The sequence below is a fragment of the Arvicanthis niloticus genome, chromosome 23 (genome assembly GCF_011762505.2).
Source record: "Arvicanthis niloticus isolate mArvNil1 chromosome 23, mArvNil1.pat.X, whole genome shotgun sequence".
Taxonomy (NCBI): Eukaryota; Metazoa; Chordata; class Mammalia; order Rodentia; family Muridae; genus Arvicanthis; species Arvicanthis niloticus.
This window is the reverse complement of record NC_133430.1, coordinates 6,736,962-6,800,688: the sequence shown is the minus strand read 5'-3', so window position 1 is coordinate 6,800,688 and position 63,727 is coordinate 6,736,962. Positions and strand designations below refer to the sequence as shown.

At 54.3% G+C, this 63,727-nt stretch overlaps 2 protein-coding genes across 10 annotated transcripts in view; both read left to right on the top strand.

The window, feature by feature from the left end:
- Nucleotides 1-10,116: 10,116 nt before the first annotated feature.
- Nucleotides 10,117-31,778, top strand: Aspg (asparaginase). Of its 9 annotated transcripts, none has more exons than XM_076921026.1 (15): nucleotides 10,117-10,388; nucleotides 16,061-16,169; nucleotides 17,007-17,090; nucleotides 18,368-18,493; nucleotides 19,899-19,982; nucleotides 20,748-20,812; nucleotides 24,352-24,464; nucleotides 25,220-25,435; nucleotides 25,550-25,663; nucleotides 26,174-26,284; nucleotides 27,391-27,486; nucleotides 27,797-27,960; nucleotides 29,290-29,376; nucleotides 30,646-30,745; nucleotides 30,961-31,778. In XM_076921026.1, exons 1-15 carry the CDS (start codon nucleotides 10,307-10,309, stop codon nucleotides 31,090-31,092), a joined length of 1,683 nt encoding a protein of 560 aa, XP_076777141.1. In that variant the 5' UTR covers nucleotides 10,117-10,306; the 3' UTR covers nucleotides 31,093-31,778. The 9 variants fall into 9 exon arrangements, with proteins under 9 accessions (XP_076777141.1, XP_076777143.1, XP_076777142.1 ...); XM_076921027.1 differs by having other exon boundaries at nucleotides 10,118-10,388; nucleotides 25,253-25,435; XM_076921022.1 differs by having other exon boundaries at nucleotides 10,118-10,388; nucleotides 17,007-17,118; nucleotides 20,748-20,874.
- An 18,426-nt stretch (nucleotides 31,779-50,204) lies between these two features.
- Nucleotides 50,205-63,727, top strand: part of Kif26a (kinesin family member 26A) — a 17,666-nt gene continuing 4,143 nt past the window's right edge. Inside the window, exons 1-3 of the mRNA XM_076921021.1 lie at nucleotides 50,205-50,409; nucleotides 50,722-50,964; nucleotides 61,401-61,826. Coding sequence (XP_076777136.1) covers nucleotides 50,368-50,409; nucleotides 50,722-50,964; nucleotides 61,401-61,826 — 711 coding nt within the window. The 5' untranslated portion in view covers nucleotides 50,205-50,367. The remainder of the gene's footprint in view (nucleotides 50,410-50,721; nucleotides 50,965-61,400; nucleotides 61,827-63,727) is intronic.

Sequence of the window (63,727 nt, the reverse complement as noted above, 5' to 3'; positions counted from 1 at the left end):
GAAGTCTCTGGGGCTGTGCCACTCCAGAATGCACCCATCACAGCCATGCAAAATGGTGGGCCATATCCAGGAAACTCACTTGCCATAGCCATTCCTAGATGGCTTTTCTCAATTCACCACCACAGTAGTCTCTCTCTCTCTCTCTCTCTCTCTCTCTCTCTCTCTCTCTCTCTCTCTCCCTCCCTCCCTCCCTCCCTCCCTCCCTCCTTTCCTCCTTCTCCCTCTCCCTCTCCCTCTCCCCCTCCCCTGCCCTCCCCCTCCCCCTCCATCTCTCCCTTCCTTTCTTTTTTCCTTCCTATTCCAATCACTATACCAGAGATTCTTTCCCCCACTGCAGCTATCTAAGGTGCACATCACGCTCAGGGATCCTTGCAAGTCTGCTCTGTGGCAAAGTGTACTGGGCCTGTGCCAGCTTGTGCCTCCTACACATGGCAACAGGGTGCCCCTGTTCCCACAGGCACTCCTATACCTCAGAATCTGTGTGGCCCTCTGTCGCCACTCTGCTGAGATGAGTTTGAGTAAGTGTGTGGAGGTCCACGTGAGGCAGACCCTGCCGCGTGTGCCACGGGGCCAAGTGCCATCCCTCAACAGAATGTTTTCACAGGTTTCTTGTGTCATTGTGCAAGTCAGTGTTTGCTCTTCTCAACCCATTGCACAAGTGTGCCTGTGTCTCCATCCATCTCCCCCGTCAGACCCGTGACCTCCTCCTGCTTTTTGTTTATCATGAATACGGCTGCTAAGGACAAGTCTCTGGTCACATTTTCATTTCTCCTGGATATGTGCCAGAAGCTGTGGGGTTACTGGATTATGGAGCAGAGGTAGTTTAAGGTCATCAAAAGCCACCACCTCCCTACATGTTGCAGAACTTTGTCAGCTCAGGGCCACTCTTCTGCTGCCCACAAGGTGACCCAGCTGGAGCTCACTGTTCTATCCCAGCATGCCAGCAGAGGGTTTGGGAGAGCCCTGCAGGAGAGTGGCTGTGCTCACTGGTGCAAAGCTTGCTTGCCTGCCTATGGCTTCCCAGGAGATTCTGTGGTACCCGGCTCCCACCAGCCAATCCTCCCCTAGGGTTTCAGCCATTGCCTGTCCAAAGAGAGCTGAGCCTCAGTGTGGGGCGTCCGAGGCTTAGTGTGAGTGTGTTGTCTGTCGGTGTTGTCCCCTGTCAGCGCCCATATTCCTTCCTCTTGCTTCCTCTTGTCTTCCCTTGAGACTGGGTCTTGCAGAGTGGCTGAGGTTCACCTGGAATTGGCTTTGTAGAGCAGGCTGCCCTCAAACCCTCTTCTTGCCTCCGTCTTCTGAGTGCTGGGATAACAGCTGTGCACCGCTGTGCCAGCTACTGCCTGCTCTCCTCGTTTATATTAGCTTCCCACAGTGTGTGTTGGGTTCTATGCCATGTTTGGGAGTTCGTTTGTCTGAGATAGGATCTTACTTTGCAGCCCAGGCTATCCTAGAACTGTGGTCATTCTGCTCCCATTTCTTGAGTGCTGGGATTCCAGGTGTGTACCAGCAGACACCCGTATTCACGTTTGTATTGAGTTGTAGGGGTTATTTATTCACAGCTCAGTCCCTCAGGAGATCCATGTCTTGTGGGCGTTTTTGCCTTGCCTGATTTTGTCTGGTTTTTTTTTTTTTTTTTTTTTTTTTGTAATTATGAGAAAAAGTACACAACAGAAAAATTACCACAGTAACTATTTGTGTTTGTTTGTGTGTATATAGGTACACGTATGTGTATGAAGGTACACATGCATGTATGAAGGTACACATGCATGCATGTGTGTTTGTGTGTATGCAGGTATATGTATATTGTGAGGGTGTACATGCATGTTTGTATGCAGGTACGTGTATGTGTGTGAAGGTGCACGTGCCAATGTGTTTTGTGTATATACAAGAACAGATGTGGGTGTGAAAATACACATGCATGTGTGTGTATATGTCTGTATGGAGGTACATGTATGTGTGTGAAGGTACACATGCATGTGTGTGTATCTGTGTGTATGCAGGTACATGTATGTGTGTGAAGGAGCATGTGCATGTGTGTGTGTATCTGTGTGTATGCAGGTACATGTATGTGTGTGAAGGAGCATGTGCATGTGTGTGTGTATCTGTGTGTATGCAGGTACATGTATGTGTGTGAAGGAGCATGTGCATGTGTGTGTGTATCTGTGTGTATGCAGGTACATGTATGTGTGTGAAGGAGCATGTGCATGCATATGTATGCTTGTGTGTACGCAGGTACATGTAAGTGTGTGAAGGTACACATGCTATGTGTTTGCATGTATGCAGGTATGTATATGCATGTGATGGTGCACATGCACACATGTGTGCGTGTGTGGGATTGTGGAGGTCAGAGAACAATCTCTCATGTCATTCTCCAGGTGCTGCCCGCCTCCTCTCTTGAGACAGGTCTTTCTGCTTTAAACTTACCCAGCTCTCTAGGTTGGCCGTCCAGCAAGCCTGTCTTTGTTTCTAGGCACTGGGACAAGACGTACATACTCACCACCACCCTTGGCTTTCATTTTGCACTGACCAGGGACTGAACTCAGGTTCTTGTGATAACAAGTCGTCTACTGGCCAAGCTATCCTCCTAGTCTGAACGTAATTCTTAAGTGTATGGTTCAGTAGTGTTGAGCAAGTGTTCACATTCGTGGGATGGTTGTGTGTGTTCATGTGTGTATGTGAGTGTGCTGGTCTGTACATGTGCGTATGGTATGGAGGCTGGAGATCGACATCGGGTATCTTCCTCTGTATGGCTGTCATGCCTGGCTTTTACATAGGTGCCAAGATCTGTCCTAATGGTTGTGCATCAAACATTTATCCACTGAGCTACCTCTCTATCCCCCGGACTATTTCATCTTTCATATCTGAAACTCTGAACTCACCTAACAACCTCCTCACCCTCCTTCTCCCAGCCTGGCAGCCAACATTCCATTTTCTGTCTCTATGTGTGTAACTATGCTAGCTCATTAGTCCATTTTGTGTTGCTGTAACAGAAAACCCGAGACTGCATAATTTATAAAGAAGAAAAACTTATTTCTCTGTGTCTTGTGAGGACCATATCTCTGCATCCAAGATGGTGCCTTGAATACAGTTTTTGTTGTTGTTGTTGTTGTTTTTGTTTTTGTTTTTTGTGTGTGGTTTTTTTTTTTTTTTTTTTTTTTTTTTTGGTTTTTCGAGACAGGGTTTCTCTGTGTAGCCCTGGCTGTCCTGGAACTCACTCTGTAGACCAGGCTGGCCTCGAACTCAGAAATCCGTCTGCCTCTGCCTCCCAAGTACTGGGATTAAAGGCGTGCGCCACCACCGCCCAGGAATACAGTATCTTCATGGGGCAAAGAGCAAAGGAACCAAATTCCCTCGGTGAAGTCCTTGAGCGATGGCATTAATACACGTGTGAGGGTGGGACCTTTGTGACACCTCCCAGAGACCACACATGCCCGCACTGTTCACTGCAGGTTCAGTCTCCAGCACATTTGGGTGTCTCAAGGAGCAGAGCTCTGTGTGTCTCTGTGGCTGGCTTATTTCTCTTAATTCCAGGAATTCTCTTAATTCCAGGAATTCGTCCATGAGTCACATGACAGGATCCCCTTTCTACCCCGTGTCCAGGCCACATTTATCTTGAGCATGTGTCTATGGCCAGGTATGTGGTGCTTTTCCCTCCCGCTCTTGAAGTGGTGCTGTCCAGCTGTGTGTCCAGCTGTGGACCCACCCAGGCGGCTTCCCAGAACCCTCTCGGTTGCGTCCCAGATTCCCCCAACAGACTTTATTTCCTTTTCTTTGTTTCTGTTCTTTCTGTTTTATTGTTTTAGAGTACTCATTCCTGGGTGGGGTCGGGTGTGACCCATTAGCTGCTTGAGGTTTTTCGTGCACGTGCCACCGTGCACTTGTGGAGGTCAGTTCTGGCCATCATCACGTGGGTTCTGGTGCTGGAACTTTGTAACTACCATTTCAGTAACGTAAGTTACTGTTGACATTTGTTGTTTTTAAGTTGATTATCTCACATTTTGGTGCCTGGGTGACCATTCCTTAGTGGACAGAGCCTCTGGACACCCTCCCCCCCTCCCCACCTGGAAGCCACCTTTCTCCTCTGGCTGGTTTTTGCTGTTTTCAGCCTCTTGCCCAAGTTAGACAGAAGCTCCAAGTCCCCTGTCCTGTTGTGTTCTTCTGCGTTCTCCTAAGAGCCTCTTTCAGCTTAAACCCTGCTTTTAGATCTTCAATGTGCTTTAAATTAGGTTTTAAAAAACTAAAAAAAAAAAAAAAAGATTTTTTTTTTTTAAAAAGATTTGTTTCTTTATCACGGGCATGTGTGTGCGCCCGAGGATATGCATGGGCACCTATGTATCCAGTGCTCATGGAGGCCAGAAGTGGGCACGGGATTCCTTGGAGCAAGAGCTACCAGCGATTGAGAAATACCTGCTGTGGGTGCTGGGAACTGATCCCAGGTCCTCTGTAGGAGCAGCAAGAGCTCTTCCCTACCAACGGAGCCTTCTCTCCAGCTCCAGCCCCCACCCCTTCTTTCGGCCTAATTATTTTTAATGTGTCTTTTGTGGTTGTCTTGGTTTTTTTCCAATTTTTTTTTTCCAATTTTTTTTTTTAATGATTTGGGCTAGGGTCTCTCTTTTTATCCCAGGCTTCAAAGAGTTTTTACTGAGCAGAAGCTGTTTTCATGGTTTGTTTTCTTAGGTCCGAATTTTTGTAGCTGGTGCCCGGCTGACTCTCTGGGAGACAGGCTACAAACAAGCCCTTCTTTGTTTCCTTCTGGAAGCTTTGTAACTTCAGCCTTTTCTCTTGGGTTTGTAAGCCCTTCCTAGCATCTCTGCGGGGGAGGGGGGCTAAGATTGGGGTTTGTTTTTCCATGAGAACGTCTTTTGTAGGCTGCCCCTAGAGGCATCTCTGCTTGTGGTTTGTGGGTGCTATGACACCCCTGTGGCTCCCAGATTGTTGGGTTCTGCTGCTACTACTACTGCTGGAATTTGGAGACGAGGTGATGCAGGGATGCGGGGATGCAGGGATGCGGGGATGCAGGGATGCAGGGCAGAGGCCCCAGATGTTGTGGTCTCTGGCACTGTTGAAGAGAGAGTGCCTCACAGAAGACACTGACTTTCAGAGGAAGCTGGAACACACCACTGACCACCTGAATCAGTGTGCCAATATGTGGCATTTCATGTTACAGGGGCTAACATCTTGAAGGTCTTCCCCCTACACACACACCCCATGCCTGCACAGGTGGTTCCCCCCTTCTTTTGTACTTGTGGCCCTGCCCATTCTCCTGTCAGCCACTGGGAATTGGGCTATGGCTGTGTTGTATTGTGGTTCCAAGTGGTCTGCTTCACACCATCCCAGGGATCCATGGAACTGCATTCCTATGGAATTTACAGCATCCCTGGCCCCAGGCAGTCACCATAAAGGCTATCACAATGGAAGGCAAGAGAGATAGCCCCAGTTTGGAGAACCTGCTATGTGCTTATCGAGGGCTGTTCCCGGAATTCTTTCCACCAACAGCTGTGGAAGAACACTAGCGTGTTGTGTGGTTCTGTACCTCATAGAACCTTCCTTCCTCTGTGTGACGCAGCTCATGACAGCTGTGAGGTCCCCTAGCCTTAAGGTGGAGTGACACCCTGTGGACAGTGGCCTACCCTGCATCTGCCACAGCTGGAGTAGGTAGGGGTCCCTGTACAAAGCATTCTGGGAGTCTCTGACAGCTATAGCTCTGAAGCAGACTGCCAATTACTGACAGTGCAGAAGCAGCCTCAAAGCAAACACAGAATTGCTGGCTGGACAAAGTGGGGCAGTGGCAGGGGCCAGCGATGCCTCCAGAACAAAACATTTTTACAAGTCAAGCACCAGAAGAGACCTGATTGTGAACTTGTAGCAACTTTTGGTGGACTCTGCTTGTATATGGACATTTAGGACCCAGCTCAGTCACCTAGCACCAACTACTGCCCTGCAAGTTTAAGCTTCAGTGTACAGAGTGCATTAGAATTCCACGGAAAGGAGGGGACAATTGAAGTGCCTTCAGGACTCACTGGAGAGAGGACCCTGTTGCCTGAGGCTTCTGCCTGGAGCCAGCTTTCCAGGACTTGACCAGTGACTGCAAATAGAGGACTCTTTCCTGCCTCGGCCTCTGCTGTGGCTCTATGCTTCAGCTGTGGATAGGAGACCACCCAGTAACCTGCTGCTCCTGAAGTCTGGGAGAGCTGTAAGGATCCCGGCCTGCAAGTGACTTCCACAAGGGCTGAGCCTTGGTTGGTGCCCAGAAGCCCGCTGAGAGCTTTAGGTGTGACAATTTCCAGAGCTTGCAGATTTTCTCTGCAATGGATGACTCCTGGTTGGCATCCTAGGGCCTTAGAGAGCTTTGAGCTACAATACTTCTCACGGTTGTATCAGCTCTCAGCTAGCATTTCACAGCCACCAAGAGCTCAAACCAGTTTCATTTTAACCCAGTATAGCAATCTGTTTGATCCCTTTAGGGTTTATCCCAACTGACAATAATCTCCCATTTGTAATCTCTATCTGTCCACTGCATTCTTGGAGAAGGGTGGAACAAGAATCCAGTTAGGGACAAGTCTTCTGCACCTGTTTCACTGATGGGAAGCCAGCTGTGTTCCTGGGACCTGGCTTGCCTGGCCATCCTAGGAAAGCTGTCTTCTGTTCAAAGCAGCTTTTCCCTGTGGGCCATCGTCTGCTATCCCCTGGGCTAGAACAGTGGCTTCTAGAAGGTGTGCTATAGTGTGGGTTGCTGGGTCCCCTCAGTTCCTGAGTCAAGAGGCCCAGAGTGAGGCCTGGGTTCCTGCCATTCCCACAAGCTCCAGGTCGTGCTGCTGCGTCAGGAGCTGCAGTTTAAGGACTGTGCTCTGGAGAAGTTAGTGTAAAACCAAAGTGGGCAGGGCCGAGGGCTGAGTCTCCAATGTAAGTTCTCAGAGGTGAGCATTTGAGAAGTGACTAGATCCTAAGGATGCTACCCTTGAGAAGAACTATTTGTGGGTTCACAGCTGGGTTTGGGAGAAGAGTGGGGATGAAGGGGTGTCTCCATGATAAAGTGCTTATTTAACATGTATATAGCATGCTCCGTGTTAGCACCACAGAAAACAAAAATAAAACACACATGGTTTTGCTCTGCCCCAGTCCTCCCATGCCTCCCCTCTTCTGGGACGGCAGGATTAGAGCGGCTTTGCACCTACAACGTTCCCTGTTGTGGCGTTAGGCCTTATCACAGGCCTAAAAGTACCAGTGCACTGAGCACGGGCTGAAACCTTGGAGATCGTGAGCCAAAAGGTGGTTTTCTTGAGTGTTTCTCACAGTTAATTAACTAACATGGCATCATTAACTGCTTAAACTTTCTCAACTCAGCCACAAGCTTGTCTAGAGGCTGCCTAGCCCAGAGGCCTGGGAGCTACTACAATGTTTGTATCTGTAGTGTCTCCCAAAAGCAGGGTTGATGGCTTAGCCCTTGCCTGTGGAACTGTCGGGAGGTTGGGGCACTCATTAGTGGGTAGAGCCAAGTGGGAGGATCTTAAATCATCATGGGTGTGTCCTTGAGAGGGATATTGGGTCCATGACCCCTTCTATGCCTTTTATTCAGAGGTAAACTGTCCTGCTACCAGGTGACCAGGTGTCATACCATGGTGTTCTGCCTTGACACAGGCCCAAAACCAGGCAGCCCAGTCAACCGTAGACGCAACTTACGAGACCGTGAGTCAAAGGAAACATTTCCACCTGTGTTTTTCTTTCACTAAGGTTGTTTTTTTTTTGGTTGGTTTGTTTTGTTTGAGACAGGGTCTTAGTGTGTAGTTCTGGCTGTGCTGGAACTCAGTCTGTAGACCAGGCTGGCTTTGAACTCAAATATCTGTCTGCCTCTGCCTCCCATGTTCTGGAATTAAAGGCACCACTATTCCTGGCTCATTAAAACTTTAAATTCATCTCTCATTTATTATTATGAGACTATGTGTGCACATCACACTCACCGCAGTGTGGGGGTTCTGAGGCTGTGTGCACACTCACACTCACTGCAGTGTGGGGGTTCTGAGGCTGTGTGTGCACTCTCACATGCACACAGTGTGGGGGTTCTGAGGCTGTGTGTGCACTCTCACATGCACACAGTGTGGGGGTTCTGAGGCTGTGTGTGCACTCTCACATGCACACTGTGGGGGTTCTGAGGCTGTGTGTGCACTCTCACATGCACACTGTGGGGGTTCTGAGGCTGTGTGTGCACTCTCACATGCACACAGCATGGGGGTTCTGAGGCTGTGTGTGTACTCTCACACTCACCACAGTGTGGGGGTTCTGAGGCTGTGTGCACTCTCACATGCACACAGTGTGGGGGTCAGAGCACAGCTTTCAGGGTTTGGCTTTTACTTCCATTGTCTTGAGGCAGGGCCTCTCTTGTTTCTGCAATGCCACATACTCGGGGATACCTGGCCTTCTAGCTTCTGGATTATTCTTCTGTTTCCATCTCCAGTCTCAGTGTAGAGATGTTAGGGCCACCACATCTGATTTCACTTCAATGTGGGTTTCAGGGACCACACTCAGGTCATCAGGCCATCCCACCCAATTCTCTGTAACTTGGGCTATCTTCAAACTCACTACCTATGTACAACAGTGTAAACGTATCTTTTATTTGCCTGATATAATTGTCGTCTCAGAGGCTTACTGCTGAATATGCTCACCCTGTCTGGTTCTTTCTGGACTCTGGCTGGCTAGTCACCTCCTCTCCAAGCTGATTCAAACTGGCTTCTCTGGACTTCTCACTGAATTGCTCTGCTTGGCCTCAAACCGACTCTGGCAAGTTGTTCTAATCTTCTGGCTCCTTCTTATTCTCTGGCTTCAGCAGCCTCTGCTGACCTGCACTGAACTGCACGGACTCACGAACTCAACACCACTGCATTGCACGTAGCTGACTGAGCAGAACTGACTAGAACTCAGAGATCCGCATGCCTCTGTCTCCTGAGTGCTGGGATTAAAGGCGGCTACCACCATGTCAGGTCCTAAGTTTTTCTTTACGTAAAAATTGCTCTATACCACCCAGGCTGGCCTTAAACTCAAGAGATCTACTTGCCTTTGTCTCCTAGGATTAAAGGTGTGTCTGTATTCTAGCCAAATCACACAGACCTAGAAGGTCTTTGGATGTGATCCCTTGACAGAGCAACCTTGCTGGATTAAAAGTCCTCTACACAACAGGCTGGCCTTGAACTCACAAAGACCAGCCTGCCTCTGCCCCCTACCACACCCCCAGGTTAGAGATTAAAAGTATGCACATGCCAGTTTGGTTTATTGAGACAGGGTCTTATTTATGTAGCCTGGCTTGGTCTTCCTTCCTCAGCTTTCTGACTGCTGGGGTTTACAAGGGTGCATCACCATGGTGGCTAATCCTCCTTCTTTGTTGTTAAGTTGATGTTCTTTAGTCTGTCGTCACAATGTGGAAACCTGGTTGACAAGAGAGCTGGTGTTTGCTTTCAGCACGATACACATTCCCAATACACTCTCTTGCTCACCTCCCTCTCAACACCACGGTCCTCCACCTACTGGCAGTGACTTCCTGTGACTGTCCCCCACTCCCTGATGCCTGCCCTAGTAGACCCTCTACTCACCCGTGCCTCTGGTAGCAGAGGTCAGGTTAGGACAAACCAGTTTAACCACTCTGGGGTCTAGAGTGTCCCTTGGTCTCCCTCCTGAGCCAGTGACCCCAAAAGAGGTTCCAGAAGGATCTGAACCTGTGCCGCTGAGATCTTGAACTCCCAACCTCTGGGCCTCTGAATTCCTAGCAAGTAATCAAGGCTGGGACCATTGCCCACCATCCCATTGAGATAGCCCCACCTTTGCCTAAAGCAGTCCGGAGGGAACATTTCCGGGCCACCCAGCTCTTAGTGCTCCTGGGGTTCCCTGTCCTCCTGGTGCCTCTAACTCACAAGTGAGTCCTGACTCTCAGAAACTCAAGGAGTTTGTGGAGAGGGTCTAGACCGGGACTGGAGAGTGGCCCTGACTGGGCATTCTGGAGGTCCCTGGCCTCTGAGTTAGGTAAGGCAAACCCAGAAAACCCGCCCCATTTTGAGGCCCCACCCCCTACGGTCTCAGCCCATCCCAAGCAGACATCCTTCCTGCCCTTTAAAAGAGTCCCGCTCTCTACAAGTGTCCCGCTCTCTACTTTGAAGGCGACTCCTCCTCCACCCCAAGGTCCAGCCTACCTCGGATCTTCAGTTCCCACCAACCAGAGGAGCCCCAGAGTTCCAGTAAGCCCCACCCTGCAGGCCCCTCCGCTTCCCGGTCTTGCTTTCCCTTTGGCTCTGTCCCCACTGAGGAGCCCGCTGTCCCAGCCATGGCGCGTGCTACCGGACCTGAGCGGCGGCTGCTGGCCATCTACACTGGAGGTACCATCGGCATGCGGAGCGAAGGCGGAGGTGAGTCTATGTCCCCAAGCCCTAAGCAGAAAAGCCTCAGGGCTGGGACACTGGGAACTCCGGAGCTGTCTCTAGCAAGGGGAGACAGGACCTTTCCTCCTCCAGTAGGGAGCTCTGGTGGCTGGGAATCTGAAGCCCAGGTCCTAGAAGGGGTGAGGGGCATGACAACTCTTCCTGAACTGAAGAGTTCCCCGAAGCCATGAGACACAGGGACCGAGGAGGGACCTCGGAAGATTGCTCTCTTCTGTGCCTGGGGCTCTGGGAAGGATGCTGGAACATTCCACACCCTCTAGCCTGTGAAAGCCCTTAGGGTGAGGTAGCTTCCTTTTGGGAGGATTAGCACAGCCTCAGGCAGAGCTGCTTGCCTGCTCTCCCCATGCAGAGACCTTTTAGCTTTCCTAAGCTGGGAAACCTTTAGTTTTCTTAAGGGCCAAGCTGGGTGCTCAAGGAGCTTGGGCACCAGCATCAGGGTCTTGGAAGGCTGTCCTCTTACACACTCTGCTGCCTCTGGTTGAGATACTCTGGTGAATGCCCATGTGGACACGCCACTAGCAGGTGAAGCCATGGCCAATTTGTTTGGCCTTCACTGGAATGATGGACAAATGACAGCCATTAAGGAGCTGAACTCTGGAGGGCCAGTTACTGCCAGTGGGCACAGAGGATGGGTTGTGTTGGGGCCACTCTCAGAGGGCTCCTTGGAGAACACAGGCCCCTGGAAGGAGCCTCTGCCTGGCTGGGGAGGAAGTGTGGCCAGACCAGGACCTGAAGTGTGAGGGAAGGAGAGAGGAACCCAGCACACAGCTTAGAGAGGAGACTTCGGAACTGCCTAGAACAGGGACTGGCCCTATGCACTGGGACCTTGCCCCTCCTCTTCACGCTTCGCCTCTCGGCTTGACACATGGGTGACTTCAGACCTGTTGAACCTAACTGGTATGGCCCAAGCTAAGGGACCAGCGGACTCTGAATACAGTCCCACCTGTGGTGACATTGCGTCCCATGCTGTGTGGATGTTTGTGTGTGTGCTATGGTTCTCTTAAGAGGGTGGAAGAGCATGATGGGGCAGGAGAGTGGAATGCACACTTTGAAACCCCAAATCAGTAGGGTGTGGGTTTTCAGATGGGTGAGGACCTTGTTGGACCCTTAGGAGCCTGCTCCATGCTCTGGAATATGCAAGCCCTGGGGAGAGATGGAGCCCAGCAGGCATCTGCCCTGGTTTAGAAGTTCCTTCCTCAGGGTGGCAGACACTCCACTCAAGGAGGTCAGCGTGATAACAGGCTTCAGACCCCTGGGAGAGGACAGGCAGCAGCCGGGACAGCATGGTTCTAAGCTGAGGGCTCTGTTCCCCAGACCAGCTGTTTCCAGAAACCCATCCCAGGCCTTGATGGGACCCCCACAGCCTTCATGGGACCCCCACGGCCTTCATGGGACCCCCACGGCCTTCGTGGAACCCCACAGCCTTCACTGGACCCACTGGCCTGTAGCTGCTGGCCCTTTTTCCCTCTTTAGAGCAACTTTAGAGAGCCTTGGGCTTGGTTTTCAGGGGACAAGGGAGAACTAAAAAAGAGATCTGCCGGGCAGTGGTGGCGCACACCTTTAATCCCAGCACTGGGGAGGCAGAGGCAGGCGGATTTCTGAGTTCGAGGCCAGCCTGGTCTACAGGGTGAGTTCCAGGACAGCCAGGACTACACAGAGAAACCCTGTCTTGAAAAAACAAAACAAAACAAAACAAAAAAAGAGAGAGGTCTGGCCTTTGGTGACCCCCGAGGGGGATCTACACACGTGAATGAGCGGCCAGTGCTAAGTCTTAGAGCCTTGGGCTTGCCTCATGGGTGGCTGAAGCCGCTGGTTCTTCAGATAGATAGATGTGAGTGGGTGCCTTGGCTTGCTATAAAGGGAAAGCATTTCTAGAAATGAGGCAGAACCCAAAGCAAGGCAAATTGGGTAATGCTTAAGCCTGGAACCTGGGGCTCAGGCATGTCGCAGCCCTGTGTGCCCTGCTATGGGGTGGCTGAACTGTGGGCTGTAGGCCCTGCCTGCCCTGGACGGCCCCATGAGCATGAATGATTAACCAGCTTGGCCCTGCTTTATGTGGGTCCTGGCCTCTTGTGAGTGGGAGTGGTGGCTTCCGCTACAGAGAAGCTGTTTAGATTGTCACTGTTGGAACAGCTCGTGTACCTGCTGGTAAATAGTGCCTAACACTGTGTGACGAACCCTGCCAAGGCAAGAGAGGACAGAGGTGACAGCATGCCTCACCTCTTCAACACCTCTTTCAGTGTTTAATGGAAATGTCACAATTCAAAAAAACCCCAAGCCTGGTCCTCGGCTTGTCTCAGTGACACCTGGGCATCCAAGGGCTTCCTGTGTTAACTAGGGTACCTCTTGCCTGCTGCCCTTGGGAGTCATTCCTTACGGCTGCCACAGGGGAGCTAAGCTTCTGCACAGAGTAGCCAAGCTGCTCCCTGCCCTGTGGTCACAGTTGGCGCCAGCCCAACAGTCTAGTCAGGTGGGATGATGCCCAGTGTGACCACTGCCCAGGCCAGCGGGAGTTTCCAGGTAGGGTGGGGTTCAGCTTCCCAGGGTTAAATGTTTTGGGGGTCTCCTCCATGGGAAAAGGATGCAGCTTATAAAATCAGAATAGGGAATGAAGGCCAGTATTAGAACACTGAAAGAAATCACAAAAGTTCTAATTTAAATGGAATCCAGAAAAATGGTCACACCTGGCAGCTCAGGCCTTATCTTCCTTGGCTTTTTTTTTTTTTTTTTTTTTTTTTTTTTGGTTTTTTGAGACAGGGTTTCTCTGTTGTACTGGAACTCACTCTATAGACCAGGCTGGCCTGGAACTCAGAAATCTGCCTGCCTCTGCCTCCCAAACGCTGGGATTAAAGGCGTGCGCCACCACCGCCTGGCTTCCTTGGCTATTTCTGACACTTTTTTTCTAAGATCTTGTCATGTGATAACAAGTTTTATAGTTTCTTTCCAGAAAGAAAAGCATAGGAGAGTTTAGGTTTCTCTTGGCTGGTTTTAATACTTCTCAGATGCCCCCCTTTAAGATGGGGTTCCCAGGGTCTGTACCCCCTCAGTCCAGCCCATGATTACCCCAGGAGCCATTACGCACGGTCAAAGTTAATAGTCCAGCTGTGGACAGAAGAAGACCCTTGCCTGATGCAAACATGTCCACAGGTCCCTCGCCTAAGTGCACCCCCCACTTCCTCTTCCCTGGATGTGAACTGCCACTTGGAATATCTGTAGATGCTCCAGTGCCATCTGCTGTCGAGGGAACTCCCATGAGACTGGAGGTCTCAGTGTCCTGCAGTTGCCAGTCATTCAGCGTTGAAAGCCTCAAGGCCTGTCCCTCTTTCTGGAGGCAAAGTTTAAAGTTTCAAGGCCTTAACAGCTGAGTGGTCTTCCTGCCTCCTCCACCTTTTGGTGGCTGCCAGGGTCCTTGGTTTGAGGCCACATTCCTCCCGTCTGTAATGAGACAGCACCTCTGTTCTGCGTGCTGCACTGCCAAATGGCCTCCGACGTGTGTCACTCCCCTGCCTGTCTTTTCTTTCGAGGACACACAGGTGAAAACCCAGCTTCTTCTCTCCCTCCCTGGGAACTTTACACAATCATTCCTCTAAAAACTTTGTCACAAAAGGCAAATGCTGCAGGTTCTAAGACAAGGATGTGGGTAGCTCCTGAATATGCAAGCAGGCTGCTGTCCTGGTCACACCTAGGGTGTCTCTGGAGGCTCATGGGGCTGACTAAACATACAGGGTTCCTCTGTTTTCCAAGCCCAGTCCACCAAACATTTCCATAAGTGACAGTGACAGCAGACAGTTTTAGGGACTCCATGGCAGGCTGGGGGTGTGTTGGAGATCGGATGTGGTTAGTGAAGCTGGTGCATGGAGGCATGGCAGTGGTGGGCAACAGCTTTGTCAGCTCCAGATTCTGCAGGCTGCTGACCTGCACCTGGGGGTGGGGCATAGAAGCATATCGGATCTGTGTTTTACTTGTGACCATGTTCTCAGGAGCGAGAGCTACCCTGTAGCAGTGAGGGGCTGGCAAGCACAGAGGAGTTGGAGGATACCTGAGGAGGAGAGATGGGAGAGATGTTACTATGGGAGGAGGGGCTGGCAGGGGACCTGGGGCTGGCTGGAGTGCTCAAGTGTCCTTATAGTCAGCCCAAGAAATAGGATGTAGGCAAGAGCATCCTTGGGAAGGTAGGCCCCTGGTCACGTGGTAGGGTTGATGCTTTCATGGCTACTTGCCTCAGGGTGAGGGAGGTGGCATCAAATTTAGTTGAGGCTGGTACTCCTCTGGGGCCAGCAGGTCTGCAAGCTGCATAAGGGGATACTGAGGGCTGAGCCCTCCCTCACCTTGGTGCCCCTCAGCACCAGCTGCACCTTCTTGGGTAAGTTACTGGCAGCTTGGTTCAGGATGTGGAGTGGAGCGGGGAAGGAAAGCCTGCTAGGCCAGAGATGGGGCTCCTCCCCATGGTCCCTAGAGGTGTCTGTGTCCCCACAATAAGCACAGGGCCTCACGGCAAAAGGACTCTGCAGCTGTGATCGGAAGGGGGGCAGAGGGGCCAGGTATTGAAGAGGGGGCATGGGATAATAGTTGGGAAGGAGTCCAGTGGATAAAGGTCCCTCGGCCTGCAGCAAGTGAGACTGATTCCTATATCAGGGCTTGGTAGCGGGCACAGTGTGCCCATCTAGTGCTGAGAAAGAACCAGGCTGTTGAAGGACTGAAAACGGTCCAGCCAGCAGAGGCTGTGCTGTGACCAGGTGATACCCATGACTGACACACACCACCGCCTTCCTCCTGAGGTCTCATGGGCCTTTACTGCTGTGCTCAGGGCCCAGGCATGTGGGGAGGCTCTCACACAGGGATTGGTACAGCGACTATGTCTGAGGAGGTTACCCAATCTGCCCAAGGTCACAGAGCTAGCAGAGAGCAACAGCTGGAACTTCAGTCTTGTTTTCTGGGAGCCTCTGCCAGACAGTAGGAACCATGCCCTTAGATCCAGGTTCCTCAGATACTAATGCTACAGGGTGGGTCGGGGCACTTGTGTGCTGGGTCTTGTTTGGGGATGGGGATAGGGTGCCTGAACTGGACTTTGGAGAAGCTGTACACAGTCCATACTCCCTGGGAGTTCATAGAAGGACATTATGACCTTGGCATCAGAGATGACTTCCTAGAGGAGATGCTTCAAGCTGGACCCAATAGATGAGAAAGGGAGTGGCGTGGACAGTGCTCATGGACGGGCAGGGGTAGGACTGTGAATGTACATAGCAGCCATTGGGTCAAAGCCTGGAGAGGACCCGGCCCCACGGACCCCTCTTGGTGGGTTGGACAGACACATTTGATACAAGCTGAGGCAGGACAGGGTAGATATTGGTGCTTGGAGCTTCTGGGGTCGTCTGGGTTTAAGATTAGGACTCTCTGAGGAGTCGGCTCCAGAGGAGGATGGCAAAGCTTCCAGATGAAGCTGCTACCTAAGTTAGGGGCAACTGTGGCCCAGCCCTCCCAGCCTATGACATCTGTGAGAGTCTTCTCTGGTCCAGCTGAAGCCTGACCCCTGCCCTAGTCCAGAGCCTGACACCCAGGAGGAGGGATGGGTGTTTGACTGTGAGCATTTGCTATGGCCCTGATCTGGAGCCCACGTTCCACTTGGACTCTGCCCACAGTGCTGGTACCTGGAAGAGGCCTGGCTGCCGTCCTGAGGACACTTCATATGTTCCACGACGAGGAGTATGCCCGGGCCCACAGCCTGCCCGAGGACACGCTGGTGCTGCCGTAAGTGAATATTCTTCCAGGCCCCGTGGCAGGGATGATGTGCAGCTGTCCTAGGGTTGAAAGGGTGGGCAGGTCCTGTCAGGACCGGAGGATGCAGCCTCTGGTGTCCTGGGACCTCCGTGTGAGCCATTTGCATGAGCATCTCTGATACCTTGAGATCATGGACTTTGGCCTTTGCCTTCTACCAGAGGAGGACATGTGCGCCATGGTGTGCCTGGGACTCAGCTTATTGTCAGACCTTCCTCTTCTGCTCCCCTTAAGCGCTTGAGCTTGAAAGGGCGGGAGTAAAGGAAGCTCTCAGCAAGCATGATAAGGACTCTCCCCTCCCCCACCCCTATTGGAAGAGGCTGGGGTGACCAGGTGGCCTCTCCCTCTTCAGCATGGCTGTCTTGTGTATCCCCACTGCCCTAGCTACCTTATACCCTTCATAGCCGAGTGAGGTGGATTTCTGCTCCACATGACCTCTCTCTGAGCTAGTGTAGGGACACTGCTTAAGGTTAGCTTGTCTACCTCTTGGAGATGCAGTCTGTCCCTGGAACTTGAGGTGGAAGGGAGGCTGGGCTTGTACTCATGATGTGAGGCTAGTGAAGGGGAGCCCATTTACCGAAATCACACAGCCCCCTTCCACACTGAGCCCCTGCCGGCACGGGCACAGCCCCTTCCACACACCACCTCCCAGAGAGCCACAGCCCCGCCCACACTCTAGCCCCTCCCAGGATGCCAAAGCCCCTCCCAAGATGCCACAGCCCCACCCCCACCCCAGTTGGAGACCGCTTTGGAGGTGGGGCTTTGGATCGGGAGAAAGGCAGAATGGGAGACAGGTTCTGCCTCCTGCAGCCCGGCCAGTCCTGACCAGAGGATCATCTACACGGTGCTGGAGTGCCAGCCACTCTTCGACTCCAGTGACATGACCATCACTGAGTGGGTTCAGATTGCCCAAACCATAGAGGTAGAGGGTGGGAGTGTGGGTAGGGCAGAGTGTGGGAATGGTAGGGCCATGGGCGGGGCTGTGGGGTGTGGGTGGGGCCAGAAAGCTGGGTTGGGCTGGAAGATGGGTATGGATATCAGGTGGATCCTGGGGGAGGTTATGGTGTGGGAGGGGCTAAATGTAGGCGGGACTGGAGGGCAGGGCAGGCCTCCTGCAGAACACTGGGCAAGTAACTATGGGCTCATGATAGAGTTTGTGTCCACGTGAGACGTGGCAGTAACCTGTATGGCAGCCCCGGGAAAGGGCTGGGTCCTGGGCCACGCACTGCACAGTCCGATGTCCTTTCTGTCATACGAGTAGAGGCTGGCTGCTCATACAGTTGACCTGTTCCAGTTAGTACTGTGGTGGGATATGAGGAGGCTGAGTAGCTTTGTGGACCTGACCCCCTAACCCCCATCCCAACCTTAGAGTTGCTTCTCAGTGGGTTTGGCACCAGTTCCTTCATCACAGTGTCTTGTACTGGTAGTTGTAGCATCGAGGGCAGCTGCTTTACCCTGGAGCTAACCCTCCCCTCAGCTTTTCTCCCATGATCCCAGACCTAGCTCTCAGGCGCAGCCATACCTATACTAACTTGCCGCCATTAAGAAGCCCCAGCTGTCCTGAATAGGGTAATCTTCCTCACTTGTGGCTGACAGAGTCTCTGGGCTAGGTCTGGTTGGTGGTACTCTGTCATGAAGCAGGGTAAGCTACACCTCAATCTCATGAAGGTTTTCTGGGCACGGAGCCTGGTGCTCTTCAAAGCTGGGAAGCCAAGCAGCTGTACCGCATATGGCCAGCAGAGGGCACACTGCTCCATGAGACTGCCTAGCTCCTCTGGTCTTTCATGGAACCTCTTAGCCCTCAGAACTGTTGTCTTGGCAGCCACAGCTTTGGCCAGCATGCCACCAGGAAGTGATGGTTAGAGAGTGTCCACCATGGACAGTTTGCTCCTGGGAGGCGCCAGATGAAATTCTGGGGAGCTAGAGTCCCTGGGGCCCCCATACTCTCATTGTTTTGAAGCAAGCTACAGAGTAGGACCCCCGGCAGAGACTGCAGAGATGGCCTGTGGGGGTGGGGGGAATGAAAGAGTGCCACACCCAGCCCTCAACCAGCATCCCAGGCATTTCCTCTTTCTCATGGACTGTGAGGAGACACCTGCTTGCTCCATGTTCTCAGGAAAAGGCCTGTGGTGGAGAGACCTGGCCTGTCCTGAGCTCATTCCTTCCAACAGAGACACTACACACAGTACCAGGGCTTTGTGGTCATCCATGGCACGGACACCATGGCCTTTGCTGCCTCAGCGCTCTCTTTCATGCTGGAAAACCTGCAGAAACCGGTCGTCCTCACGGGTGCCCAGGTAATACGTCCTCAGAGTTAGAGACCTCCAGAGGCCACAGAGCCAGACTGTGGCCAGCCCTGGGCTTCCTGCCAGTTAGTGTGTGTAGACACTTTAGGTGTTGACCCTGCCTGCCCACTGCACTCTTGCTGAACTGTCTGGATAAGCTCCTACCAATTTCTGAAGCGAGGGACCCACGGGCTCCTAGAGGTCTTACCCATTAAGGTCTCAGGGGTACTCAGAGCCTGTGCCCTCACAGCTCTCCCATGTAAAGATTTTTCCCCTCTTCTTTCTGCTGGGCTTCATGTCTGCTGTGCAGTGCCACCGCCCAAGACTTAGCACGGCAGATACACGTAGAGCAGCTCCTCAGGAAAGTCCCCCACCCCGCTTCTGCTCCTCTTCTGGTGCTATCCCTAACAACTCTTACATATGCCATCACCTCCTCTGGCCCTAACCTAGTATACCTTCACCCAGACCAAAGCCGATGGAATGCTGTGGTAAGCGACTCTATCTGTACCTATGGGTGACCAGTGGAGCCAATCCTACCCAAACCCTTCAGAATCCCCCTTGGGCCAGAGGCCAAGGAAGCCAGCATTTGGGTCCGTCCCTTTGAACATAACCTGGAGGACCCGCCACCAGGTGGGGGTGGTGGCTCAGCTGTTCCCCCTAGGAAACCCTCTTTTCAGAGCGCCAGGTACTGTTGGGAGTGCTGGCTCGGCTGCTCTGGCTCAGTCTCTCCAATTTCCCAGAGAACCACATAGTGCAGTAGCCCAGCTCTGGGAAGATCCATGACCAATCATTCCTAGTCCTTATTATTCCCGGGAGGGGGAAACTGAGGTTCAGTGGCCATAGGTCCTCCCAAGCTCATGCACCCTAGGGGGAGCCTCCCTCCAGAGACGCTGCATGGTCTGCCCCAAGCTGAGCATTCTCCAGCCAGATGCTCTGCAGGCCTGGCCGCTCCGTACCCCACAGCAGTCCCGCTCACTTGAGTCCTCTTGGGCACCGTTCAGCCACTCCTGACACTTGTCTGTGGTATACCTAGGCAGCGGAGGGACAAGCCAGGTTGCTCTGCAGGTCTCAGAAAGGACTTTCCACCCTGAGCCACCTGCCTCCCCCATAGCTCTTGGAGTAGTGAGGGAACTGGACTTTGCAGCTTTGTGGGCTGGGGGGTGGGGGGGCGAAAACTTTACCTGGGTGTCTACTGGTTTCTTCTGTGGCAACCAAGTGGACAGGTCAAGGAGCCCAGTGCAGACTTTGCCAGTGGTTAGCAGCCTTGGGAGTGGGCTGAGAATCTCCACACCCTACTCCTCAGCCAGAGCCTTCCTCGACTTCTCTGCCTGGCTGGGCCTGAGCGGTTTGCCTAGAGCCGGGATCTGGGTATGTCGTGACTCCCCAGGCCACAGCCGCCTCTCTGCCCTGTCTCCAGGTACCTATCCATGCACTGTGGAGTGACGGCCGTGAGAACCTGCTGGGGGCTCTGCTCATGGCTGGCCAGTACGTCATCCCTGAGGTATCTGGCCTGGCTGCATGTGTGGTCTGGGTGGAGGGCGGGGAGTGAATGCCAGGGTTGTGGTTATGGAACACATGGGACCTATGTATGGGCCAGAGGTTGGAACATCTGTCCCTACCCTCCCAAATAACACGACTGTGAAAAACTTGGAAAGGAAAGCCCCGCCCCCTCCACGCCGACACCCCTGTCGGCAGCCAGGTTTTATGTCGTAGATATTCTACCCTGTGTTATCTACATACACATAGTCCATGGGAATGGACTGTGTCCACCTTAGGCTTGGAGTCTGTTGTGTCCTCGTGAGCTCTTTGTCTCACCTGACAGAAGAGGAAGACAACACAGGCCTGTCCCTCACAGGCCAGGCTAGGAGTAGCTTCGTCTTTAGCTATTCACTGGAGATTGGTGAGGTCAGGGTTAGGAATTATGAAAGAGAAGCAGGCAGGTCAAGGGTGGTCCCCCAACCTCATTCACCTTAGAGGAGTCTCTGGAGTCCCTGGCTCCTCGTACCAGTAGTCTAAGCACCAGTGGAGAGGTGCTGGCCAAACAGCTAGCCAGCGCTTCCTGCAGCCCTCTGTGTATTCAGTGCCAGGCTTCCGGGGCCCCAGGGGACTTGGGTCTGGTATTGGTGGTATTGGCAGGAAGGTGACCTGGGAGGGACCCTGTTACCTTCAAGGTTTAGTATGCGGCTGCCGTGTGGGGCTGGGAGAGGGCTGGCAGGTGTCAGGGGCCGGCCGGCTCTGAGCTGCTTGCTGTCTTGCCCTCCCACAGGTCTGTCTATTCTTCCAGAATCAACTCTTTCGGGGCAATCGGACAACCAAGGTGGACGCTCGGAGGTTTGCAGCCTTCTGCTCCCCTAACCTGCCCCCTCTAGCCACTGTGGGCGCAGATGTAACAAGTAAGAGGATCGGAAAGCTCAGTGAGGAGAGCGGGGGTCCTGGGGGCCGTGTGGAGGTGGGAGACCTCCATGGTGAGCTCAGGCTCAGAGCTTGGGAGTCTGGCTCACACGACCCTCAGCTGAGAAGTTCCTCTCGGTGACAGCCTATGGCTCTGCCATACACATTGGGTCTTCATCGAACCTAGCTTTTTGTAGTCTAACATGGCTCTTAGGAGTTCCAGAGGGTCCTGGTCCTGAAGCTTCCATAAGGGATTAGACACACCTAACCCTAAGTGCAGAGTGGACTCCAGTGCCAGCCAGACCTTGACTCTAATGACCTCTAGCTTCCCTTCTTGGATATATGTATCCTCCTAAGAGCCTCTGTCTCTCTCAGCTCAGGGCAACTGTCTCCTGATCCTTCCCTGGCCTGTCCTAACCAGGTATAGAGGAGCCTTGAACAGCCATCTGATCCTGGGGCAAGTGCCTCCACTGTTCACTAATCCCAGGTTCTTGAACACAGCCCCAGACCTGCCTATAACTGAGATGCAGGCTCCGGCTCTGGTCCCTGCCCTATTGCACCTAGTAGGACTGGGCTTCCGTGCGCATGCTCAGGTCGGGCTGCTAGTCTCGAGCCAAAGCAGCTCTTGTCTGACAGGGTGATTGGCAGCATCCCATCCCTCTAGGAGGGTGGGGGCAGCCCTCACCCACACTATGCGTCTGCCTGGGCACAGCAAGTCCTGTGGGTGGGACGCAGCATTGCTGGGACCTGCAGGTTCTTGGTATTCTTCCTAGGCATTGGAAGCTGTTTCAGGTTCAGGAGAACCTCCAGAGACAGCAGGGCTACTTCCTAAAAGCCTTCCCTTCCCCCTGTCTAGGCAGGGAAAAACCTCAAGCCTGCACACCAGGGTCTCTGGAGTGGCAGACATCCACTTTTTATCTGGGGGGCCTGGACCTGTTAAAGCCTTGGAAGAGCCTGCATTAGATGGTGGTTTATGGTAGTCTGGCTGTTAGCCCATGCTGCATGGTGGCACTGGTGGCCCAGGGAGGGGACAATGCTCTGCAGCTCAGCTCTCTAAGCCTGAGTCACTCCTTATCTGGGCTCAGGGTTGGAGATTCTCCTGTGGGCAGAGAAGCCTTCACCCTGATTCTAAAAGCCTCTGCCACACTGGGACACCTGGCCTCCAAGCCCAGCCCAGCCCAGCCCAGCCCAGCCCAGCCCAGTCCAGCCCAGCCCAGTATAGATAGCTTCTCTGGCCCAGAGCTGAGGCTCACCCCCAGTCCCAGCCCAATATCCTGATCCTCCATCCTGCTGTGTGGGTGTGTGAGAACCTGCACCTCGCCTTCTTGCTATCGGCAGGGCTGCCCAGCCGGTTCTGACATCTCCGTGTGGAGAAATCTTGGGCTCTGCTTAGGGTGTGGTTTGCTAGGGCCTTGCGGGGTGAGGGGTATGGGGTTCCTGCATACACGTGCCTGCCTACCGCTTGCCAGCTCTCCATAGGACAGAGCCCTGACGATACCACATGATGTAGGCCTCCTGAGGGCTGCCACCAACTCTTCACTCACCCTCTGGGAGGTGAGGGGTCCAGGGGACCATCCTTGGTGAGAAACAGGAAGGATATAGACCACATCTGCTCAGTATGCTCTGTGCTGGTGCAGGGATACGGTGCCTGGGGCGGCTAGGCCTTGCTGGCTCTGCTCATTCTTGTGTACCTCCGCCCTCTTCCCCCCCCCCCGCCCCCCCCCCCCCCGGTCTCCTCACTCCTAGCTCCCCACTTCCACTCTGCCTCTGCAGGGAAGCCTCCCAGTCTCCAGGGCAGAGGAACAGAGGGAGGAGCCACCCCACTGCTAAGGCACCCCTGGTTGTCTTGTCCACTAGCTTGGGGTCTTACACCATATCTTTGACACACAGACATGTGGAACTCAGCGCCCAGCGCTGTACTTAGGAGCCACCTGCCTCCCAGAACCAGCAGGGCCACCTCAGACCCTAAGGCTAAGAGCAGACTAGACTACCAGGTGAGATTGATCTCTCAGCCTGGAGCACAGCAGAGGCTGTTAAAGGACCAAGGTGACAGCCTGGCCTAGTCACTACCGCCTTTCCCTTTTTGTCCTCAGAGTCCCTGTGTGTGTGTGGTGGGGGGGGGGAGGATTTAAAGATTCTAAGGAGAGACATCCTGGCTCATCAGGAGGGTGGCTGGTCATGGGGTGGTCCTTTGTCTCTGTGCACCCCCCACCCCCTCGCCATAATTCTTCTGATGGCAGCAACCCCGCCATCCAGCCTTATCTGACTGCCCAGCTGAGATGCAGGTCCTTAAATTAAAGGGCTCCTCACGCTGCCATTGTATCAGCTGACGGATGCTGCAGCCAGGTCGGCTGCTTGAGGGCCCTGCTCCCTCTCTTGCGCCACCCCCAGCCCTCACCCTTCCGTGTGTGTGTGTGTGTGTGTGTGTGTGTGTGTGTGTGTGTGTGTGTCCATAATGTTGTCAGGTTGATTATCACACGTGGCTGCTCTGTCTGCAGACCTCCTGAGTTCATGACCCCCTCACACGGCATAAGGTCAGGAGGACAGCAAGGGTGGGCAGTCTTGGAGGAGGTACCTGGAGCTGTGGTCCTGTCCCGGCTCTAACACCTCAAGGGTGCCGTTCCCCTTTCCAGGACTCAGTTTTCCTAGGCTGGACTAGAGTATCTAGTACCAGGAGGCCACCAACATCCCACTTATTGGGCTAGAGGCTTCTGGGTACCCAGGATTCATGGAGTTCCAGTGATAACTTGCCATGCCTGTCCCTGCCCGTGTGGCTGGTGCCTGGGTATAAACTCACATTGGCCTTTGACTCTGTGGACAATTACCCCTCTGGAAGGTCCCCTGGCATGGCTCTGTTCAAGGAATGCTGATCCCAAATTCCTACCTTCCCTTAACCTCTTTTGGCCTGGGATTCTGCCATTACTCAGTCTGGGGGTGGGAGGGTTGATGGACTCTACTAGGCCCCCTGAATTGGGGGGTAACGGATGGAAGCTCACTTTCTTTAAAGGTACCGGTTGAGAAGATCAACTAATTGATTTGATGGCCAGTGGGCATAGGAGGTCCCCAGTACTCAGCAAGAGGGCAGCAAGCTAGATTGTCTGATCAGAGGGTACCACTGGACTTCCTCTGGGACTAGCAGACGGCTGCTCCGGCCTTTGCACAGGCCAGTCCCTGCCCCACACACTTGAGATTAGTTAGGATTGTCTGGGGGGGGGGGTCTTCCTTCCCCTTCCATCTTGCTTGTCACCACCTGTATCGCCAGCGCTTGGCCTTCGCTCTTTCTCCTGACATTACCCCCAGGCCACAGGATTGCCGTGGAACGTGGCACCCACCGGCCTGAGGAAGACCAGGGCTGAATGGATTTGATTCCTGGGGGGAGGATGGGAAAGTGGGCGGACATGAAAGACTGGAGGAGGGCTGGAGCCTCAGCTGTCCGCGGTCTGCAGCTTACACACATGGAGACCTTTCTCTGTCCTCAGTCAACCGCGAGCTGGTACGGAAGGCCAGCGGGAAGAGCCATCTGGTGGTCCACAGCAGCATGGAACCGGACGTGGGCCTGCTGCGCCTCTACCCTGGGATCCCCGCCTCCCTGGTAGGGAAACATTAGAACCTTCTGCCCTGCAGGGTTCTCCAGGGCTCCCCAGTACTATGGTCTCACTTCTCTCTGCCCCCGGCCAAGGACAAGGTCTGCACAGAACCACGGCTTATCCGTTTGGGTAGCCTTTCCTTCTTAGCTGGGCTCTGCTCTTCCCAGGGTTGAAGTCTTGACTGCTTGAAGGTGCAAGGCTGAGCATCTAAGCTGAGTGTGGGCTTATGGACCCGTGAGGATGCGTGTGGACACCTGGTGCCACGCTTAGGATGCCACTCTGGGACTGGCTGGGCGTGTCCCCAGGACTCTGCTTTCTACTGTTCCTGTTTTCTTTTTGGCCAGGTCTCAGAGTGTAGCTCAGGCTGGCCCGTTGGAACTCCTCCCGCCCTGCCCACGGCTGCATCTCTCTCTGCCTTTTCTTGTGCTTGTTGTGCCCCTTTTGTTTCCTGTCTTAAGCATCTCTGAACTGGCTGTTGATGTAATATCTGTGGCGTCTCCCTTACCTGTTACATGACATGCTGGTAGGACACAAAACTGTCGTCTGTCCTTGAATGTAGTTGTCCTGCCTAGAGGAGTCTGGGCAGGGCCTATTCTGAGAATCTCCAAGTGTCAGGAGCCCTGCTTCTCCAGGCTAACACTAGAGGGGTTGGGGGGAATATGGAGACTCAGCTCTCCCCGCAGTTGAAGAGAGCCAGGTTACCCTGAGAGGGAAATCAGACAGCGGGGAAGCCTAGGATAAGCTTTGTTGCTCTTGCCAGCTGGAGCTCCCCAACTCTGTGCTCCATGCCCAGGTCCGGACCTTCCTCCAGCCCCCACTGAAGGGTGTGGTCATGGAGACCTTCGGCTCCGGGAATGGGCCCACCAAGCCAGACCTACTACAGGAGCTTCGGGTAGCAGCTGAACAAGGCCTGATCATTGTCAACTGTACCCATTGCCTTCAGGGGGCTGTGACTTCCGACTATGCATCTGGCATGGTAGGGGTACAAAGACGGCCTGGGGAAAGGGGAGGGCATCTCGGTTCTTTTTCCCCTTTGCTTGGGAGGTCCCTGAGCCATCCCCCTCTCCTGGCCTGCTTGTCTCTCCCACAGGCCATGGCAGGAGCTGGTATAGTCTCAGGCTTCGACATGACATCAGAGGCTGCCCTGGCCAAACTGTCCTATGTGCTGGGCCAGCCAGGGCTGAGCATGAATGACAGGAAGAAGGTGAGTGAACCTTTAGGACTTGGTGCACTTCTGTGAACACACTCTGCTGACTCCTGAGAGGGCCAGAAGGTGGATCTGTGTCTGCGTTCTGTAAGTGGAAGTGAAGAGAGGACCAGTGCTGACCCAGTTCTTCCAGACCACACCTTACCCTTCTCTGGGGAGTCTTTTATTCTGAGTACCAGTTCAGTACCCCTCCCTCACTGCTCCCGACACCCTGCCCTCCCTCCCCTTTCCCAGGTGGGACTCACACACACAGTGCTCCAGGCCTATAGGCTGCCAAGCCCTGGCTGAAGTCTTAGACAATCCAGAGCTTGTAGGGAGGCAGGGCAGAGCTAGCCTTCTGTGGGGATTGTGGGTCACACCAAGCCCTTGCAAAGTATCACAAAGGTGGAGTGTCAGACCCGCAGCAGGCCCGACTCCCTGCTTTGGAATACAGGTTGTCCCAATGAGTCTGGACTCCCTGATCCTGTGCTGGCTAAGCCCAGCAGCCTCTGTATCCTTCTGTTCTAGCTGCTGGCCAGAGATCTTCGTGGGGAGATGACGCTGCCCACAAGAGATGGCTCGCAGGATGGCATGCTGGGCTGCAGGGTAGCGTGGCTTCTCAATATGAGTGGCACCCAGGTACCACTGCGTTGTGAGGGGTGGCAGGGTCCAAACACACTCGGGAGATGGCAGAACCTACCATCTCCTGCACTGTCAGTCCAGCCAAGGAGGAGGACCAGGAAGAAGGTCTGGGGTGGATGGTGAGAATTTGGAGCAATCTCAAGGCAAGAGTCAGGAAAGGGACCTGTCTGTTGTATGGAGATATAAGAGATGGGGACAGCCAGCAGGGGCTGTTGAGGTCAGGGCATGTCCTGCTGGCTTGGGCCTCAAACTGGAGCTTAAGCAAGGTGAGGATGCCATCTGATCTAGATGAAGAGTCATCTGAAGAGTCAGGACTGACTGGGGCTTCAGGACTCTGAGCTGGGGGTCCCAGGCCACACAGCTGTACCTTGGAATGCAGCCTAATCTCCGAGCTTCCCTCCGCCCTCAGTACTTGAGTGTGCAGACCCTAGCAGGGGTGGGGACCAGGAGCCCAGCAAGTGGCCCCTGCAGAGTTAGCTCATGAGCCAGGTGGTTAGTCACTCCATGCTGGCTGTGGGCGTGACCTGTCATTAGTGCGGCTGCCTGCGTGATAAGGTTCCTGTCCCTTTAGGGCCCTGCTGGCCTGAAGCTGTAATTAGGCCAGCATGGATGCTGGACAAGGTGGCACTCTGAAGGCTTTCTGGGCCCTTGGAGAGCCCCTGGGCAACTGAGCAGTGGGATGGATGGTAGTCCTTCCAGGAATGTTATTATACCTGTGCACCAAGGCCCTTCTGGTCTATGTGGGGAGGGGTTGGGAGTCCTGTACCATTTTCCATGCTCTCTCAAGAACTGACCTGTGACTCTTATCCTGTCTGCAGTGGAGGCAGAAAATGAAACAGATGTCAGGGGTCATTGGCATAGGCAGCAGATAGAGGAAAACAGGTGGTCGCCTGGTCTTGTTTCCAGGGCATGGGGGCTCCTGCCAGAGCCCTCCAGTGGGACAGTTCTAGTGCTTTCCTCCTGCGGTGAGACCTCCTACCCCACCGTGTGGGGGAGACGGGTTCACACAGACGGGAACTGTTGGCTCTGCCTGTTCTTATCCCATGAATACTCAGTGACTCAAAGCATGGCAGTAGCCCATGTCCCCATTGCCTTCCCATCAGGAGGCCGATGCCATAAAGGATGTGCTCCTGCCTGGCCTGGCCCTGGCTGCTGCTCATGATGGTGACCCGGACACTCTGCAGGCCTTTGTGGAGCTGGTGAGTTCCCACCGAGGGGCCAGGTTAGCAGGCGTGACCACACACACACACATACACACACACACACACACACACAGAACACTTCCAGGCTAGCAGGCATGACACTGCTCACACACAAGGGCAGAACACCTCCCCAGAGTCTCAGTGAGCGTCTGACTAAGCCACATTGGGCAATGGGCCTGCATATTAGCCCAAGGGCTTTGCCGGAAGTTGTGGGGGTGGCTCTGTGAACCCCACTCTCATCCTTCCTAGTCCCCTAGCTGGCTCACCTGACTTGTCTTAGCCCTTGTGTTCTCTTGTGTCATCCTAGGGCAAAGATCTAAATCTGAAGGACTATCGTGGTCAAACCCCACTGCATCTGGCTGCACGGAGGGGACATGCTGCAGTGGTCACCATGCTGCTGCAGAGGGGTGTGGATGTGAACGCTCACGATGAGGATGGCCAGAGCCCACTACTGCTGGCCGTGAGGGGCAGGTACCAGGGCCCCGGGTGCTGCAGAGGGCATGAGGAGGTGGACGGAGGCCTATATCTGTGGGGCGGTCTGGAAGGGCTTCATGGAGGAGGTGGCCTCAGAAGATGCTGGCAGTGTCTAGGAAAGGAGAACAACACTGACAGTGTGAGGAGTTCCTGGTGACTTTCCATCATCCATGTGTCCCAAGGTCTGGCAGAAAAGGGGTTAGCAAAGGAGTTGTGACAGGCACAGATGACCTGGGTGGAGGTTCCCCAACAGGCCCTCGCCCCATGTGGAATGGTATCCACCTCAACCCGTCCTCTCCAGTCCTGCCTGCTAGGCTCTGCCCTGGAAATGCTAAGAGAGTGTGGGTGTTTGGGCATTGCCCAACACCCTGTGAGGGGAAGGAGACAGGACCCCGTGGGTGCCCTCAAGCCTGCCAGCTTCTCCAGTCTCATGCAGGAAGGCTGAGGTCACATGGTGGGTCCCACGCTGGAGCCAAGAGCAGCGTTAGGTGCAGAGAGTATGCCAACAGTTGGGTGCTTCCTCTCCTGTGACCTCTATGGCCATTCCATGTGGAGGCAGCTCGGCATAGTGTGGCAGGGGCAGAGGCCAGCCCGGCAGTGGTATCTCTACCAGAGCAGCTTCCCCTGGGCTTCTCACAGTAGCACACAGCTGCAGACCCTGGGGTGTTAGGGAGTCCCCGGGGTGCTTGAGTTGTCCAGGGATATCAGATGGTATTGTCCAGTCCTGGCCCCTCCCCAGAGACACCTCCACCCTGGGTTGGGGGTGCTGAGGCAGAGCCTTCTTTTTAGAACAGGTTTGGGAGGCTCTACCGTGTCCCTGCTGATAGCTCTGCCCTAGCAGGCAGCTCCCCCTCCAGATGTGGCTTAGCTAGATTGCCTCAGGAAATGGCTCCCGCCCCACTAGACCCCACTGATCATGTTCCTCATCCTATATCCAAGGGTGGAGTTGGGACACAGCTGACTTGGTTTCCCCAGAGCCTATCCAGGGTCTGAGCAGATAAGAGGTCCCTTTTGGTGTGTGACACAGTGGGACTGACTGAATGTGTCTGGAATGCTACTCCTGAGGAGGGAGGCCTCCTGGGGTGTGCAGTTTGCATAAGGAGCTGTAAGGCCATAGATTAGTGCCTTGTGGCTCCTGTGAAGGTACCTTGGATGAATGAGATGACACCCTAGTCTGGGCCAAGAGTCAGGGGACAGTCCTTGTCAGGGATTAGGCTGGGGTGTCTGGGTGGGCAATTCCTGCCCCCCAACCCCCTCCCCACACCTCTGAGAACTGAATGAGGCAGGATCCAAGCCACACTGACAATCAGCCCTTTTCCATGGCAGGCATCAGTGTGTCATTGAGCTGCTGCGGGCCGCCGGGGCTCGACTGTCTCCCCAGGAACTGGAGGATGTTGGGACAGAGCTGTGCAGGTGATGTCTGAGTGGCTGGATGTAAGGGGGATGGCCTTAGGGTCCTGGAAAGTAGTGGGGCTGCTGGGAGGGCCAAGTTCACCAGGTAGGGCTGAGGAGGGGGAGCCCACACCCAGGTGGCGTACACTGTCCCGGCTGACAGAAGTAGCCCCCTCAGACCTGTTACAGGAGTACCCAACTGTGCTGTGGGCTTGGTAGGCATGGGGGTAGGAGGACTAAAGACGGAAAGAGAAGAGCATATCTGGCCGTGACACCTGGGGTTGGGTGCTGTCATGCAGTGTTCATCCTGGGTACTGGAGATTGTCATGCGACTTCAGACTGACTTGTTGGGGTGCCCTCAGTCTACGGCCTCAGCCTCAGCCTCAGGCCCCTACACTGGTCTGCAGTATCCCAGGGGAAAAGTGCTGTTTGCTGACTCCACCCCCCAAGATGGATGGATAAGGGTTGCTTGCAGAAGCAATGGGGTCTAGAGTCCGCCATCCTTAAGGACTCTGCTTTACAGAAGCTGGGCTAACCTGAGCTGCTAGCTGGACTGAGGTATAGGGAACCAGTGTGGGTGAACTGGCTGGAGGTGCTTCCAGTATGATTCATCTCAGAAATTAATTGCACCACCTGGAGACTATGGCTTCCTGAGCAGGGCGGAATCTCGGGGCCACTTGAGAGTCTCTTCTAGCCTCAGTTTACCCAGGGTGGGGCTTGGCTCTCAGAGTAGAAATGCAGACTGTGGAAGGATGAAGACATTCTTCAAGGCTGTCCACTCTAACCTTCCTCCACAGGGAAAAGTGACCCCCACACTTCTTCCCCAACCGGGGTCCAGGGTTAACTTGGACCCTTCAACTCCCAGGTTCCCTTCTATAGCCACTGGCAGTCGTTAGTTATTTCCTTCTGCCTTGAGACAGGCTAGACACGTCACAAAGCCTGTGTTGTGAAATATGAAACTGGCAGGGTGTGGGTGTGTGCATACTCACAGGTGCACGTGTGTGTGTGTGTGTGTGTGTGTGTGTGTGTGTGTGTGTGTAGTGTCAAGTGTGTGAGCTCATGCCCTTGACCTGAGTCACAGTCACACCCCATTGGTGAAACCAGACTCCAGGCCGCCTGCCCACAGCTTAGACTCCTGCCCCAGGGCTGGGTGCTGCTGGGTCAGCTGTTTAGGGCTGTCTTTGTAAGAGTACGCAGGGCACTGGGGGAGACACATACAGAAGGTAGGCAGGTGAGGGACCCAGCAGGTTCTGACAGCTTCTCTCCATGCCCCCTCCTCCCAACTCCCAGGCTGGCATCAAGGGCGGACAGCGAAGGCCTGAGGGCATGGTGGCAGGCTGGGGCTGACCTGGATCAGCTGGACTATGATGGGCACAGTGCCCTGCAAGTAGTGAGTGCTGCCTCCTGTACCCTCCTCTCCAGGCCTCCTCCCCTCCCAAATCCCAGACCAGAAGCTGCCCATCCCTCCTAGGGAAATGACTTTCCTTAGAATCATCCCGCTCCATGAGGCTGTGCCCAACCAGTCCCCAGGGTGAGAGTAGGGCATCCATATTGATCAGTGGGGCTTTGGGGCTTCTGGGTGCTGCAGCCCAAGAGCCCCCACAGGTGTCTCTCCCCTGCAGGCTGAAGCAACTGGGAATACAGATGTGGTGGCCCTGCTACAGAGCTTTAAGGAAAGGGTCAGTGCTCAGCCCCAGACCCACTAGGTCCTGGGCTGGGCTGATAGCTCCTCAATGAACTCTCATTGGTTTGCAACTGGATCCTGGCACCTGGAGACAGCTGGAGGAAGTGGGTATGGGAGACACACGTCATCCAGAGCCCTTCTTGGGGACCCTTAGAGTACACACGGTCTTCTGGAGATAGAGGCTGCTGGGACTTCATGTAGAAGAAGCCATCTCAGACCTTCACCCTACCCAGTCTTGAGCTGAGTAACTGGAAAGGCCTAGGCCTGCTCCCAGCTGACAACCATCCCCATGGCTCTGGAGTTTTGAGACTGGGTGGGCTATTCTCAAACTCCTGGGACTGCCTGGAACCCAGACACGGGGCACTTGGAGTGGAGGAGGGGGAGCCCTACCTCTGGATGCATCTCCTGTAGGTCCTCAGCAGACCTTGTTCCCAGGAAGTGCTCCTTGGACCCCGGACCTGCTGCAGCAGGAGCTGTTCCTTATTGCCCCAGGGACCTCAGGCACACACCAGCTGATTGGCTACTATGTTAGCGTCATTGTATTGGGTGAAGAGTTCCAGAAACCAGCTCTTTCTGGCCTTGTTATCTCCTCCAGCCACGTGTCCCAGGAGCTGACTCAGCATCGGACTTATCCTCCCCTAATTTGGGGTGTTTTCTGCTGATTGCTTCCCAACCCATTGGCATGACAATCTGGAGGTCTTTGTTGAGCAGAATGTCAATAAAGTTGCTGGGACAGCTGCTCCTTGGCCTGGATGGGTCTGTGGGCTGTGACTGTGTACGCATGTGGGGAAGAGGCCTCAGGCTGTGGGGCAGAGAGCCATCCCACAGCAGACAGTAGTCCACTGAAGCAATCATCCTGACGCTGGTCTGGCATGGCAGGATAGGGTGACATGGGGAGGGCCCGAGAAAGCGGCCCTGCCCCACCTCCATCCCCTCTGGCGGCTTCTGGCCCCATCCTGATTTCTTCTCTTCTGGGGCTCAGTCACCTTTTTGAGGCAGACAGGGGCTGAAACCCTGGTGTTCTGGCAAATAGTCCTCAGGCATGGGGGGTATGGGGAGGGGGATAGTGCATCTTCCAGCCCTCAACCTGCTAGCCTCTGGCCTGGGCTGCTTGTGGAGAAGGCAAGGATCCTGCCAGGGTAAGCAGGTGGGCATCCTATCACAGGTGGGCAGCTGTAGGTGTTGACTGAGGCATACTGGGACTTTGGAAAGCAGGCATCTGCTCAGCCCTCAGTCCAAACATCTAACAAGGGCATGACCCTCCCCAGACTTTAGTTCCTCAGGTGTGAGACACTGTCACCTACTCTGCCACAAACAGCCTTTGCCCTTTCTTGCTAGTAGCAAGGAGCTGCCCTCTTCCCTGGGCCTACATGGAATACTCGTCTGTCCTTTGGGCCCCTAGACAGGGCTTGGAAGCACCCAGGCCCCGTGAGAATTTACACCCTGAGGGTGGTGGGCAAATGCAACCCTAAGAGCTGGCCCTTGCCATTTGGGTGAGCCAGGCTGAGGCTCCCCTCCCCACACCTCAGGCTCCTCAGCCTGGTTCCCAGGCCCCAGCAGACGCTGCCCTGGCGGCCTCCCAGATCCTCACCCAGACGGGTGTGCTCACACCTTGCACAACCTGGTAACACCACCTGAGGACAGCGGGGCCTAGAAGCCTTTGCCCCACACCTCAGCGAGTCCCTGATGAGTGGGTGGAGAGGCACCACAGGGCACAAGGGTCCACAGGTCCTGATTTTACCTGTGAGCTGAGACTTCTAGGGTCCAGGGCAGGGTGGTAAGGCGGTCGGACATATATGTGCCTGAGGACAGTGTGGAGGGCAAGCTCAACCCAGTGTCTGCATATCTCAGACCCCCACTCTCCTCCCGAGGGACTGGCAGAGCCATTGCTTGGGATGTACCGCACTCAGTAGATTGTGCAAGCCGAGGTGGCTCCCTTCCCCATTCTGCTGAAACACCCCCACTCCCTGCCTGCCAGTTTTGGAAGCCTAACCCTGTTTCCCCAGATGGCCATACAGGCTCTACATATATGAGCAACAAGGGTCAAGGGGGCGTCAGCGGTTGGGCAGGTAAGAGGGACAGCCAGGCCGGTTCTCGGCTCCTCAAGGATGATGGGATGGCCTCAAAGGTACTGTCCAGAAAGAAGGCTTGGGAGGAAAGCAGGTGCCGCATTAGTAAGTTCCTTTGAGAGTCACAGTTAAGTTGCTTAGACAGATAAGATAGCATGATCCATGATGCAACACTTGACACTCACATGTTCTTCTCAGGCTTCCAAGAAGGGCACTGGGGCACTCTTCCATCTACAGGCTGCTGTAGGAACACTGGGAGCCCCTGTTGGTACATGCAGAGCTGAGGTGATTCAGGCAGCCCTCAGACCAGACTCCCTTTGGATAAGCTGGGGAACCCTAGAGCTCTCCTTTCAGGGGGAGGAGGGCCAAGCCCTGCCCCCCAGCAGGCAAGGCTCATTGCTGTTTTGCACACTGGTAATTTCCCTCTAGGGAGGCTTCAGCTCCTTCGAGCGCCAGGGCTATCTCTCGGGAACATCTCCCTTTCGTCACACCCTCCATGTTTTCCCAGAGTTTTTAAATTCTATAATCAGACCCTCCAGGCCACCTCCACCCACCTCCTCATCCACAAGTGATCTCTTGCAAGGTTGCCCTTCTGGTTGTATTTCCTGTTACAAGAGAGACATCGGGGCACCTCAAAAGTCCTCTCTGAAGCACAGTGCCCACGTTTGCTGGGGTTTTGTTTTTTCCTGTCTTGCTGTTCAGGGTTTCTCACTGAGATAGGACATGACTTCCAGTCTAAGTAGTGTGTGCCTCTTTATGGACATTCCCTAGCCATGCCAGCCCCTCTGACTCCACATTCAACCAGACATACACGCGGAAAGGGCTGTGGAACCTCCGAGAAGGCACAGCTTCTCTCTGAGGCCGCAGACCCAACCACAAAACAAAACACAAAACCCTTCACTATTTCACCCTGCAAGCCGAATGCAAACGTTAAAGTTGACAGCGCTAGCGCCATCGGTGAGAAGGCTAGAGGCTTCCTTAGAACACGGTGGCTTTCTCCTGCCTCGGCCCAGTCTGTGGCGCCCGGCACAGCAGACACTGGTGTTCCTTGGGCCGGCTGGCCTGGACTTGAATGAATTGTACCAGCTTTCTGCTGGTCCTCAGGAGCTCAAGTTCTGCGGGAACTCTCGGAATCCTTCCCGCAGAACTTGAGAGTGACTCCAATCGCTCTCCTTTAACACTGTCCTTACAGCAGGCTGCCCTGGAAGGAAACCCTTATGGGCTCAGTGACTAACAGGGTAGGGCGCCTGCAGGTGCGGAGCACACGAGGCCCTTTGGACTTGGGGCAAGGTACCTGGTAGTTGGCACAAGAACCCAGGACTGGGCTCACCCCGCCCCCTCCGACCGCCCTAGAGGCCCAGGTCTGGGAAGCAGAAACTCGTCGCAGCCCCCCCACCCAGTTTCACTTTCTCTTTGTTCCCTCCTTCCCCTCCCACGGAGTTCTCTTTGAAGCGAGTCCGCGGTGCGGGCGTGTCCGATCCCGCCCCCGCGCCGCCCGTGGGGCTCGGTTCGTACCCCGCCGGCGTGGCCCTTTGGCGAGCTTTGCAAAGCCGGGCGCTGGGGCTTCCAGCGGGCGCGGCCCCCGCGCCGACCCCGGCCAGGTGCGCCGAGCTGGGCGCCGGGTGCGGCCGTGACTCAGGGCCACCCCCGCGCGGGCACGCGGAGCAGCTCCCGGGGCCTCGGGCCGACCCGCCGCGCGACCCGCGGGCCTGGAAAAACCGGTCCGGCCAGCGCGGCTGGCGCGTTCCGGCGCCGAGCCGGGCGGCCGGGCGGCATAAAAGGCGCAGGGACGCCGGCCGCCGCCGCACGGAGTGCAGCCGGGCCATGCGGGCCGGGTCGCAGGAGGGCGCTGAGCCGCGGCCCCGGAGCTCCCGGCGGCGCAGAGCTTCTGTGTGCAGGCGCGCCTGGTCCAGTGGTTCTTAACAGTTCAACAGTTCTGTAGCGCAATTGTGAAATGTTTAGGACCACTAGACCCGGCGCGCACGGCGGCGGCGGCGGCGGCGACAGCAGCGACGGGGCGGCCCCGACGGCCAAGGTCGGCTTGGGAGGGGTGGAGGGGGCACTGGGATTTCGGAGAGCCGTGCGGTCTCGCAGCCTGGCAGGAGTGCAGAGCGACGACCCGGGACGCACGGGACCCAGCGCGGCAGCCTGCTCTTTCGCCCACACTGCTGACACGTGCCGTGGCAAGAGACGCTTCCTTCTCTCCCGATCCACCCTTGTCCATAGCCACTGAATTTCTGGCAGGAGCCCGCCGCAGGCCTCCTGGTCAAGGGGAGGGAGGGGAGGTTCTTTGCTCTAGGGCGGGAGCAGCGACTGGGACTAAAGGCTGCCAAGCCCAGTAGTCTTGGTCTTGGTGCCGAGTTGAGAATTCTACTGCAGGAACTTTTCCTTTTCCAGGCTTGGGTAGGGGTCCCGTGACTGTGTGCTGTGTGAATGGACGACTTCCAGGGCCAGACATAGGCTGGAGAAGAAATGTGAAAAGTGGTTGGAGACAGGCCCAGTCCTCATGCGGAATCGGGCAAGGGTGACCTCCCGGGCCCTCAGGTTCTGCTGTTAGGTGGGAGAGGTCTGAGGGGAAACCTTAAGTGGCTCTGAGCAAAGTGTGCTTGACTTGACGTTTCCACCTCCAGGCGGTCAGGGCCTGTCCGATGGGGTTGTGTGGAAAGGAATGGACTTCCTGGACCCCTTAACTGACAACCTAGCAACATGGGGGAAAAGGGGGCCTTCTCCTATTCCAGCTTCCTTGGCCCCAAAATGGGAGCCACTGGGTGGCCTAGGCTGGATTTGAGGCTGGTCAGAGCTTCCCTCACCCCCCACTCCCCCACCCCTCCACCCCACCAGCCCCCCACCCCCCCGCTGGATGAGTCTGTGTGTCCCAACTGCACATTGGAGAGGTACTCTTCCTTTGCGGCGGTGTGAGGCAGGCAAGTACAGGAGACAGCCTGAGTTGGGAGGGAATTGTGTCCGCTGGTGTGGCCCCACTCCCCACCCTGTTAGCATCTACTTTGGGTCAGCATCTTGCCTGTTGCTCAGCAAGTGCCTCGGGCTGCATGAGAGCAGGTACCCCTAGGTACCAGAGGGCATTCCAGGTGCTGCCTGCCCTCGGGGAAGAGTTTCTTTTTATACCATGTCCTTGCTGAGGGAGCTGTACCACCCTTGGCCACTCAGTCAGGGCCATGTTGGATGTCACCGGTCTGTAGTTCTGAATCATGTTTCAATGATGGTGTAAATATGTATATTGTAGGTTGATTAAAAAAAATAAACATATTCCAAAGCATCCCTGTGTCCTTGAGGCTTTTTCATCGAGTCCTGTTTGTGAGGCCTGCCCTGGCATCCTAATCACCAGAGGAGAACTATGAAGCCACCTAGGGAGGGACTGCTCCAGCCCCAGGGCCTGCCTCTGCTTTCTGCCAGGTTTTTCCTGGCTGGGGAGGAGTCCTCCTCTACAGCTGCTTCTGATTGTCTTGAGCAAAGCCGCTGAGCCTGATAACCCTCTCTGGAGTTGAAGCTGCAGGTCCCAGAGTGGGGAGTGGTCTTGGGTTTCAGGGGCTGAGAATCCAGCCTCTGCAGTCTGTTTCCTGCCCCTTTATTGAGATCCCAGTTGGCTTCTGGCCATTCCACGCTGGAGATGACAAGCTAGTCTTGGGGATCTGCTTCTGAATTGAGAGGCTGGAAAGAAAGGTGTCTCATCTCCTCTCCTACTCCCTGTCCCAGATACGTTTCCTCTTGAGCACACCTCTGGCCCTGGGGTAGGTAGGGCTAGGTGTGGGTATAGGTGTGACCAAACCCAGCTCTACCTCCTACAAGCAGGAGACCTTGTCAGTGCCCTTATGCCCTGGAATTTCCACATCCTCACAAAGAGGGAATGGGGGTGGGGATGGCTGGAAAGGCCACTGAAGGAAGCACAGCTGGTACAGCTACAGCTTTGTGGGCAAGCATTGCTTCATGGTGGAAAGACCTTTGGTGGGCTTGCTGGAGAGCCACCTTGCAGCCAAGATTTCGGAGGATCTATGGGAGGCCCAGGGTAGCCCTGTGCTGAGGCTTCTAGGAGGGATGGCAGCCCCTGCTCTGCAAGGATCAGAGCCTTACAAGACTCCCCAGCATCCTTTGTGATGGATCCCGCGCAGTGTTAGCAGGCTGCTCACAGATCTGCTTTCATCACCTGTCCCTGGACATTAGTGTGGATGTGAAGCTCCCTCCAGCCCTGCAGGGAGTGAGAACAGAGGTAGCTGCGGTGTCCTTGCCTACTGCTTTCTCCTGGGTGGATCTAGGACAGTACTGGACCAACACCACCTCCTCAGGAGAATGACTGACTCTTACAGGTTTTCCTGGGTTTCCTGGTTTAGCACCGAAAGTCACATGATTTGGGAACCTCTCTGTTCTGATCAACTGGGAAGGTTGTTCATCCTACCCAGGACCAGTTCAGAGAGGATACTACCCTAGCCACTCAGACCACGCTCCTACTTTCCCACAGAGAAGCACACCTGTGTTTATAAAGTTGCTGTTATTCTGGTCTCCATTAAAGCTGCTAAGCCAGTATGCTGGCTGGGTTCTCAGGCTCGGGTAGCTGACTCACCCGGAGGACTAATGAAGAGCAGAGGCCCGGGCTCCTGAACCAGGATGGCCGGTTCTGGGTGACTGCCCCAGGCTGAGAACAGTATCGAGCAACAGGCCTAAGCAGGGAGAGATGATTGCAAGAGGGGGCAGGCCCCCGTGCTGCTGAGCTTTGGGGATGTCCTGAGCCTCCTGTCCTACAGGAGCCCACGACACAGCTGGTCCCTCAGCCTCCAAGCCAAGTAGGTAACCTGAAGGAGGCCTGGTCTGAGTGAGTGTCTGCACAAGGTACTCTGAGGGTGTTCACTCATGCAAGCATTAAACATCACATAAATAAAAAAATCAATAAAGAGGAAGAAGCCTTTAGCTCAACTGATGAAGGGAGAGAGAACACAAATGTGAAATTTTCATATAAAAATGTGCTATTGAGCCAGATGTGGCATGCATAGCTCTTAACGCAGGCACTCGGGAGGCAAAACAGGAGGATACAGCCGGTTAGAGCCAGCCTGTTTCATTTAGGGAGCTCCAGACCAACCAGGGCTACATATTGAGCCTTTGTTTTTGAAAATGTATATATTCATATATATGACGTATATAGGACATACACACATTAGTAAAACAAAAAAGGAGAAAACCTGGATAGTCCTCTATTTAACAACATTTAGAAATTTAAGTTAAAATGTTTTTGAGATTCATTTATTTTTATTTTATGTGTATGCCTTTTGCTTGCTTGTAGTCTGTGTGGACTACCGTGGACAAGACCCACAGAGGCCAGAGGAGGGTGTCAGATGTCCTTGGATCCCTTTCTATCTTGGAACTGGAGTTACAGACAGTTGTTAGTGGTCATGTAGAGGCTGGGAACCCGGGACTTGGAGAAGAGAAGCCAGTGCTCTTAACTGCTGAGGCGTCTCTCTAGCCCACATTGGCAGCTTAAAAGCCTTGTAACAAAAATATCAGGGGTGTTGGAGATGAAAGGAGGGGGCAGGAAGGACCGATTATATCTTTAGGGGGTTGAGAGGAATTCCTTCATGATTTTGACTGTGGTAGTTAATATTTTTAAAATATTAAATTTAATTTACTTGTTTTTGTTTTGTTTGTTTGTTTTCAAGATAGGGTTTCTCTGTGTAGCTCTGGCTATCCTGGAAGGCACTCTGTAGACCAGGTTGGCCTCCAACTCAAAAATCTGCCTGCTTCTGCCTCCCAAGTGCAGGGATTAAAGGCCCACTGCCCGGCTAATTTACTTGTTTGTCTATGTCTGCATGTATGTATACATGGGGTAGGGGTGGGTATGTGGAGGTCAGAGGACAACCTGCAGCAGTTGGTGCTTGCCTTCATGTAGGGCTTGGGGACTGAATTCATTCACATTGTTAGACTTGGCGGCAAACATTTTTACCCATTGAGACATCTCACCAGCCCTGTTTGGGGGTTTGTTTCATTTTGAAACATTGTTTCACTATGTAACCCAGGCTGGCCTGGAACAGAGATCTTCCTAAGTCAGCCTCCTGAGTCCTGGGAATTCAGGCGTGTGCCACACCATCTGCCTTGCTAATGAATAAAAACCCGCTGTATAAGGTGCCTCTTCATTTATTCTTTTCTCCCCATCCCCTCCTTTCCAGTGTTTGTTTATGCCATCCCTGAGCTGTGCCCTCAGGCAGCCCATACCCATCTTCCGCCTCTACATTTCCCATTGGTGGCACTCGGGTCACAGAGTTTGGGTCCTGAAAAGCATATCCTTTATGAACATGGGTATTGGAGTCTGTTCCTTGTGAACAGCTTTCCTGAAGTCCTTCCAAGAGTCTGTGCTGAGCCCTGGTAGCTACCTGTGGTCCTGTTCTCTGCAGACCTACACTCAGAAGTATGTGTGTGGCCAGCTTGGTTCCGCCCCCATGAACCAGGAGCTTGAATTTCCGCACTGTTCTCTGACACTATGTTGCCTCTATGCACAGAGAGTGTGAAACCCTTCACCCCAGGGCTTTCCTTTCGGGATTTGAGGCCCATAGCTCTTTAGGCAAGCAGTTGGGGAATGTGCGATGGTGACTTACCTCCTTAGCCCCCAGTTCTTTCGGGATCACTCTCTTGGTGTGCTCTTTAGCCAACGCCACGTACTCTGCCAGTCAGTTTTGAGCTGTTTTTTTTTTTTTTTTTTCTTTGAAGGCTAAACTGTGTTCCTGCTATTCTGTTTTGCCCAGAGTGAAAGTCCACCTTGGCACCCCAAGAACACAAATGCCTACTTCTACCTTTGGGCTGTTCTCTCCTAAGGATATTTTGTCCTCCTTCGGGATATGCCAAGGTTGCAAATGTACACAGAGGGCACTCACTTTCGAGCTGCTCTCCACTGGGCTCCTGTGCTGTGTTGCCTTCTCTCGAGGCTCAGATGTGCCAGTTGGCTTGGGGGCAGGCTGTACTCTCCAGTCTCCTCAACAACCAGGATTCAGGAGTTCATCTGACATGCTCGAAGTAGCTGACATGCACACAGTTTCCCTAAATGTTGAGGCAAAACAAGTTGAACACACAAGAAAGCAGCCTATAGCAGTGGCTGCCCAGTGATGCCCAAGAGGCTGAGCCAGCGTAGGCAGAACCAACGCAGGCAGAACTGGTGTAGGCAGAGCTGGTACAGTCCTGAGGAAGCTCTCACACAACTCCAACCCTTCCTTTTGTTAGTCTTCCCTTAGCTCTGGAAGATATTCACCCAAATCCTCCCTTGTGAATGCACAGTGCCTTGGGCAGATACCCCAATGCATAGGTCGGGGCTACAGCGAGTCTAGGTTACACTGGCACAGTAATTGGCAAAGTCCGTCTTATTTGGTCTTTGTTCTCTCTACCTCGCTAATGTACACAGATGAGGATTTTCCTTTGAGAACTGCTTTGGTCTTAAACCACATGCGGTGATGTCTTTGTTTCTTTTCTTTGTAATTCCACTGAGATGTCACAGTGACACAGAAATACACTGTATCTTTGATCTGCATATTGAAATTGAACAGATACTTTTTTTTTTTGAGGCAACAGGGTTATTATAAGTCCAACCTGGGCTACATAGTAAATTATAGCTCTTTGTAGGCTACAGATACTTTTTTTTTTTTTTTCCAAAAAGGATTTAAACAAGGATATGATTTTAAAAGTCAGATTGATGGGCCTAGGAGGCCGGGAGATGGCTCAGAGAGTAAAGTACGTGACCTTGTAAGCAGAGATACCTGAGTCCAGATTCTCAGTGCCTCTATAAAAAGTTGGATGTGATGGCTTGTGTTTATAACCCCAGTTGGGGGGGAGACAGACAGGAAGATCCTTGGAGCTCATGGGCCAGCCAGTTTAGCCAGTGGCTGAACACCAGGTTCAATGAGAGACTCTGTCTCAAAAACGAAAGGTGGGGCTGAGGCTGAGAAGAAGAGTCAGTGGTTAAGAGGATGCACTGCTCTTACCGGGGAACAGGGTTTGGTTCCACACACCCATATCCAGCAACTCACAACCACCTATTACTTCAGCTTTAAGGCTCTGACATCTGCTCCTGGCTTCTTCTGGCATGCACTCAGTGTGCACATAGCCACGCATAGGCACATAGACATACATATAATCAGCATAAACATAAATCTTCAAAAAATAAGGTGGGGTCTGAGGTGACGGCTCAGTGGTTCAGACAGCTTGAATTTAGGTCTCCGGAGCTCCTGTGAAAAGCCAGATGCAGCGGAGCACATCTGTATTCTGGTGCCCCTACCGTGAATGGGAGGCAGAGACCAGAGAATCACCTGGAAGCCCGTGGGCCAGCTAGCCCAGAGTATACAGCAGCAGAAAGAGAAAGAGTGTCTCAAACAGTGTGGAAGGAAAGAAGCAACATGAAAGTTGTTCTGTCTTCTCTACATGTGCACCAAAGCAACTCACACATGCACTGTTCACATGTGCACACACACAAGCACATGCACTCACGTGCACACATACATACCTGTCACCTCTCTACACATGCACCAAGGCAACTCACACATGCACTGTTCACACAGGCACATGCATGCAGGTGCACATGCACACCTGTCACTTCTACACACGCACCAAGGCAACTCACACATGCATTGTTCACACATGAACACGCACAGGCACATGCATGTGTGCGTGCACACACACACACACACCTCTACACATGCACTATGGCACTCCTTCATGCATTGTTCACACACATGCACACGCATGCAAATACACACCTGTTGCCTCTACACATATATCACGGCGCTCACGCATGCACTGTTCACACGCACACTTGAACGCACGCACTCATGTGAGCAAATTGTTTCAAGACTTAAGGAAAGCAGAAACTTCCCATCCCCCTGCTCTGTATCCCTCTCCAAGTCCAGCCCTGGTTGGCCTGGGCGACCCTTCCTCTTCAAGCTCTCCGCTCTGCCTCCCTGCACACTTTCCTCCCCAGTGCTGCATACTGGGACATGCTATTTCTGACGGTTTCCATCCCTAGCCCAGTTGCATCCTGTAGCTTGGTTACAAAGTTTTACTGAATTGACATACAGAACGATGTTAATATTGTGAACTATGGAAAGATGAGTCACAGTTGAGCCCTGGAAGCTTAAACTTCTTCTGAATGATCAAAATACACTACACAACCATTTCTGCCAGCTGTCCTTCTCCCCTGCCTCCCTGCTCAGGGTTCCTCTGAATTCTTGCTTCAGTCTGGACCCTTAGGGACTTTAGTACAGTGAACCCTGAAATACCAGTTCCCCATCAGCTTGAAAGTCCCTTTGCCTCTTTCTTGGGCTCTGCTCTCTTCAGGTCCATACTTATTTTTCCTTGGTCCAGGTCCTTTGGCATGTGTGTTAAACAGGGGCTCGTCTTCTAAGAAGTTCAAGAAGGGAAGCCCTCTGATCTCACCTTTACCCAGCTCCACATGCAGCTGAGGGTTTGACTGGGTGTAGACTCCACTTCCCTCAGCTTTGAAAACTTCTCTTTCCTTCCACCTTCAGCCGATGCTGCAAACTGTGGTGTCTGAGTTCCTCCCACCTCCTCACGAGCCCGATAGGATGGACCTTCAGTTCATCTTAGCATTGTTTTAAAAAATACAAGATGCTGACTTCTCCACTTGGTGTGCTAGTGCTGAGGAAGCCTTGCCTCTGCCTGAGGTTTCTTGTTGAATACTTCCTTACTCATTCATTCATATATGTGTATATACATATGTGTGTGTATATATACATATATGCATTTTCTTGTTCATTAGCTGTTTCCTTCCTGTTCTAATATGGCAGGTCTTCTTTTTTTTTTTTTTTAACTTTTACATGTGTGTCAGTCAGTGTCACATATGTGTGGTGTTCACAGGGGTCAGAAGAGGGCATTGGATCTCCTGGAACTGGAATTATAGGCAGGTGTTAGCTGCCGTGTGGGTCCTAGGACCTGAACCCTGGTCCTCTGGAAGAGCAGCCAGTGAGTGCCCTTAACCATTGAGCCGTTGCTCTTGTTTCTTCTTCTTCTTCTTCTTCTTCTTCTTCTTCTTCTTCTTCTTCTTCTTCTTCTTCTTCTTCTTCTTCTTCTTCTTCTTCTTCTTCTTTCCTTCCTTTACCTTTTGGGAAATCTCTTTGGTCTTATTTTTTTATTAAAATTAATTTTACTTTTTTTGTGTATGAATGTTTTGCCTGCATGTCTGTAAGTGTACTACATACATACCCACACAGGTCAGAAGAAGGCTCCAGATGCCCCGGCACTGGAGTTACAGATAGTTGTGAACTAACACGTGGGTGCAGGGAACTGAACCCAGGTCCTTTGCAAGAACAATAAGTGCTCTAAGCTGCAGAGCCACCTCTCCAGCCCCATGTTTGATCTCCTCTCCCCCTTCTCTCTCTCTCCCTCCCTTCCTCCCTCCCCCTCCTGCTATTGTATATTTATTAGCAGATGCACTGTGTTTGCTCTGTGTTTTGTGTCTGTGCTTACATTAATGGAGTCCAACATCGTGGCTTCATCCAGGACCAACTGGCAGAGCCACAGAAAATCCCAACCCCCAGGGGTACGATTATCCTTGCTGTGGTGAGCAGCACTGCCTGGACCCCTCAGGACACTTTCACTCACATAGCCATCAGCTCAGGCTGCCGCCACCCTCCGCTGATACCATCACACACCCATACTCAAAGCTACAGTTCCAAGGCTGCCTTCACATCCAGCCATAGAGAGGTAGAGCCCTGAGGTCGTGGCACCCAGCAGGGCTCTGTGGGGAACGGTGGGTGCAGTGGTGAGATCTTTGGGTGACACATCTGTGCTAGGGTTCCCTAACAGTTTCCAGATTGTACCCTCAGTCACAGTGCCTGGGGAGCCAAGGAAGACTCTGAACACTATGCGTCCCTTTCCACTGGACACTGCCCATTCAAAGATGGGTGCTAAACCCAGATTTGGAGTAGAGAGGGACACAGGAAGGAAGTCAGAGGTCTTGGGTGGGGGGTGCCAAGCCCTGTTAAATGTGTGTAGGGTCACAGGGAGGTATCAGGGCTGGAGTCGGGAGCTTTGGGGGGGGGTTCCATGTCTTGAAGCATCTCACCCTATCAGGTACACAGAACAGTCAGTCCTCTTTCCCTTAGGTCGTTTCTCTATTCACACAGGAGAGATCAAGTGATCACTTTGGTTCCTGCAATAAGGACTGTGGCCAAGGGCGCCATCTGCTGGCCTTCAGCACAACGGTGTGGTGTTAGGTGGGCTGGGCTTGCAGTGTTGGAGGTTGGGGATGAAGAGGCGCTAAGATGAAGGAGGTGAAGGGGGAGCTGAGCTGCAGGATGGGTTCAGGGTCCTGAAGGCTGTCTGCAGGTTGCAATTTTGGATGGAGTTTCCAGGGAAAAATCTCTACCAGGGTCAGCAGTCTTGTCACGTGAGGCTGGAGGGTCCAGGCTCTCATAGCTGTGCAGGAGACTGGTTGAGAGGGTAGGGGGCATCTAGCACCACGTGCATTTATTTCTCCCCTAGGTCTAGCACTGCAGCCATGCCTGGCATGGGACTGGCACAAAGCCAGAACCCGGGAATCCCGATATTTCTTAATTCTGTCAGCAAACGACAGGGCCTTGGGAAAGAGCGCAAGACTTCCTGCCATTCTGAGCTGACTTTATGATAGGTGACTGGCATTCAAAAAGAGAAAAGTTTAATTTGTGATAAATGATAAAAGAGGCAAACAGAAGCACAGGAGAGGGTTGGGAGGAGCTGTCATGGATGGGAATTTTAGGCAAGGAAGGCCTAAATTTAGCCAAGGCATAATTCCAGGACAACCTGGAGAAAAAAAGAGCTCCCAACCTCTCAGCTACAGCAGCAGAGCAGAGCCTTCTCTGGGGGCAGCGAGGAGACCCAGGAGGCTGGGTCTGAGTCAGAGTCATTGTCAGAAAGGGGTGCCAGGCTGTGGGGATCATGGGCAGCAGAGAAGGATGTGAGCATGACCTGTCTGACATCTCTATGCTCTCCCGCTGTGTTAGCACAGACAGAAAGGGATGCAATGGATGCATGACCTCCAATAGGGTATTGGGGGCAGGGATGGAGGGTGACAGTAGTTAGGATACACAGGTGTGAGGCATTAGTTTGTGGTCGGTAGCCTTAAGAAGAAGGAGGCATTAGAGACAGGGGCCTGGATATGGTGGGATGTCCAAGAGTTAGGTGAGTTGTGGTTATTCCAGAGGACAGAGGAAATTCTAAAGGCAGAGGCTGCTTCCTTCACCGGGTCCATCGCTGACGCGGGCGCTGGCCAGGGTGCTGAAGTCATGTGTCTGCAGCGGTCCAAAGTGCTGGGTTTGAGCCCCTGGCAGGAAGGGTGGGATACTTGAGCGGAGAAGAAGGGGTGGGACCAGTGACCAGCAGGGGTCTGCATGCCACAGCAGCAATCAGACCACAGTGGTCTTTCTGACACATCCTTAGCTCAGTGTCCTCCCAAGGCCCCCGGCCACTGCAGAGCTGGCCACCCTCCACTCCTGTTTCTGTACCACCCCCTTTGCAGGACACTCTCAGGTTAGAGGTTAGCCCTTTACCACACTGCTGCTTTCCTGGGACGAGGCCCTGGGGACAAAGAGATCAGGAGGCAGTGAGACCTGTTACTGATGGCCCAGACTCCATCCACCCAGTGAAAGTCTTTGTTTTTTGAATCCAGCTTCCTCATCTGTAAATGGGGCCTTCTGTGAAAGGCGCCTTTTCTAGCATCATGGTCAGGAAAAGGAAGTGAAGATTGTTATGTAGGTGGTGCATGTCCACAGACATGCCACTGTCCCCTTGAGCTACCAGGTATGCAGAAATGAGAGAGGGTCAAAAGCACCCTGGGAATGAGGGGCAGACGTCCCCTATCCTGCCACTCACAGAAGGCTGAGGATGTTGATGCTGAATGGGGTTCTGGGATCATGGACTCAGACCCCTTAAATGCTACCAGTCTTAACCACCTAATCTTTTCCAGTATTTTCAGTAACTAACTCAAACCAGTGGTTAAAATAATCCACAAAGTTATCTGGACATGGAGGTGCACAAGTTTAACCTCGGCCCTTGGGAAGCAGAGGCAGGCAGATCTCTGTTGATTTTAAGGCCAGCCTGGTTCACATGTAAGCTTCAGGTCAGCCAGGGCGACACAGTGAACCCCCAAACCCACATACAATGGCATTAAATGAAGCAAAGGCCACTTTCCTGGTGTCCCCCAGGAAAAGAGCTGAGGCCACGCTGTCTAATGCTATGCTGTCCCTGTATAGCACTGAAGTCATCATTCCACAGAGCCCCTGTTCCTACTTGAGGTTCACCCACTGTTCTTGGGGATGAGCTTCTAGGCTCGGCCATGTTGCATGCCCTGCCTGGATTGCATTTTCTAGTGCCCATTCTGGGAGCTGGTCTAGATGCCTGCCTAGCAATATTGGCCAGCTGTAAGTAGGTGCCTTTTCTCTTAAAGGTCTGACGGGCAAGAGTAGAGACACTGGATTATGTTACGTCAAAGTGCCTTCCAGGGAAGGGGAAACCACCAGCAGGTTGGGAGGTCCAGAGCCCCGCATGCTTTTTGCAGAAACATGACCACTGCAGCCTTCCTGAAATATCTTGTGTGTGGTCTGACTGGAAGCCGGGCTCTGGCAATTAATCCTGTGGAGGCACCACTCAATTGCAGGAGGTTTTTTCTGTTTAGTTCCCTTGGCCTAGATTTCCCTGGGGACAGCTCTGCCCAGGCCTCGACCTGGTAAATTAAATGTTAAAAAAATCCTTACAATGACTTTAATCAATCCACAGAGGTGGTGGATGGCCTCCTCCCAAGGTTCAGGGGCTTGGAGGGGACTGAGTGGGGGATGAAGACAGGAGTGGTGTCCCTGCGAGGAAGTCTGATGTCTTATTGGAGCCTAGGCTTCCGAACCGGAGCTGGGAGGAGGGCCTATGTTTTGGTTTAAAGGCTTGTCCTGATCGCGGTCCTACACTGTGGATGGCTATGGGAGTAGAAGGGTCCATAGTTCTCTCGTTCCTTTGCAGTTTAGAAGCCTCGGCAGACACTGGGCGGTTGTCTGTCATTGCGGGCCTGCCCAAGGCGTTTAGACTGGCCTGTCAGGCTGAGATACTGATCTCCAGTGGCCACAGGGGGGAGTCAAACCAAAGACCCCCGGAGCTGGAGGGTCTCCCGCTGAAAGATCAGGGAATGAAGAAATTCCAAGGTTCTCTGTAGTGGAGTGTACGGAGTAACAGGGAGTCTCAGCAGCCTAGCCTGGCCTCTAAAGATGTTTCCTTCCGGTGCCTGCTGTCTTTCCAGGTCCTGCTTCAGTTTCCTGTGCCTCTTCTTTCCCATACTGTCTACCTCTAAAGACCTGGGGGGCGGGATTGGGTTATTTAGGCAACTCTTTCACTACAGGACTGACCCTCTGCCCAGATCGTGTGATCTCACCCAAGGCTTTAGAGTGCCGCAGTCTGTGTCCGAGCAAAGCCTCGCTGCAAGTGTGGGGAGCCAGGGCTCCTAAACGCTGCCCCAGGCCCAAGTGCCTTGGAGCACCCGCAGTGCTGGGAACACAGGTGTCATCTGCCTCCCCGAGTCAGTCTGCCTGTCTTCCTTTCTTTCTTTATTTCTTGAGACCGGACCCTAAGATGCCTAGGACAGAATAGAGCGAAGCTGAAAAGATGCTTCTTATCTGCAGAGGTTTACAGAAGCCCAACTTGGTTGCGGTGTCCCTTCCTGGTGCCAGTGCCCACCGCAAAAAGTCCTGGTGTTTTGGGGCGCGGAAGGCGAATAGGTGCAGACTTGGCGGGGTCTTGGTCCCCATTCTATTCTACGCATCTTTTCCCAACTCGGGTCCGCGTGTCCGGCTCGCCGCCCGGGCTGAGGGGGCGCTGTCGGCGCGGGCGGGCGGGGCTGTCGGCGCGGGCGCGCGGCGCGGAGCAAGCGCAGGGCTGGGGGGCGCCGGCCGCCGAGGACTGGGGGCCTGGTGGGCGGCGGGCGCCGTGCGGGGCTCGGCGACGGCGGGCGCGCGGCCAGGGAGCGCGCGGGCGGGGTGGTTACGGCGGCGGCGGTAGACGCTCGGGGCCGCTGCCCAAGGTCCACTTCTCCATGGCGCTGCCGGGGTCCCCCGAGCCGCCCCGCGGCGCGCCCCGAAAGGTTCCAAGCCTGCTGGAGATGGGCTCGCTCTGCTTGGACTCGGACATCATCCTGGGTTTCACCAGTCACCTCCTGCGGCGGCGAGGCAAGGTGAGAGCTCGCGGGGCCGGGATGGCAGTGGTGACGCCGTCCCGCTACTTTGCTGTGCAGCCCCGCGAAAACGCGGCGGGTCCCGGGCGGAGTCCTGTATCTCGCACGGAGGCTGCACTTTCCCGGGCTGGTGCTGCTTGATCCCTCCTCTCTAGTCGAGGCTGCGCTGGAACCCGAGTCTTGAGCAGCGATCTTCCATGGAAGAGAGCGTAGCGCAGAGATCCCGGTTCTCACCTTGCAGGGCTGGGCAAGGAAAAAGGATGGGGGTGGTGATCTGAGTTTTCTGAGATCCGTCCAGTTGCTTGGTGCACCCCAGGGTCTTGCGGGGCTGTGTTTTGTGTCCTCTGGGAACTCGAACGTGGAGTATGCTTCCGGAAGAGCCGCGCTGGTGCGGGGAAGTGAAGTTGCGGGTGTGGTCCATCATGAACGCAGTGCCTGGGTTCCGGGTAATGAATGCTTCTAGGTGTGCGTGTGAGGAGTGTGTGTGTGTGTGTGTGTGTGTGTGTGTGTGTGTGTGTGTGTAGGTCGATAACAGTCTGTGAGCTTCCTGGGCCCGGGGTGTTTGTTTCAGTGCCGTAGAGGGGCGGGGTGACGCTGTTGGTAGTGCTTGCAGGGGTGGACTGAGGAGGGTGGTGCCTGAGGCTACCCAGATCCCAGGGTGGGCCGACGCCTGCCTGTCTTCCTTCGCCAGGCTGAGAAGGGTTTGGAGGTTTGAGGGTTGCCGAAAGTGGGGAGCCCGTTCCCAGTTTACTCATGACTTCCTGTCGTGTTTACAGACTCTTTTAAGTCATAGATGACCTGGAAAACAGGATCTTCATCCCACTCTTGGCCAATAGTGTGTAGGAGTGGAGGGCTAAGTAAGCAGGGTCGAGGTGGGGAACGGGGAGTTGAACGGAAAGGAGAGGTCATTTGACAGACCCTCTAACGTGCGAAGGTCTGACTGTTCTGGGGATGTCCGGCCAGGGTCTTTCCTTGAATCACCCTGGCTCAGCTGTCCTAAGTCTCAGCTTCAAACAGAAAGCTCTGCGCTCAGAACGCGTTCTTGTCTCTGCGCCCTCGAACCCTGTTCCCACGACGGCCGGCAGGTGGCGCTTGTGTCACGGGGAGCCCGGCCGCAGCGCCGGCCTAGCTCCAATCTGGGGTTTCGGGCTGATCCAGAGCTTGGGCCGGAGTCCCCTGCGACCTCAGATGGTGGTGACACTTGGGGTCTGACTTGGGCGAGAGCAACTGGTCGCTGGGGAAGGGGGGAGACCTCCCGGTCGGAGACAAACAGGCAATTAATTCCGGAGCTAACTCCCCATCTGCTAGGCCGGCAGACAACAGGTCCAGCACACCCCCAGGGCCAGCAGCGTCTCTTCCTCCCACTTCCCAGGCGGCTCAGCGTGCAATGCACTTTTAGGCACAGGAGCCGCTGCAAAAACACTGCGAGACAGCTCGTAGCCGCTCACTGCACTTCTTGAAACGCAGACCCTCACCCATGAGAGACAGTTGGAGCCAAAGCGTGGCCAGATACACTCGAAGTGCTCTGGGTGTTCTGGGGGAAAGCCGTTGGCCGGCTTTTCATTACCCCCATCCCCCACACCCGCTTCCTTGCAGGGCGACCTTGGGCAAAAGCTTCAGTTTTCCCGCTCGCAAAGTGAGGAGAATGTTGGGTGCCTCCCAGGAGGCGCACTCCATCCTCGCTCAGGAGCGACAGAGGCGCATGCGTGCGCGTAACTTGTGTCTAGGCAGCCCCCACTGCCCCTCCCGCATCTGCACTCAACTAACAGGTTGGGGTCCTAGCAGTAGGCGGGGCCGCAAGGAGGAGCAGGACCCCCGCCCACTTGGCTCTGCTCAGGGTGGGGGCGGCGCTCTGGCGTCCCGCCCCCTTCCCTCCCCCTACAAGCCTTGGCCCGCCCCCGCCCCCGCCCAGCCTGTCCCGGAGCAAGGCTGCCGCGTCCTCAGCGTGCTCTCCGCCACTCGCCTGCTCTGCCAACTTCGGAGCAGCAGGCCTGGCCATGGGGGTGCCCCTGGGCCGGATCACGTAGCCACTGCGCCTCGAGAGCCAACGTATCCCTTCCTGCGTCCGTGCCATGGTCGGCCGCGGCGCCTCCTTGTGTGCGGTGCAGCCCGCGGTACGCAAGGCCCTGCTAGGAGCGGGCGGCTGGGATCCGCGGGCGCCGGGTTCAGAGCCCAGGACAACGAGGATGCTAGCGGGGTGTACGGCGCCCTCTAGGGGTGGGGCTTGGAGCAGAGCGGGACGGGGCCCCGAGCGTCGGGTTGGGGCTTCTTCGCCAGGGACCTCTGGCGTTGCATCCAGCGCCCTAACTTTTGTGCGAGCGTGGCTTTAGGGGCGTGAGCGACTGGGTCTGGAGTCGGCCGCGTGGAGTCCCGCAGTGGCGTCGCCCGAAGGCTTGGGCTTACTGTCCCATCTCCAACCCCCGCAGGTGGCTGAGTGCGGCCCAGCTCGAGAAGCCCCGCCGCTTGAAGTATCCCCGCGCAAGAGGCTGCCCGCCGGACTCGACCAAGATCCATGCAGCAGCCGCCCTGCTCCGGAAGGCGCCGGGGCCAGCGCAGAGCAGGGCCACTCGGGCGGTGGGGGCGGATGGTGCCGCCACTGCCACACGAAGCTCGTGGAGCTCAAACGACAGGCGTGGAAGTTGGTCAGCGGGCCCGGGACTCCCCTCCGGGTATGTGATCCCTCTTCAGGCTGTACCTCGACAGGGAAGACCTGGAACTTGGGAGTCTTTGGGGCTGGGACTGAGGCTTGGAGCGTGGCGGGTTCAACATGGGCCCCCATGCCATAGTCTGCAAGATTGTGTGTTGGTGCTCCTCACCCTAGGAGGCCTGCCGCATGTCAGAGGGGGTTGGGTAAATTTCTTTCCTAGCTGCAGATGTCCCATAGCTGGAGTCAGTCTGTGTTTGGGTGGGGTAGAACAGGGGAAGACGGATACTTCACCCAGGGCAGGGCTTGTCATGGTGTGGGACTTTGGGCATCTGGGCATTGGCATGCCTGTATAGAGAGGGTATAAAAGGTGAGAGAGTGAGCCCCTTTCTGCAGCTGGAGGGTGGGCGTTTTTGTCCCATGCTTACCCAGTGTCTGTTATGGGCCTATGTCCTGCCCTGGTTCTCTGCCTCTTGGACCTAGGCCTTCCATGTAGGTAATGACTATTGAGCCTCTGGGTTTCCCAGGCTGCAGCGTGGCTGGCAAGTACTGGTGGGAGAGGAGTCTACTGGGCTTTCCGGCCAGTCTTGCCAGGCATGTAAAGAACAGGAGCATTGTTCCAGGGAACAATGGTCCCTGGAAGTGTGCAAGGCAAGGGTGTGGGGGTCTCCACAGGAAGCTGCTTCTGACCTTCAGCCTTGGTAAAGGAGCCCTTGGGGAAGCGCCAGTAGTCCCCATCCTGTCCAAATACCACCCTTTAAGCAGTGATGTGGTTAGGATGAGACCCTGGGCTAACTCTGGGTCAGGTCAGATATGGTGGATGCCAGTCAGGTGTGTCTTTTCTGAGCACCTCTCCAGGTCCCCTGGCTTGTCAGTGGTAGGGATGCTAACAGCCTTTCAGACCAGGTAGATCTGTGGGCCTGTATGAGATGTGACTGACCATGGGTGTTGTTTGGTTTTTGCCAGTGGCAACCAGCCTTTGCTGAGCCCTGGATCTTAGAAAGCCTTGATCCCAGAGAGGGTCCTGAGGATGTGCTCCTGAGGCCCTTCAGGAAGCAAGCTGATACCGGAGCCAAGCTGCCTCCCCACTCTGGGACTGTGCTTTGCCTTGCTCTGCTGCTCAGGACCCAGGCTGGCTGGCCACTGGTTGATGGAGCCCTAGTAAAGGGAGTTGTGGTCACAGTAGTAGACTGGTGGAACTGGGGGACATCGATGGAGGTCTGTGGCCTCCGCCTGTACACATTGCTGTCCCCCTCCCAAGTTCCCGCGTGTGGGTTTTGATATAAGCTGCTTCTCCACCCTACCAGTTAAGGCTTACTTAACCTAGCCTGGGCCTGGTGAGCAAACCAGGGTCCCGGTCAGGGCTTTGTGTGGCTTTGTATAGCATCTTATCTGCTGTGTGTTTTGTTTGCCACACAGGAGGCTTCAGTCTGTTCTGGGAGTGCTGTCTAACCTGTGGAGGGCTGTGCTCAGGATAAGAAGGCTTTGCTCTTCATTTTTCTCCAGAAAGAAATCGAGTGCCCTGGGGCACATGTGTTGTACCCGAAGCCCAGGATTTCAGTGGGTACCACTTTTGTGTTGTTGCCAGTATGGGCCACAGGGAACGGCAATCATAGCCCTTGATTAACCACTATGTGTGTACACACACACACACACAAAGCATTGAGGTGAGGGGATCCCTCTGAAAGGCAGATGGAGGACATCTTGATCATCACTGTGAGTTCTATTCAGATTTAGGGTGAGCGCTAGGATCTGTGGGGTTCTATGTCTTAATTCTAGTTGTGGGAGCAGGAATTCTCCTGTGAGGACAGCACTTTACAGCTTGTAGGGAAGTCTTCCTGAATCTCATTTCTGTCTCTGTGGGCCTGCTAGGCTGCTGCTTGGAGGTTGAAGCTGAGACCCTGACCGGGTGGTTAGGGTCCTGGGCTTGGGGACCCTTGTCTAATCTCAATGAGAAGGACCTATAGGGTCAAGGAGTCAGCCTGGTAGCATCCTGTGCCTGTGAAAATCTTTTTTTAAAAAAAGCATTAACTGCTGGCCTACCTTTCTCCTAGCAGACACTTACCCTCCTGGCAGGGTCTCTCAGAGTTCTTGGCTGGTCTCCTGTGTACACTAGTCACCTGTCGCCTGCCTTGCACACGCATAGGACAGAGCTCTGGTTCTGAGGTGGACTTGAGGGTCACCCTCATTCTGGGTCTTTGTGTAATTGTGTGTGTATTGGATGCTGTAGTTGGAGCCCACCTGGCCATCCCCCTGCTGTGGTCCCTTTCAGGTATGGCTGTCCATGAGATCTGTTTGGGGCTTGAAACACAGCACCTTCCACTCGAGAACCAAAGCCCAGGTCTTTCTTTAATCTGTTGTCTGAGCATCTGAGCCCCGTCTTTGCTGTGTCTACATGTACTATAGTGAAACGACCACAAGGTTCCGGCAGACCCTTCGCCTCTCCTAGTCCAGGGCGCTACTCTCAAGCAATAGCTTTGCTGGGGCAAGCAGATGAGTCACGTGTAAATGCAGAATGGCCAGTTTCCTCTTAGGCCTCATGCACGGGCACCCCAAAGGCTGCTGGGCTGGAGTCTGCCTGTGTGTCCCCTAAGGGGATGGTCCCAGAGGGTAACCCTTCTTCCCTACAAAGGATGTCTTGTTGTTGCTCAGGAGCCATCCCAGATGATACCCAGAGAGAGTTATTGAGAGGCGGTGACTCCTCCCCGGCCGTGACATTCTTTGGTTGTCAATACTGGAGTGAATTGATGACTCCCCAATGGGAAAATGATTGACTCTCATTTAGGTTTTGCCGGGCTCCTGCTCTTGCAGCCAGAGTTTCATCCTCTTGCCCCTGGGGCCCTTGTTTTTGTTTTTGTTTTGTTTTGTTTTTTTGCTGTGGCCTCTGTCTGCCTAAGTGGAGCTGTGCACAAGACTGCCCAAGGCTGGACCTTTTGGTGCTGGTTCTTCTATAGCTCCCACTCCCATGAAGCCTCCAGACCCACAGGAGCCAGCCCTTGAGGGCCAGGGGCTGGAGCCTTCCTGCCATCCCTGTGGTCCGGCCTCAGTGGCTTGGTATGTGCTCGTTTCATTTTAATATCATTTGTGGGCACGTCTTGGCGCTTTCTCACGGGGCTGCCTTCTACTGCGAGCTAGCCTCTGGAAAGGCTGGGCGTGTATGCTGTGGCTGCTCAGGTCGCATTGTGTTTTGTGGGGAGGTCCGACCGTGCTTCCCCCTCTCCCGTCCCCCCCCCCACCCCCACTACAGGTTATAGCCGGGGTGACCTAGGACTGAGGCTGGTTCTTCTGATTTGGAAGTTGCTCTCTGGCATAGCTAGCGCCCCCAGCCTCAAGGCTGCCACCTTCCACGGTGTTTGGAGCCAGGCCCAGTACTTGCCTGGGGCCTTGCAGGGTGGAGCCCTGGTGTCAGCCCCGTTTCCCAGCTGAGCCCAGGTGTCAGTTGGGGAGGTGTGAGGGGTTGTGCTCCCTGGGGCTGGCTGGCTGGAGATGAGGTGACTCAGCAGGGAGTTGTCCTTTCCAAGGGGCTGGACTGGAGGTGCTCAGAGATTGATGCTACTTTGGGGTCCAGGTGGGACTAGGAGGAGCCTGGTAGCCCCAGCCTTACCCTCCAACTTCTGTAGTTCCCCGGCTTGGCTTTCCTGCTTCTCTCAGTGTACAGCAATGAATAGGTCTCTTATGGCCGGCTGGTGCAGTCCTTACCTGTTTTGCTGGCCTGAGGTTTCCAGCATTGGGGTGGGGGTGGGTACTCGGGGAAGGATTTAGGCTTAGGGGTGTGAGGTTTTTTTTTTTTCCTTTGAACTTCTGTTGGGGCAGTGTTGGAGTAGTTGTTTTGCATGCCTGGGGTACCTGGTACAAGCGTCCTGTCATGAGAGGGGTGTGTGTGTGTGTGTACACACACATGCATGTCTTCTGCCAGGAAGGCTGTCATACATGAAGCTAGGCAGGAACTGAGTCGTCAGTGGTCTCACTGCCCTCTCATGACGGGTGGCAACATGGGGCACGGAGGCTGTAGAAGTCCCTAGCACTTTGAGTGGCTTGGTCAAACATGAAGGGCCTTGCAGCCAATGGTTTGGAGTAGGTAGGATTTTCAGAACCTCTCTCTGGTGTCTGGGAAGGAACTTGTAGGTGGAAGTGGGGTGGGGTGTGTAGGGGAGGTGCTGGTTCTTGTCTTACATACATCGAAAGTCTAGTTCTCATTTACTTTAGCCTGCCGGGAAGTTCACAAGTAGGTCTCTTAACTCCAGACAACCAACCTCGTGGTACTGTTCTCTTAAGGAAAGAGATCGGTCCTGTGCGTTCATGTTAGACTTTGTGTTAGTCACATAGTTTTGTTTTTAGTTTACATTGTTTTCCTCCTGGAAGCTACCACACAGTCTTTGTGCTCAAGGCCCTGAATGAGCGAGCATGCCTTGACCTAGCTTCTCTGTTTATTTGGTTCATGTAGTGGGGAACTTGAGCAGTACAGAGCAGGTGGGAGAGACTAACCTGGCCCTGTGGGTTCTTGCTAGCTACTAGGTGGGTGGTCTAGCCTCTGCCACTGCCAAATTCAGTCTCTCCTTTCCCAATGGAATGAGCAATGGGCAAGGGAAGTCTGGAGCAGGAATTAGAGGCCTCGGTTTCCCCATCTGTTCCTACAAGGTCCAAAGAGGAGTCACCTTTGCTCCTGGTTTGGAACCCTTGCCGGGTCTCAGAGTCCGGGATCTGCAGATGAATACAATGTATCCTCCGGGACAGCTTCTTTCAAACATGAACCTCTGTGGCCAGGAAGCCCAAGGCTGTTTGTTGGGCAGCTGGCTCCCTGTGACGAGGCCCCCAGCCTTGTCTTGTTCCTGCCCTTTCATAGCATCTTGCTAGAGGTGGGAGTGGGCAGGCAGGTTTTGCAGGTCTCTGTGCTGGTGGACTGCTAGTCATGTGTAGCCCAGGGCCAGGCCTGGTGTTGGCTGTATCCAGACTCAGATGGATACTTCTGCAGACTGTTTGCTTGACCTCTGACTCCGGCAGCCGGGTCAGCCTGAGCTGTCTCCTGTTTCCGGGTGGAGCGTGGCACGCTGGACCTTGTGCTCAGGGGCCTGGACTGCTGGGTGGGCTCCCCTCTGTCCTGTTGGCCAAGCTCTGCCTCCCGGAAACCCAGCCTTGGGTTCCTTCCTGTCAGTTTCATAGGCTCAGCTTGTGTGGTACTCTAGAAACTGTCCTAATGCCAACCCAGTGTTTTTTTATTTTAGCGCAACCATAAGGCCTGTCTTGCTCTTGTCTGCCTCTCCTCCTCTCTCCCGATGTCTTCTCCAAGAGGAAGCATTCAGAGCTCTGACTCCAAGATTTCTGATCACCAGACCCAGAAACCTGATATGCACAGGTGGAGGGGCCTAGGCTTAAAGGGAGGCTGGAAGGGGTGAGGCCTGGGGGTGGGGACCCCAGAGTCAGCTTCAGTTCTGCTGCTCAGGCTGTGTGGCCTGAGGTAAGCCCTTCAGTTTCTCTGGCCCTCCTAAGGAGGTCAGACAGGGTGGCCGTATGCAGAGGGTGGCCATATGCAGAGGTGGAGAGGCAGGGCTTTGTCAAGTGTTGGGTGTTGGATTCAGGGATAATACCAGGGACCTAGCCTGAGGGTCATTTCACTTCTGTAGAGTGATGGATGGGCAGGGAGGAGGGAGTGGGTCCTGCCTGCAAGGTGGTTTCGGCTTGACAATATAGGTGTGCATCTCTTATAGAGTCAGAGTCAGGACTCCTCCTCTTCTATAGGTACCCTAAGACCTGGTGGGGAGAAGAGCATCCAGGCTGGAAAGAGTGGAAAGGCCAGAGCACCCAGACAGACTCTCCTGGTACTGGAGGCTGGGACCAGCATGCTGCCTAAAGACTTGTGAGCATGCAGACACATAGGCCTCTTCCGGTGTGGTAAGGGAGGGGATGGGAGCTGCCCGAGTCTGCCTGAGTCCATCACCTGCCTTCTCTTCCAAAGTCTGCCTCCTGAGCAGAGTGCCAAGGGCCTGGAGGGCAGCTTTGGGCAGGTGAGGCCTGCAGCATCTGCAGATTACACTCAGGCTCATCAGGAAGGCACAAGTGTAACCAGAGACTCGGCATCATAGCTATGACATAGGTGTGTCTGGAGCTCATGCAGAGGCAGTCATAGGTGGCAGACTGGGTTGGGAACCAGTAAGGTGGCAGGTTCTTTAGGGTGTCATAGGTAGAGCTGAATTCAGGTCCTGGGGCCATGGCTGGGGTTTGGATTGTCTGAAAAAGTCTTTGTTGAAAGCTCTAGGCCAGGAATATCCTGGTGATGCAGCCCAGGACACTCAGGTAGCCCCTGTTGGAGGGTGGTAGTAGGTGGGGTCCATCTGTGGCCACCTGGACGTGGTGGTCTCTAGGACTCCGCCCAGGGACTGGATATCAGGGGCCTGATTCGGATTCTGCACATGTCCCTTTCCAGGTGAGTTTCAGGTTCTTTTGTGCTCAGCTGTCTCCAGAGGCATAACCAAACCCCACCATCGTCCATCTTCAGGCCTGTTGCAGCCTCAGGGGATGCTTTGCTGCCTAATGGTCCAGTGGGGGAAACTGAGGCACATGGGGCTTTGTGCTTTGTCAAGGGACCATAGCCTATGCTGTAGAATGAGTGCCCAGGACTCTGAGTCAGAGTGTATATAGTGTATACCCCTTCAGGTGGGGTCCCGATTAGCCATGGTGTCCCACAGCTGAGGCTATCAGTGCCCCCCTAGGTCTCTAGCATCTTGTGGGGGGTTTTCCGTAGAGAACAGGGTGGCTATTGAGGGGGAGGCTCTCAATGAGTGAGTCTGTCCTGGGTCGTCCAGCTGGGCTTCTCCTGGCACAGGGCTATGGGTGGCGTGCCGGTCAGTGCTGGGTAGGCTGGGCTGGGCTGGGCTATAGGTTGGTAAAATGGAGGGTCTGGGCCTCTAGTGGGTTAGGGTGGGGGTACTGGGGCAGCCTGGGTGTGCCTGCCAGTTTCCAGGCTGGAAAGTTGAGCCCTAGACTACCCTGCCAGGCACGAGACATAGGAATGTCCTCGACCACTGGGAGTCCCTTCCTGGACCTGTTGTTAACTCCGGAAACAGTTGCTATACAAGGTCATATCCCAGAATGCTTTGTTTGGGAAGGAAGGGAGGTTGAGGTAGCAGGCACTGTAGTCACAGGGTGTTCACGCTCATCTGCTCCCTCCTTTGTACTTGTGTGTGGGGGTGCAGTGGGAACACCAGGGTGACAGACATGCAGGCATTCCAGGCATAGGCTTCTTCGCAGCCCTGCCATGGGTGCTGGGATCCCCTGTGCAGAAATGGATGGTTGGCAGGACTCAGGGGAAGGTCTGTGTTTGCCCTGAAGCAGGGGCACCCCCTTTGTTCTTCTAGGAGAAAATGGAAGGATTACTTAAAGGAACTTGCAGACCCTAGAAACAAAATAAAACCCCAAAAGTCATCATTTTTAAACGGGAGGCTCCCTAAAAACCCACCGGGTGATGGGTGGGTTGTACACAGCGCTAAATTGAATCAAATTAAGAAAAATACTTTCCCAAGCACAAGTAAAATATCTGTTTAATTAGACCATAAAGCGGAAATTAAAAGTAATATTTTGCAACGCAGTAATTACTGTCTCTCTGAAAGCAATGGGTTTCAGAAGTAACAGGCCCAGTGGCTGGGGATTCGGAGTTAAGATCCTGAACCTGGGAACTTAGGTTACTAGACACTGTGAGCTGCAGGGGTGGCTGGGAAAGGAAGCCAGGTCCTGACGTTCCTCCTGGACTCCCCCCACCCCGCCCCTGCTGTGTGCTGAGTTCCTTACAGCTAGAGGAAGTTCAAGCAAGCAGGGGTTGCTAGTGCTGAGGGGGCAGGGCTGGGGAATCTGGTGGCCTGCTGCAAGGCCTTTGTCCCATCTGAGTGAGGGCGTCGCTGGAAGTGTGTGTGTGTGTGTGTGTGTGTGTGTGTGTGTAAAAGAGAGTGTGTATGTTCGTGTGTATAATTGAGTGTGTAGGGGTGTGTGTGTGTGTGAAAGTGTTTATGTGTATGTGAGTGAGTGAGTGTGTGTGTGTGTGGGAGAGAGAGAGAGAGAGAGAGAGTGTGTGAGAGTGGGTGAGTGTGTGAGTGTGTGTGTGTGTGTATGTGTGTGTCCTCTTTCCTGGAGCCCTGACTCTACTATGAAAAGCTCAGCTCTATTCAGTTTCCTCTCTCCTTGGGCCCCTCCAGAGTGGGCTGTGGTTCTGAAGGACCTAGCCCCACGGTGCCTCTGCTCTGTGGGCCTCAGTGCTGTGGGTCATGATCCCCATTCTCCACCCCAACTGTAACCTAGTGTGTTTGAGCAGCCTGTCACCCCAGCAGCAGACTTCTCTCCTATTGTTGTGTGACCAGGACTGGAAAGGTGGCCTGAGGTTTTAGCCCCGCCCCCCTCCCCTACATGGGTGGTGGTGATAAGGAGACCAAAACCACTCACTTGGCTACTTCGTCCAGAGGTGCTTGTCACCAACTTGGGTCTTGGCCAAGGGCTCTGGCCCACTAGGAGGTTATGCAGCAGGGACCAGGGTACAAGGCAGCTCTTGGAAGGAGGAAGGCCCCTTGTCTGAGATGCCTGGTGCACAGATGAGGAAATGACTTTTGGCCACCTTCTCAGTGGGGACCTGAACATGGTGGTCCACTCCCTCTTCCCCCTTGGTTCCCGTCCAGTGCCTGGATGGACCTCTTCTGCTCTTGATGGCCAGTCAGGCTTCTCTCCCACTCTCTGCCTAGCTGTGTTGGAGGGGCTGGTGGGCTCTCCTCCCCTCTGCCTGGTCCTTAGGCTTAGCTTTCATTTTTGCCTCTTGCTGAGGGGAGGGGGATTGTTTCCGAGGCTGTGGTCCCTAAGACAGGCAGAGGCCTCCAGGCCGGTTCAGAGGGCCCAGAACAAAGGGGAGCTCGGCCTGGATTCTAGGCTGGAGCTTGCGCTGCGGCCCCTTTCAAGCTGAGCTAATGGCTGCACCAGGCCACACTTCCTTCCCTTTGCAGCCTCCTGCTGAGTGGAAAATTGGATCAGGAGAGCCAGACTGGAAACAGGCCAGCCTGGGCCTGGGTCACTGGCTGGGATCACCCCACCCCAACCTCCACCCCTATGCCATCTCTGGGGACCTCTCTTGCCCTGCAGGCCCCCCTAGTATGCTCGAGCCTGGTGAATTCCAGGGGCATCAGCTAATGGGACCTGACCTGCCAGGCACTTCTCAGCCTGGAAACCATCCAGAATTTATGGCGTATTCCATAAATCAGGCAGCTGGCATGATACTGGGTCTGACAGAGGCCACTCTTTTTATCTGCTTTGGGTTCTGGGTAGAAATGGGGCCAAGGAAAAAAAGACCTTCGTCATGATAGGACCCTTGCTTCTTACTGTATGGCTGCTTTGGACACAGCCTTCACTGCTTTGAGCATTATGGGTACAGGCGACCAGCCCCTTGGGCACGCTGAAGAAACATGCATTTCTGGGACAAATGAGATGCTTTTGTGGGACTGGTGGCCTCAGCCTCCCAGTCTGAGAAATGGGTATATCTGAGGAGGCTGCTGCATTGGAGTCAGGCGTTGTGAGAAAACCCTCGGAACCTGTATGGAACTGCCTGAAACTGGGCCAAGGCTGGAGCTGGCAGAGTGGGCCACTGAGAAATGGTCCTGGGCTCTTATCAGGATGATGGCTGTAGCTGCATGAGGCTGTGTTTGTCTAAGGGACTGTATTACTTAGGCCGGGACAGGAGAGCAGAGAATTGGATCAGGATGGGTGTTTTGCTTCTAGATAAGTTACTCTGAGCCTGGCCAACCCCCAGTCTCTCTGTGGGAGATGTGTCCCCATACAGGGTGCTGTGTCCCTTCTGGGAGGTATTGTCCCTCTGGGGGGGGTATCCTCCCTCTAGGTGGGAATCTTATTCTCCTGACCTATGGCCCACTTTGAGGGTCCTCTTCTTGTCTGTCTCTCGACAGTGTCTCTGGGCACCCCTTCTCAGGACAGTGAGCTATGCTTAGTGTTCCTGATGCTGTCAGCATTAGAGATGGCCGCACTCACTCTGGGACTTGACCAGGAGACCCATCCACGATAGTATCCTGTCTCACTGTGCTCCTGGCATCTACCAGGGCTGGCTGGAGGCTGCAACAACAGGCAGAGTCTCCGTCCCATGAGAGAAAGCAGGGGGAAGGGAGCCTGGAGGCCACTTCTGGCCAGTCTCCTGCCAGGCCCTGGACCAGTGCCTTTACCCACAAGCTGGTTGTCAGGGAGCTACAGATGTGTCTTGTTAGCCGTGAACCAGCGTGGTTAATGGTGGTGGGGAGGTGGGTGGCTGTCAAGGGCACAGGGAACCTCGCTATTAAGTCTGATAATTATCTTCCTGCTGGGCTCATGTGGATGAAATAGTTTGGGCCATAATAGTGTTAAGGATGGTATTTCTCTGGCTACATGGGCTGGGCGATGGGCTCCCTGTGTACCTGAGCACTGATTGCTGTCCCTTGTGGTCCCCAGGATCCTTGCCTCTCTACCCTGCTGCTTGACAAGCTCCCAGCATCTGGGGTTCAGCCAGCTTGCCGCCCTGAATCCGAGAGCCGCTGTGACGTATGCACCACGCATCTGCACCAGCTCACTCGGGAAGCCCTGCGCCTGTTACAGACCCCTGCCAGCCACGAGGACCCCGATGCTTCCCGAGGAGGCCTTGCGGCTCCCAGCCCTAGGGACCCACCTGGACCAGGGGGCCTCATGGGGAGGCAGCCCCCTCTGGGACCTGACAGGAGGAAGGCAACAGCTTGGCCACCTGGCCCCAGCGTCCAGGTGTCTGTGGCACCAGCAGGCCTTGGGGGAGCGTTGAGTACAGTCACCATCCAGGCCCAGCAGTGCCTGGAGGGTGTGTGGAGCCTCTCGAGGGTCAACAGTTTCTTGCCACCAACTTGCCTGGTGAGTATCTGGTAGGTGGGCTACTAGATCCCAACTGACTCCCTTTTAGACTCCTGACCATGTCTGAGTGCCCTGTAGTGTGGTATCGGGAGAGCCCACTGCAAGCCTGGGGAAATCAGGGATGCTTTTGGCTAACTTTGCTTCTTTGATCTCCTGTGATGCTGTGGGCTGATGGGGGAACCAAGGACTCCTGGGAAGAGCCTTGTCTCATCTTGGGTTTAAAGAGAACATCTTTCTTTGAAAACCTGTTGTGACAGGCTGTTCTCAGAGGCACAGGTTGGGTGACATAGACCTGCCCCATGGACGGAAGACAGAGCCTAGAATATACAGTGAGGTTCACAGTTGCTGGTATTGATGTTTAGGTTGAAGGTCTGGATTCCCTTAATCCATCTCTGAAGCCCCTGGCCAGGAGTGGTTTTCTGGGGCATTGCCTATGTGCACCTCGTCATGTCTCTTGTAGTCTCTACAACTTCCCGTGTCCCCAGGTTTCTATCTGGTTCAAGGAGTCCCAGGGTGGAGGCTGAGAGACTTGTGCTGTTGGCCTAGAGGTTCCCTCGGGTAGGTGTGACGGATGATCTGTCACTGGACCCTGGGAGGGCAAACATCACCAGGGCCCAGCCGGCACTCTGCACCAGCCCTGCTTGACGTAGCCTCTTCTCCAGGGGCACCGCGCTGAAGGCACAGCCACCTGCTTGTTAAGGACTTAGTCTGAGGGCCCACAGTGCTCAGCAGGAGGGCAGTGTACTTTGGACTGTTGGTCTGAGTCCGTCCCCGCCTTGACCATAGTAGGAGGGATCATTGAGGTAGAGAAGTTATAAATAAACACATTTACCAGGAATGAAGCACTGATGGCTTATGGGAGAAGGGGCGGGGCAACGGGGGCGACATGAAGCAGGGCAGGGAACAAACTGTTGTGGATCATGTGTGCTTGGTTACACAAAGTAGCATTCCTTCGTGTGTTCCCCCAGTTGCTCCCTGGGTTGCTGACCGCAGAGTGTCCTGTAGGCGTTGCTAAGGAATCCTGCTTCTGAGTTAGTTTCAGGTGTGCATTCAAGACACACAGCAGCCAGCTGTTCAGGCTTGCGGAGCTGGCAAAGACCCTGATGTGGGCTGCTCGGCTCTCACCCCTGGTCTGTGTGTCCAGTGGCATTTTAAGGAGATGGGCAGAGGTGCACAGAGCCACTGGGCAATGCTGATATAAGCTCCCACTGAAGGCAGGCTCCTCCCATTGTCTTGACTGTAGGCCTCTCCGAGGTGGGTGCACTTTAATCGGCTGGACTTGTTCTTGGATGTGGGCTGTGCTGAGAATTCTGCCCAAGCTGGAGCTGGTTCCTGGGCTTTGTTCAGGGGCTCATTTTTTGAGGCCACCTGTCCTTGGGGTTGGAGTGCCATGCTGACCATGGCCCAGCACTCTTCCCTTACCAAACTGAAGGGAGGCCAGCCAGCTGTTCTGTCCTCCTGGGGCTTTGACCCAACAGCTGGGCTGCCTAAGGAGTGGGAAGAGAACCCAGGGCTAGGGTGCGAACGGCCCTGACTATTCAGGCAAGTAAGTAATTCCTAGAGGAGTTGACATTGAGCGAGCTCTTAAAGGACGCCTCAGGTGACGTGCTCACCTCAGGTGGTGACGTGCTCACACCTAAGACGCTGATCCAGAGGCGTGCGGGTGTCCCCACTGATGGACTGACCATAGCCTTAGGTCTGAGCAGACATCCAGCAAGGTTCGTGATGATGGTCTTCATGCTTTGGTGGTGATGGGGGAGGATGCCGGGAGGGTCGGCCATTGGCTTTTGGTTGGGCAAACCTGGCCATGGCCTACGGGCCGTAAACGTGGGCGTTTAAGGCCCCTGCTTCTCATTTCACGTGCACATTGATTGTGTTCGGGGAAAAGGTGGGAATGGATT

What these genes read in the sequence shown, in the direction of transcription:
- Aspg (XM_076921022.1), top strand. Translation starts at nt 10,307, where the DNA reads ATGGCGCGTGCTACCGGACCTGAGCGGCGGCTGCTGGCCATCTACACT. An exon ending in TGTGGGCGCAGATGTAACAA is followed by an intron (nt 20,875 to 24,351) that starts GTAAGAGGATCG and finishes CTCTGTCCTCAG; the next exon opens with TCAACCGCGAGCTGGTACGG. An exon ending in CTGGGATCCCCGCCTCCCTG is followed by an intron (nt 24,465 to 25,219) that starts GTAGGGAAACAT and finishes TGCTCTTGCCAG; the next exon opens with CTGGAGCTCCCCAACTCTGT.